Genomic DNA, 72,089 nt, shown 5'->3' with positions numbered 1-72,089 from the left:
AAGAGGTCAAATAGCAGTGAGGTATACGAAAATAGAAACATTATATAAGCGCCAAGGACATCATCATCATTACTAAATGTGGGATATGCATTTGGTGGTGGCCACAATTAATTGAGTCACTCATCATCATTGGGAAGAGTGCATCATCGCATGAAGGACACATGGCATATTGCATGTCGACTATGTAGTCGTCGCGGCACAACGTGATATGGGATGGGCCTTGATCAAACAAACCCCCTCCTCACATTGCGTCACGGCAAGAAAAAATGTCGTGGCACAATGCGAGAAGGGGGAGTGTATCGCAGTCAGACCTCCTTATCGCGCTATGATGAGACACTCTTGATGGCGTGCCACAACGTGATAAAGAGTGTTGCACCACAACGCGATAGGGACCAACCATGTTCAGGTGATGCTTTCCTATCACGTTGTGGAGCAACATTTGGGTGTCACATAACAATGCGATAGGAACCACCCATATCGTGGACATATTTCCTATTGCGTTGTGCCACAATATTTGGATGTCACTCCAGAACACGATAGGGACCACCCATATCATGGAGGCGCCTCCCTATCGCATTGTGGCGCGGTATTTGGATGTCGCATCACACTGCAATAGGGACCACGTGGGCATATCGTGGATACACCTCCCTATTACGTTGTGGCGCAACATTTGGATGTCGCATCACAATGCGATAGGGACCACCCATATTGTGGATGCACCTCCCTATCGCGTTGTTGTGTGACATTTGGATGTCGCGTCACAACATGATAGGGACCACCCATATCATGAAGAGACTCCCTATTGCATTGTGGAGCCACATTTTTTTGACGCTCCAGAGTGCGAGCATATCAATGGCTATGTGATATAAACCTCCCACTCACATGGTGGTGTGAGAAATTTTGATAAAAGCTCCTCCTTCTTTATAATCAGCAACCAAAAAAACAAACAAAGAGGTAGAGGCAAAGGAACAAGATATGAAGACATTTGCATTATCTTCAAGGACTACATTACACAAAACTAAGAGGTAATTGATGCACTATCTTGTTTGTCCATTACAAAGATTCTTCTTCCTCCTTTATCGTTGGTGGTTTCTTATCCTCGGTCTTTGCAGTGGTGGTTTCCCCAGCCTTTTCCTTCTGGTTTTCTTTGTTTTTCTTCTTGATCTCCTTTCAAAGAGCTGTTGCCTCAGCTAGCTTTTTCTTGACCTCCTTCATTTCCGCCATCATCTTTTGGAAAAGCTTCATCTTTCCTATCTTCTAATTGTCCTCCATACCTGCATTGTGTAGATGTGAGCGATCTGTTCTCGAGTGTGTAGTCAAGGTGCTTCATATAGCTAGGGTACTCACCGAACTAGGACACGTGTCATAGGGATGGTTGAGCTTGCCTCGGTCTTTGTGCTACATTCATTGCACCGTTACTAATGAAATCATAAGGGTGGATGTATTGACATGGTCAAGGTCTTGAGGAGTCTATATATAGAAGGCCCTTTAGTCCCCCCTTGTTTCCCTAGTGTTAGCTAGTGCCTTCTTACCTTCACCCTAACCAACAACCCAAGTTTTCTTACCTCTCCACAAATGGATCCCTTTCAGATCGAGATAGAGGAGGAGCTGCCTTGCTCCAAGGAGGCACCCAAAGACAGGCTATACCATTTCCTCTATAAAATTAGGCTTCATAGTAGTGGGAACAAGAAATCAAGCCTCTTTTCAAACATGCCTTCTCATTGCAAGAGTTTTTGGCTTTTGCGTCACATTTCCTTGCAGAGTTTCATCAGACATACAAGCAACAAACAATCAGCCCGACACATTTGAGCTTGAGGGTTGTCGATATGTTCATATGAAGGATATCAATTTGGATCCTTTAAAGAAAGATATTTTCTACAAGAGCAGCCTCAAGTTGCCATTGCAGTCTAGCAGGAATGACATTAGATATCCCACACATAATTGAAAGTGTCGAGTTGCAAAATACTATGGTGGGTTCATACTCTTTTGTAATGTTAATCTAAACGATCACCAGGACACAGTAGAGGAGGCCGAGAGCAATCACCATTCAGTCACTGATGACGAGTTGGTGCAACCACCAAGTGGTGCTTTGTGTGTTTCAGAAGGTGTTCAATTTCTAGAGGGAGCTTTTCCAACAAATGTGCTCCCTACGGTCCCCATCACTGATCATCACTATGTAATGCTTAATGATATCATGAAACTGTTTGACTTCGTAGAGGACTACTACCTTGCTATAGTTTCTCAAAATCTACAAGAGGATGACAATATAATTGACCTTGCCAATGACATGTATTATGTCATGGATGCTCATGTAACAGCGGGTGAGTTTATCAAACCAACAGAGACACTAGCAATGATATACAAGACTGCAATCACATGTGTTGTGATGCTTCCAAAGGATTCAAAGTTCATGGAGGTACAATAAAGGCTTGGAATCATAGAGATGGGGAGGATTTCTCCATCAGTGACATTGACACCTTCCTCATTCTTTGCAAACAAGAGTACACTTGACTTATGGAATACTGCATTACTCGAAGAAGATGAAAATCAGAAGGTATACTACTATGTAATTATTTTTTTGCCTCCCTATATGAGAGTTTCATGTGTATATACCAGCGCTTGGCTTTTATTTCTGGTAGCTCATAGTCTATGATGATAAGTCCATTCCTCATTCTTGTGGACAAGGTAAAGGAGACTTCGGAAAGAATTCCTTCCTTGGTCAGTACTTGGAGAGTTTGAACGCTCCAACCTGCTCTATTCATTCCAGCTTCTCCAAGGACAAGGCTAAATTACCTCATTTTGTATTGAAGACACTCTCAAGATATCTAGGAGGTGCAACCATCAGATGGAATGCAAACAAGCTGATGCTGCTAGACAAGCAAGCAAAAGTCTTAATTTTTGGTGTAGGGCCTGTCATGTATAGCCTTCACAACATTAGGGCCAAAAACGACTCAAAAAGGGCTGTGTAAGGAATTGGTTAAATTACTAATTAGCAGAGCTGTTTATGGTGAAAACGGCTCCAAGTTTGTCCGTTTTGGTCATTTAAAGCATATCTACGCAATCTAAAGTGTATCTAGGTGCATATCTCTAAATATTCAAAAAGATATCGTTTTCTTCACATTCCTTTGTGGCTCACCTCGAAATTTGTTTTCATTTACTTCACTTAGCGGCAAATAGTTGTTTCCATTTTTGAATCTCTCTTTTTTCTCTCACCTATCGTGGGCTTTATCTCTTCTTCTCTAATGCACCTTGTTATGTTGCTATGTTATTTCCATTATACTTTCTGCTCCTTCATTACTTACAATGACTAATACATCTTCCATTAGTGATAACCGTCAGTTTCACTTGAACATTAAGCTAAGCCAGGAATATGCTACTCCGCGAAGTGTCTATCAAAGACCAGTTACAATTGCAAATGAAGCACATCAACTTCGCAACGAGGGAAAGAAACACATTGATATATGGACAGATGGGAGCTTGTATCCACCGGATCCTAGTACTGGAAGGTATCCATCTTCTGACACACCTCATGATTTGATGAGATTTTTTGGTGATGGGGTTGATGGCTTACTAGGACATAGTTCTAGGTTATCTCATTTACACATTGATCATACACATTACATTCAATATCTCAAAACTGTTTTGTCTTCAAATGCAACAAGAATTTTAGAGCTTGAAAACCAAATAGCATCTCTAAAACAATAAAATCACCAGCTTCGGACTTTAAAAGAAACTCCAATAGGATTAAGAGCACGAGTAAAACGAATGAGAGATGTAATAAACTTAACAGAAGGTTCTTGACAAAGAAAAAAAATATTAAATACTACTAGAGAACATGTGACTAGTCTTTTAGGATTTGATATGTCCAATGCTCAAGAAAGGGTGAGATTTTTTAATGAGGTAATGAACAAAAGTGATATTTTTAAACTTTTGAAACTTCCTAAAAATCAAACTCAGAAGAAATTGGCATTTCAAAATTTACTAAAAGATATGGGTTTACTAGTCCAACCTTCTCAAATGCAAGAAGTTTGTGACACAGTGGGGGTGAGTAGAAGGGGTTACAGGGCCATCTCTAAAACCTGGTTTTAGGTTTTAAAGTATTACAAGATTAAAGCTTTTGGGTTGCCTAGGCCTCACAATGTTGGAAAAATTAGGACTCTATTAAACGAAGAAATACCCGAACATTTTAGAGAGTACTATCATATAGAAGGAACGATGCCATATAAAAAACAAAAAAAAAATCTTCTTTTGAGTATAATATTTTTAATAACATTTGGATGAGTATAAAAAATGTTCAATCTGCTATGGTGAGATACTATAATATGCAAGAAGTAGATTGTGAAGGAAAACTTATATTTGTTCTGAAATTGGATGAAGCTCAAATTAAAAAATATCAAAAAGTGGAAAGAGTATCCATATCCCTTAGGAATAGAGCATTGGACTATAGCCAGGGTAAGCTTGATTCCCCATACCACAAAACTCAATCAGAAATGGAGCTTTGGTGGATAAGAGCAGCTCAAATACCATTAGAAAATCAGGATACATTGAAATGGCTATTTTTGGAGACCGATATCCCTTCTGTTATACAGGACCAAAATGCAAGTGAAAAAATCTGTGTAGATGGCATGGGTGACTTTTTTGTAGAATGGCACTTGAGTGCCGACCTAAAAGCATTTAAAGTGCATGTTTGGTGTATGGGGAGGTTCCAATACCAAGTACCCATGTCTATATTGCATGGAAAGAACTGGAACAAAAGGATGGCTTGCAGAACACAAGGTTGGAAAACCACCATCGAGAAATAGTGTGAACTTCATCGACTACCCATCATCTTCTATTTGGGATCCAATTCTAACAATAGATTTAAAAAATGTACATATATGCACAATGCATGCAGAGATTAGAATCTTGGACAAATTGCTTCGACTCCATCTTGACTATGCATATTCTATTAAGCCAACTAAACTTGCAGACGAGTGCATAGAAAAATGCGAGGCTTTGCTCTCTCAAATGGGTTTTCATGGTGGTCAAGTGCATCTAAAAAAGATCCCACTCTTTCAAAAGGAACAGGTGATGTTTTGCAAGATGTTTCAATGGGTGGAGCAAGAGCCAGAAGATTTTTGAGTAACCATGACAACAAACAAGTTGATGCTATGTGGAACTGCTGGAAGGATCTTTGTGTTATAACAACCAATGTCAAAAGTAGACCAGATGTAGCCAAAAACGCATGGAAGTGTGGAAGAAGCTCGACAATTTTTTGAAAGTTTTGGGACAACAAGTTAGCTCTGCTACTTATGCAGATGACATTAAAAAGACAATAAAGCTTTTAATAACTGCTATTACAGATGCGTGGGGAGCAAAAGACATCACATATTACTTGGTGAGTATTCAATTACTTTCTAAAGTCTGGATAGTATTTTACATTGCATCCTATTGAGTTCAACTAACTTTTTTTTTATTTTTAGCATATTCTGTACCTGCATGGACCATATTTTTCAAAACAAGGACCCCGTGCAACATGGAATACTCAGGTAATGGAAAAATCTCACTATCAAGCGAGGACTTCTTTTTCAAATGTACGAGAAAGGGAGGGGACCAAAGAAGGAGCAATGCACTAAAGGAATTATTCAATTGGTTCTATAGGAGGCAATTACAAGGGATGAGATCAAACAACCATGCTGCTCAACCACAGATGGAGATTAATGCTTCACTTTGAAACTTTGTACGGAATCTTTCTAAATAGATCCAAATTCAAAAAAGATATTTTGGTGCAAAAAATTGTCAAATTTACATCAGTTTTTGTTTTTTTTCATATCTCTAGGCATGTCACCCCTATATCTCAAAAAATTTCTTCTTTTATACCCCCTAAGAAGGTTGACATTTGTTTCCTCAGCTGTTGCTGCATAGCTAGAGTAGCAAAGAAAGTATCCTGCTCTTGAGGCATTGAATCCTACAGCATATCCAAATATTCTAAGTGCTGCCGCTCTCTCAAGTAGCATGATCTTGTTTGCATTGATTTGAAGGGGACTGTACCCTCAAAACCGTTACAATATCTTCAGGGCAAACATTGGCAACTCAGGATCTTCAGAATACTGCATGTGAAAAGCATAGAAGGTGGCACTATCCAATGTCGGCATGTAGTGCATGAGAGAGGAGGCATCCCTTCTTGAAGAGCCCTCTATTGCTTTCCCTCTCGAGCCTTTAGCTCTCCCAAGAAAATTGTCTTTGTCAAGGAGTTCAATCTGCAAAACAAGATAGAATGAGTAATTAAGACAAACTTGAAAACAAAGAAAGATTCAGAGGGGAGATCACCTTTTGCAACTCATCTTCGGCAATGACTTTTTCTTGAAGGAGATTGCATGATCCGGTCATCTCTCTTATGTCAACTTCCTTTCCAATTTTTTTCAGCTTAAAGTCTCTGCCAAAAGATTGGATGCCAAGCTCAACAAGTGTCTTATCAAAATCCTCATCTTTGAGGGAAGGTTTCTCCTCTTCCACTCTTCTCATGCATAGAGCAAGTGCATCAGGAGAAGGCATAAAATCTTTATTGGATTCTGAAGATCAAGTCCCAAAAACTCCTCTTTTGGCTCTTCTTCTGTGTCAATAAAATCTTTGGCCACCTTAGAAGCTTCAGAAATGGCTGCAATACAGTAGTCCTCCCTCATATTAAGCAGACACTGGATATGATGGAGAGGGATATACTCTTTTCCATTGATATAGAAGTAGGGAAGGGTTGGAATAGTAAGGGAAGCTTCAGACACCTCTACCTCATTTGTTGGCTCCTCAATGACAGTACTAGCTCTAAATTGAGCCACATCAAAATTTGCACTCTCCTGCTCCTCGGCTGCAGCATCAACTTCCTCCTCTTCTAGAATTTCACTTTTCTCAGGCTGCAAAACTGTGGAAACATTTTTATTTGTTACCTCTTCATCTGTATCTTTCACTTCATCAGCTTTGCCTTGCATGTCAACTTTAAGGAACAAAAAGAAAAGAAAGGCAACTTCTTTTGGAACAAGGTTGCAAGGCTTCAAATGTAATTGACAAGAAATGGTAGGTGGAAAAAGAAAGGAAGTCTTCTTAGAAAATCTTCCAAACCTCCTTGTTACTTTGCCTTTCTCAATTGAGTTGGTAGTAAATTCTGTTAGATGGCAATAAGTCTTGCCATCTAAAACCAAACACTTGCCTTCAATTGCCTCTTCAAACTCTTTGAATTCTTCTGACAATAAGTCCTTCAAATGGTCAAACAAAGATTCAAGATCAAACACAGGGTTGAATATTTCATATGCTTTGGTGTACACTTCCATGTCACCACCATCCATCACAGCAACCAATAGATTCTCACTTGGACTCTCCTCCAAAATCTCCTCCTGACCTTCGTTCATGGTAGAGAAAAAATCGAACCGGTGAAGCTACCTAGACACAGGGTGAAGGCCGACAAGTACGCGCCAAAGTGATATATAGAGCGATAAGGGGGGAGGGTTACACGATGAGCAATGCGCTCCTCGAATTGGGTGAAGGTGTCTAAGAGCCTCGCTAGCACGCCCAAACGAAGAGATAGGGGAGGGTTCCAGGATGTGCAACCTGCTCCGATCACGTCGTGCCAGAGCTGCCAAGTGGAAGCAAGTAGAAGCCTGAACCACGCGATAGAGGCCCCACCCGGGGGTTGCAAACGGGTATCGTCATGTCTTGCGGGATGAAGGGACCTTGAGACACCAAAGCGACGCGTAGCACTAGTGGAGGGAAGTAAAATAAATGCAATTTCTCACATCGTGTGGGACAAGCAAACATGTAACAACAATAAAAATCGAGATCAAGATTTATATAAGGTGCAAAATATTATCGTTATGGACACGTGTCAGCCATGCAAACATGCCACGTGGCCTGCTTCCAATGGATGGTCGGATGTATATAAAGCTCTCTCACGTGCTCATTTTTTACCTTCCCCCATACCTCACTTTCGCGTCGTATCGTACCTCCTAAACGACCCACACTTCCTTCCATCGACCCATCCTCTCCATCCGCACTTTTTTATCTCTTTCTTCCACCGACCTGCGCTACCCATCCTCGCCCAATCCGTTGCACTTCCAGATTGTTTCTTATTTCTATCCCGTACGACGCGATACGAGCAAGTGCTAGACAGTGGGTGGCCAAGCTATCGCATCGTGCGGTTGTCCTTCCCTATTCATTGTCAAGATCAACATCTTTACATACGATGCGACTTGGACATGTTCTAGCATGTGGGTGACCCGGGTATTGCATCGTGCAGGCGTCCATTGATTCGTTGTCGAGGCTTAACAACTTCACATACGACGCGATCCTGTTCTGTTTTAGGATGTGGGTGACTCGGCTATCGCGTCGTGCAGGTCTCCTTCCTTGATTTATTGGAAAGGTCAAAAGCTTCACATACGACGCGATACGAACATGTTCTAGAGTGTGGGTGACCCGGCTATCGCATCGTGTAGGTGTCCCTCCATGATTCTTAGCCAAAATCATTTGCTTCACATACAGCGCGATAGGGATAGCTTGTAGATTGTGGGTGACCCAGCTATTGCGTCGTGCGGTGTTTTGTGACCCAAATGGCGAGGACAAAGCAGACTGCAAGGAAAGTCAACCAAGCCCCAAATGATCTAGAAAAAGATGATTTAGAGAAAGATCCAGAGAAACCACCACCTCCACAACCTCATCAGACGCCCACTGCTAGAAAAAGGTTGAATTATCAAGTCAAATCTTTAAGAGAAATAAGAAAAGCACAAAAGTCTACTTGTCTACTGATTCCAAAGCTACCTTTCATGAGAGTTGTCAAAGAGATATCAGATAGACTTGTAAGCATGATGAATATCAAAACTTTTGTCTCAGTAAGGTGGCAATCTCAAGCTTTGATGTGCCTTAAGGAAGCTGCTGAGGATTTTCTCATAGACTTTATGAATGATAGCTACATTGCAGCTGCATTTGCTCACAGGGTCACACTTATGAGCAAAGATTTTGTGCTTGTGTCAAGGCTGAGGTACAAGTTTGATAAGGCTCTTGAGCTTATTCCTAGTGAGGATCCTAGAGCCTTCCAAATTTTAAATATCCCTCCTTCCAGGCAGCAGAAAGATTCAGTGGTTGTCATTGAGGATGTTACACATGAGTATGAGACAAGAAAGGCCCGGCATATCAAAGCAGAAAGGGAGGTTGAGAGGGAGAAAGACATGATATCAGAGGATGCTATCCTTAAAGAGCAAGCAAAATTTTTAAGAGAATCCAACTCTCTTATTTATGAAAAAGTTACAGGCCAAATGGTGGTGGATGTCTCCTTGTTTGGAGATAATGAGGCGTACTTGGACATATTCCCTCAAGACACAATTATGCTTGTAAATCCCAACATTGAGCTTGGTGACACTGTGCTCTTTATCTGTCTCAGGTAGGTGTTGCTCCTTTGCTAATTATTAGTGCATGTGCAAGGCAGGCACAAGGCCCTCATTGGGGGGTATGTGTTCTTTTTCAGGTGTCTTATGCGGGATCTTCCAGAGGCTCTAGCATGCAAATTTCCATACTTGACCCTCTAGTGACATAGTGCCTTTTTAACAAGCAAGGAACCCTTTCAATTTTTTTTGAAGATTTTAACATGCTGACCTTCAATTACATAATATACCCCTATGTTGAAGGGTAAATCTTAACTCCTTACATGTTATTTTTAACATTTTGTGGTATTCCTAGCTAATTGTTATTTTTTGTAGAGGACATTGGAGTCTTATTATCTTCAATCTTCTGGAGAAAGATATTATATTTATGAATTCATTGTCAAGTATCCATGGGAGAAGTAAACCGTAAGTATGAAGTATGATCTATGCTTGATGGCCCATTGTTTTCTATTAGTAGCTTTTTGATTCAATGTCTTCTTGCAGTGCTGCCAAACTTATTGTTGGTCACTTGAGTACCACAAATAAGGACTACAATATAGAATCTTTCAACTACTACAATCAAAAAGTGCATTTACAGACAGACTCAACATCTTGTGGATGGAGAGTGCTTGCCAATGCATGGAGATATCTTGAGTCAAGGTGCCAGATGACTACACTCACTGTAAGTGTGTGGCTCATGTATTTATTTTGATGTCTTAACTATGTATGTATGTACTCATGTCCTTTAATTCCTTTTTCTATTTTTTTCAGTTGCATGACTATCCAGAGTCTTGGGTCACGTGGGTGAGAGATAAGGCTCTTTCTATGATTTTGGAAAGATCAATAAATCCAAATGATCCAAAATCTCCTTTGCCACCAAAGAAAGGTAGAGCTACCAAGGGTTTGGATGCAAAGAAAATGGATCAGAAGAAGAAAAGTCATGCAAATAAGACCCATACAAAGAAAAAGGATCACAAGAAGAGTCCTACAAAGAAGAGCCATGCCAAGAAGAGTCCTGCCAAGGGGAAGAGTCCCACCAAGAAGAAGAGCCCTGCAAAAACAAGACCAGATACAAGGGACCATCCATTCCACTGACCATTGAAATTCAAGGTTCGAAAGTGTCGTACACTTAAGAACAGTAAGGGGGAGGCACCTAGGTCACCTTTCAAGCTACCATTCATTTGCCAAAGAAGGTTGCCAAGTCACCCAAGCCAGCCACTCCTCAGGAGCCCAAAGCGCCAACCCCTGCCAAGCCCTGAGGAGCCCAAAGCACCAACCATTGCCAAGTCACCCATGCCAAGCCCTGAGGAGCCCAAGTCACCACCACCACCCACTCTTGAACTTTCACCCCCTTGTGAACACAAAAGAAAAAGGGTCTCTGAGGATGCAGAATCCTCTCAGGCAAAAAGAAAAGTGGAGTTTCATGATTGATTACTCCACAAAAGCTATGTACACTTTTGTTCATTTTGTCCATATGAACATATATACACCCTTTGGTGATTCATAATTTTGCACTTAAAATACTTAATACCAACTATCGATTCTTAAATGTGTATCAAGATGTCGAGCAAACATAAATATATTTGCAAAATGATTACAATATTGAACTTGTTTTCTCAAGTCCTTGCAAGTGGCTTAAATACAACTCTTTTTGGGGGAAGGCATGTGATGTAAGAGGTTGAATTCTCCATCCTTGTGCTCACCACAATTTCATCCACTTTGAATCTATACTTGGGAGATGTTTCATCAAGAAACTCAAGAGATTATCTAACATCGTTCAGTCTCCAATTTGTTGTTACTATCAGGCTTCTATACTCAGTGTGTGGATGGACTGTGACCTTTAGTTCAAACTCTGGTTAATTTTCCTCAGAGTTGAGTGGAACCCAGCTACCTAATTTGCTTCTCCATCTACTATAGTGGTAGCCCAAAACTAATGTTTGACGACATAGTTGATATGAGATAGACATAGAATTTGGGCTTACTCTACAACTAATATTATCACCAATATGGAAAGTTTCTTTGGTGCTCCATCCGTCTCCAAGTACATTATCTAGTTTAGTCATAGAAAGTCTTCTATTAACCCACATCATCTTTGTCCTCTGCAAGTCCATTGTTTTGAAACATGCCACAAAGACATGTATAGGCAAGAACCATTGAACTTTAATCCTTCTTGATATCGTGCCCGGAGAAATAGCTTTAAGGATGTCTTTTTGATCTTGGATTTGAAGCTTGATATAGTACATGCATTAGGAGATTCCTAGTCAACTGAACTTATGGTGGGAACGAGTAACTGATGTAGTTCTCCATATGCACCTTCTCGTGATGGAACTTTGTATTCTGCAAAATAGACAAACAAATCCATTGTTTTGTAAAAGGAAGGTGTCTTGTCAGCATACATAGCATCTACAATCCCTTTATGCATTGCTTTGAACGTCCCACTTAGACTCTCCACAGGCTGCCATTCCACAGCTGTTGAAGGAAATATATTTGGAATGGAATCAAAAAATGAGAAAATTAAAACAATGGGATACTGAAAAATTCACTGTATTAAATTGATTTTTTTTTGTACTTACAGTAAGAATGCAGGGTGGGATGTTCTTCCCAGTCTAACACCATATCCTTGGCCATGTACACATGTTGAACCTCAGCTAGCCAGCCATTGTCAGTCACTTTGAAAGCAAGAACATGACCTTTCCAATGGTTTTTTACTTTATTCACATTTAGTTCTCTTCACTCTGTGTACACCTTTGCATGAAGAAAGAATTTTTACCTAGTCATTCACACGAAAAGATATGGGCTTCCAAAGACCATCCTCTCTAACGTTTTGAAAGTCACAAGAAGTTATGTTATGTGAAGAGCGACGTGCAAAATACGCCATGGAAACTTAGAGATTAGAGAAGAAGAACGAAAATATAGACGGAAAGACTTAAACCTCTCACAAAATAGAGAGACAACGAAAAAGGTATACGTTTGAAAAAAGCAAGTGATTTGTCATTAATGCCCTTGTTTTGAGAGTCTTTTGACATAGATTTTGTATCTTTTGACAACGCTTTTGTGAAATATAAAATAGAATAAAAGATGAGACTTCATTACTTTGGGCCACAAATTTAATGAGCTCTCTCACCGAAAGCACCCAAATATAGTAGTTCCAGCCTTATGATCAAGACATTTAGCGGTTCTTCATCAAAATAGGACCACCAAAACCCACAATAGAGGAGACAAGATTGCCACACTTTTGTATACGTGTCAAATGACTATTGGACTATTCCTTAATCCTTAGATTAACAAATAGCCCTTTTTAAGCCGTTTTTGGCCCTAATGGTTGCTACTTTTTGTCACATGCTGCATATGGTCTAGCTTGTGGAATCACACACCCACGCCAATTGCCATAATATGGAAAACATGATCTATTGAAACAAAATCAACCAATCATTCAACTTATAGAAGAGGCCCCACAGGTTGAGGCATTTGACGAGATCCAATTGCTCGACCTCAACATGCTTGTGATAGATGCTGATAACAAAATGCATCATCCAAAGAGACCATGGCACGAGGAAGAGGGTCCTTCAGATAACGGCAAGAGGCTAAATATTTTGTATCATTTCTAGATGACTAGAAATAAATAGAGTGTATTTGTTTTATGCATCGAACTTAGATTGATTATGTAATAGTCTATTGAAATGTACTCTATTTTTTGCAACCATAATTCACATTATGCAAAGTTGAAATGATAGAGTATCAATGTCTTGCCACATTTTTAATTTTGTTGCAACCATCATTCACAATATGAAAAGCTAAAATTACATCTATTCTTCTAGATACATTAAGTTTGGTGTTTGGATCTTGCTATGGCTAAGAGTTATGGCATAACTTGCAACGGTGTTGTCCAAACCCTTCCCACACGTTTTTTTGTATCCGCCAATCCGCATGTTTTCTAGTCACAGATGAGAATTCCCATATCTCGTTTCTTCACCGGTTTTTGGCTAATCTCATCGCATGGCCAATCTCACTTTGTTTGACTTGTTTCTTGCGATGTGACACGTGCATTAGTTTCCGATATGTCCGTTGGTGTAGATCCTCTAATCTATTTTATTTGTCTCCACCACCTCCATGTTGAGTGTGACTGAAATAACCTGTACGAGCTTGGTAGTGGGTTTTTTCCATGCCCTGTGTAGACCAAACACCCAATCTTCCATATTGCCTTGTAAACCAAGGCATGTGATTATAGATAATGTGCTGCGCACATAGCATGCAGACATTATAAGGATTAGTATTTGCAATTCAAAAGATTATCATGCCATCAAACCAATTACAGTACCATGTAGTGAGTAGTATGTTGATTTTTCCATGCACTTATAAATGTCTTGTGGAAGGTCTCCCCCCACAGCTTCTTGAAATTTTGTATATTCGCCATCAGTCCATGAGTTCAATTTGGAGAACTTGAATATTGCATCCAAGGTTTTCCATACCTTCACTTTGCAAGTCCTTGCTGCACCATTGTCTGCATGGTCAACTATAGCATTATGCAGATTTTTCCACCTGTTGTATCATAATTCTTGTCTTTCTTGTGCACTTTGGATTTTGCGTTGTCGTCCAGTTGTGGGAAATGAAAGGAAGAGTTGGGCTTTCGCACCACCAATGGAAAGCTTCTTTGGAACATCCCGACCATTTTTTGATCTCTTCTTATCCTGCTCTATCTTAACATGTCCTCCGTGCAAACCCATTTTTGAGAAGGCCGTCTCCAAGGCTTAGATTTCCCTTTGCTTCACAGAGAGAGGTTGAATGGTCAAGTAAAACAGATGTAGAGAAACATTATTGTTTTTATTATTCTACTAAGTGCATGCATTGTGCATATGTGTACTCTAGATAGTGGGATATCCAAAATGGGTCGAAAGTTAGGGTCCCGCAGATGCCTATCCAGAGCTCTGCTCCAAAATGGTTTGTCTCAAGGATGTGAACCACTCCCATGAAATACAAGCAAGAGCTTTTGCTTGTTTCTCCTTTGGAAATTTTGTACATGCATTTCAAGGTTTTTAGGTCTCTAGCCATGTGCCACTCTACATTGTAGGATCCCATGCCCTCCACATTCAATTTCTTTCCATTTCTTTGTTCGCTTATTGTTTATGGTATGTTTGGTTGATGAAAACCCAACTCAATATATCGAAGTTCTCAGTGGGTACCTGAAAGGATAATTTTTTACTTTTTATGATGCACATTCAAAATTATTCAACTGAAATATAACGATAAATTATCTTAAACATAACTTCTACGCACCTTGAACGTCGCAAGAAGGAAAATGTAATGCTCAAATTGCACAGTAAAGTTTTGAGGATCATCTAGTCCAATGCTTGCTTCCAGATATTTATTCATAGTTGTGATTGACTCTTGCTCAACCTTTTTCTCCTTTACAAGCTCGAACTCATCTAGCTTGATGACAAACTTCAGGAGGCCGTTGCATTCTTTATGAATAACATAGAACAATTGCACAATGTATGACTACAGTGCAATCATATCATAAAAACTATTTCTATAATTTTCATAGACCATTTCTTCTCCTTTTGGCAATTTGTATGTCGATTCAATGTGGAAAGGACTTCCTAGATTTTGAAGCACCTCCTCGTTGACTACCCGTCTTGTTTTTGAATAGAGAAAGGATTTGGAAGTAGCGTGTACTTGATGCGGAACTCTTTGACTTGTCTTTGCATAGACCTGAGTAAGAGGAGTCAGGAATCAAAACCCTTTTTCTGGTGGAACAGCACTGCAAATGATGGAAACCCTTTTCTAGTGCAACAACATTGCAAATGATGCTACATAATTGAAAATGATACCATATTTATTGGATATACCAGCTTCATCCAAAATTGATTGAACGTCCCGTGTAGAGAGTTGGTTCTCTTGTAAAAGGCTGTCAATCTGTTTAGCAATGATCTTACCATAGCATTTATCATCCAAGAGTCTAGCTAACTTTTTGCGATTCAATATGAGCGTGTAATGGGCCGAGGAGGTGGTTGTGCTATGCTGCACTTCCTTGTCAGGGTGAAGCAAAGATCTATGCAAGCATATTATAGTAAGAGATGTGAGAGTTTATGAATATAAGATTAAGAAGGATAGATGCACTCGCTTGATGGCTTGCACTCTTTTTTTGATTCCTCTCTAGCCAATTTTCAGGTCCTTGATGTCTCTTAGTTTTCTTTCCTTTGGCAAAGACCTAGCGCTATTTTTTTTTCTCTGAGTTGTTGTGAAAGCTCCTTGATGGTCTCCTTGTTGCCTTCAACCTATTTAGCACATTGCCCGACTTATTGTTGTAAGTGGACATTCTCGCTGTATGCAATATCTCTCTCTTGTTGCAGAACGTCATTTCTTGCAGCAATCAACTGCTTAGTGTAGCCATACAAGACATGGTGGTCATCTCAGACATAGTTCACTAAGGTTGTAATATCCTTAAAATGTGGAGTGGATTTTATGACGGGATGTTTTGGATACATTCTTCCGTCCAGCCAAAGGTACACATTTTTCATGCCCTATGATCTTAAGTTCTCGTCCGAAACTTTAGAAAGCATCTGTTGTTTGTTTTTCTTGTGGAGGGGTTCATACTCTCGTGAGAGCTCTTGTGCATGTGATACACATCTCTTCTATGCCTTGTAGAAGTTTTTCGTGGAGAAGCTACAAGTGGCGATTGAGACATGACTGATCGCAACTGTGTGCAGGAGGTGGGGGTGATAGAAGAATGGAAATTTAAATATCACGCACGCGTGAGAGAACGCTGTCCAGGGAATACGGGGAAAGAAGGAGGCAAGGAAACAGAGCTTAGTTTTCAAAAACGTAGAAGATTGAGATATTCGGCATTGAATTCAGTAGCCATCATGTAGAGTGAAGTGTTATCATGACTGTAATACCTTTGGGGTTTTTGATGACCGTACCTTGCATGAATAAGATATTCAGATTTTAATGAACATGTATGAAAAAGGGTTAAAAGTAATTTTCTATTATCTCTCTCTACACTGACATGGCATTTCTTACAAGGCCCAAATTTGAGTCCAAACTTTTCCTAATGTAATTGTAGTTTCTCTTTCCCTGTGACACAATAATGGTTTTGAATGAAGACATCGTAAAGGACAAGAAAAAACTACTAAACTGTTGCACAGAGACCTAATTATGTCAACAAGATTTTATTCCTTATAAATATTTAGAGAGATACATGCCATAAGATGTGCATCTTGCTAGTACTACAACATTTGGACACAATAGAAAACATGTTCAACATAGTTTCTTGGAGGTTTCTTGCAAGCGCGTGAGTGAGTGGCTTTTTTTTCACCTTTGATAAGGTCGGTTATGTAATCTTGGGTGCTCTTTGGGGCAACACAAGCATCCTCTTGACGCTCTTCTAGATTTTGTTCCAAGCCACCTTCCCTCTTCAACTTCACTTTGTTTACAAATCCCAGGAGAGGGCTTCATCATCAGTGTTTTGCACATTCTACCCACTGTCTGTCCTCATAGATTCCTCTTGACACTCCTGACTATTTCCTCTAAAGAACTTGTTTCATCAGTTGGAGCGAGCTTGGGTTTGGCATAAGTAATCATGATGAAGTCATCATCGTCATCCGTTTCTTTACTATCTACAACACCCCCGGGCGATTTTGCTTGCTGTAGTGTCACATTTATCCCTTCATGCATTCTATCAAGCTCATCCAAGTCGTTATTACAGGATTCTCTTCTTCAATCCTTTGCTTGAAATGCTTCTTGTCATGTGTGCTTCCCACATCATGGATTCCTGTGTATTTCTTTCAAACATTAATTGTCATATCCAAATGCAAAGCTGGATTGTTAACAAAACAGTTAGCATACTAAACATGTTGTTAAGCATGGGATGTGTGGTAGTTAACATAATGCCTGTGTACATATATACATTATGCTAGGTAGCATATCATTATGATTGCTTGTATACTTAGTATGCCAATAAGAATTTCTCCATGTGTACCTAGAATGCTAATTAGCATAACTGGGTATGCTAACTAGCAGACTTTGTCTGCTAGCCACCATACTCACTAGGCTAACTAACATAGAGACTAAGCTAACTAGCAAAACATCATACTTTTAGTCCCTCATAGTATGCCAACATGCATACAATGTCATGACTAACATAATTGGGTATGCTAACTGGCTTACACAATACACACTATGCTCACTAGCATACAGACTATTCAAACAAGCATATAGATATCTGTATGCTCACTAGCATACAGACTATTCAAACAAGCATATAGATAATAACTTGTATGTATGCTAGATAGCATGATTGAGTATGCTAGACAACATACCCAATATTCTAACTATCATACATACTATGCAGACTAGCATACATAGCATAATAAGCATGTCTAGTGACTGCTATGCATGTTGACTAGCATACACACTAGAATAGATGCTAACAAGCATAAATGTGTATGCTAGCTAGCATATAGACTATGCTGATTAGCATACACAGTAGCATCTATGCTAACTAGCATAACTCGGTGTGCTAGCAAGCATATAGTGTACCTCGTATGCTAACTATCATAACCAGGTGTGCTCACCACCATAGCCAATATGCTAACTAGCATACATAGCAAAACTACCAAGTATGATAGCTAGCATACACAAGGCATTTATGCTAAAGAGTATAAGTAGATAAGATAAATAGTGATAGCTGTTTTTTCGGCTACCTGTAATTGCCATAGTGAGTTATCTCACCCTATCAAATCACTCAAACATTGTGGTTACCCTCACCCTTTCACTCTATATAGGTGCGTGTGAGTTAGGGGACTTTTTCCATATCTCCTTACTGAAATAAAAAACCGTCAATTAGCTAGTCATTGGGCTAGTTGAGTCATAGGCCCATGCGTATGTAAATATTTCTTTGTATATAGGGCCTAAATAAAGGATTTTTTCATAATTATTTTGGTATTTATTTAAATATTTCTACCTAGGTGTGTGTTATTTATACTCTGTACATTGCCTCACCATTACCACAATTTTTCTAACATTTTTCATACTCTTTATTCCATATAGAAATATTTTCATGTAAGCTTCTCTTATATTTGGTGTAACTCCACCCCAACAAAATCCAAAAAAACTAGTTTTATTTATGTGTATATTTTTTCACTATTGTGATTTTTCCCTCCCAACATCTATTTTGTTTTTTTCTAAAAAATTAGAACACCAAAAATATTTATCTTTTTATGGTAGCCTCATAATGAGAGAGATTTCTTTTGACCCCTTTATATTTTTTCCACTTATATTATTTATATTTGATATGTACATATATTTTAGACCCCTCGATATTTGATTTTCTTAGTTGTACTATTCACTTATATCATGATCTCAACAATATCTTCAATTATAGACCTACCAAATAAGGTCAAGGGTAGGTGGCATGCATACATGCACTATGGAGGGCTCACTCTTGGAGGTATTCAAAAGAATCATCCAAAGAAGGACCCCACAAGGACCTTGTGCAGTGGAAAAAAACGATCGATTTTGCTGAATTTTTAAAGTTCACTTGCTCTCCGAATTTGAAAAGGTGATACAAACAAAAGTTGTAGCTCGTGGGCTGAACTTTTGCCTCAACTTTTTTCATATTTTTTTGAGCTACGAGCTGTGAGCTATGATTTTATTAGTGGACCCCAGTTTTCCCATGCTATGCAGCCACACTCTCTCTTCCACTTTATCATTTTTCTCTTTCACACACACTTCTCCACTCATCATCCCAACCTCTCTCACCACTCCTCTCTTCACCGTACTCACCTTCTCCTCAACCTTGAAGAATAAGAGAAACCATGGTGAACTCATACCTCCCACACACAATTCCATTCCAAAATTGACCACCTAGTCTCATTTTTCCTCCTCCAAATTACCCATATCTATCAAAAAACCACAAAATTCAGCCTCTTCTCTTAAAAGATAGCATCATGGTGGTTGATTACTCAGCTTCAATTACCTTGTCTCTCAAGGAAGGTCAAGAGTGGAGAAAAAATGTACCGTCAAAGCTAGTGGACCGTCAACAAGCGTCAAAATTGGCCCTGCTCAAGACACTTGGAGCATCAACCTTGTAAGAAATCCACCTTTTCTTACCTCTTAGGAGTTTTTCTTCCTTATTTGTATCCTACATGGATACTCCCATTGTAAATATCCAATTCCATTGTAAATTAATACTAACTCTACTAACACTAACCCACTATGAAAAGTCCTATCACCTCCATTTCTCACCTCTCTCTTTCCCCACCAACTTCTTGATAATTCCAAGAAAAAGAAATTAGGTAAATTGCTGAAAATCTAACCCAACCATGGTTAGAGGAGTAACCCTAGCCTTCAAAATTGCTATAAAAGGAGGGTGTAGCTAGCACAAAAAGGGGGGAGAAGAAAGAGCACTATGCTATAGCTTGAGAAGCCAAGCTCAACCTCTTGAGAAGGAGCTCTTAAGTGGAATCTCATTGGCATTAGGCATATGTATGTGTTTTATTAGGGATGATTAGCAAGGGAACTCTATGCCATTGTAAGAGACTCGAGTGATCATTAAATTGAGAGTAGGAAATCTATCATTTCTCCTACTAGAGTAAGCCCAACATTTGCTGAATCAAGGAGAGTGAATTTGGACTAAGCATGGATACCTTGTCTCCCTTCCAACGTGAAGTCATGGACAATAATGATGTGTAAGTGTCTTGGTGTTTTATGTAAGTTCTTGATAGCTTGTCTCTGGGTACTGTTATCAATTTAGCCATAAATCCCACATGCTGTAAGAGGGCGACAGGGTGGAGAGGACTCCCCTGGCCTTAAGACAGTGATTGGGGTGGCTTTTTTCTTGTGATGTGTTGTGGTGTAATTTACTCAGGCTATGTTGAACAAATACTAATTTCACTTTGATTGGTCATGACAGATTTGTAAGAAGGCATTAGTGCAACAAGCACCCCCTTCCCCCTTCTCTCTCTTTCTTACATATATATATTTATGTTTGCTTGATCATTAACGATACACTTCAAAGCAGCCCGAGCACCATCTCTCTCTCTCTCTCTCTCTCTCCCTCTCTCTCTGTCTCTCTCTCTCTCTCTCTTGTGTTTTAGTGTATGAGAGTGTTCCATTGGTGTTAGGGTTAGTGTAAATTCCTTGCTTGTTTGTGGGTTTCTCTAACGATTCTCCTCTTTTGCGTCCTAGTTCGCTCTTAAACTAGGTGGTGCCCCTTGTGTAGTTGGGATTTGGCTGGGGGTTTGTTGTTTTGCTTTGTGTTGTGTTGAGCCCCAGCCCCATTAAGCAGCACGGGAGCCTTGAAGGGTGTCTAGAGGTTGCTCTTCTCGTTGCCCACCCCGGACCGCTTCAAATTGGTACCCCCACGGGGGAAAACAACTCGTGTATGTTTTTATGTAGGATCAACTTTTAGCATAGTTAAGTAGTTTGCATGAATCACGAGAGTTTGTATGATCCTTTCATTCCCATTGCAAGGCAAAAGATACACATAATTGTTAGTACTAAGTTGCAATTTCAACGGGTAATTCGTAGGATTTTAGGTCCTCTTAGGTTAGCGAGATAAACACTTCGGTAAATCCTTTTATTTTGCCTCTCATTAGGTACGATATTAGCTTGGACGTCTATATTTTTGTGTTATTTTAAGCATTAGGACATGCATATGCCATGGATAATGGCCCAGGAATAGAGGTTTTTCCCTTTCATTTTACTCCACACATTAGAATAAACGTTGCAATTAGTAGAAAGATCCATTTTCAACAATGAATGGTGTTCATGTTTGGTGCCCGAAGAGTAGGAGAAATTCTTGCATCACCAAACCCTGTCATTCTACATCTCATCAACTACCACACTTCTTTTGATGTACATGTGTTCATTTTATTTTAAAATGAAGTGCAGCCCGGCAAAATAGTGTGTATGTTTGTTTTTTCTTTGTCCAAGTTGTTACAAGAAACAAAAAAAGATCATTTGTTCTAACAGGGAATGTGTGTGCAGTGAAAGTTCAATCCTTAGAGATCTAGCTCTATTACCAATTGAGTTGCAGGAGCAAGTAGTAAGGCGTCTTCCTCATAACAAGAGGGTGGTGAAGTTAAGATGAAAGGTCCTATGCGTGGATTCCATTTTCCTCTTGTTGTTGGGCACTAAGGAAGACCGCACATTCATCCAACTACTGTGTGCCCTAAGATTGGTAAATAGAGTGAAATTTGGCGTTTGGCGAGTGCATTTCACCATTGAGGAAGACTCTTCAGGAAACTTGCGGCAAAAGTTCATGCTTCATAGACTCACATTTGGTGAATTTTTCCCTCATTTGCGTCTTATTAATAGTCTTCCTTTCGCTTTCAACAAAGGAGATAGGGAGCTATTCAGAGCTTGTCTTAATAAAGAGAGCATAGAGAAGATTGCAAATTTGTATAAATTCTCATCCTTTGCTACTTTCTATGACACTTTGTTCATAGAGACATTGTAAATCTCTTTATGCTTTTGAATGATTTAACCATAATTCTAAGGAGTTTTTGTCCAGGAATTTTGTAGCACAAGTGGAGTCTTTAAATCTTGCAAACTTGATTGGACTTGATGAGGATGTTCTTTATGAAATTGTGAGAAGGTTGCCTCACTCCGACTGTGTGGAACTCGAAGGAAAGGAGCTCCTAGTCAATTGCTACTTTCTCATGGCCTTCGACGAGCATGAAGATCTAGTTTCTATACAAACCGCTTGTGCGTTGGGAATTGTAGAGCAAGTGCAATTTATCACTTGGGACGTGGTTGCTCTTTTGGATCCAAAAAATGAAATTCTAGAGATTTCTGTTTATCGCCTTAGCTTTGAAGAATTTCAACCCTTGTTAGAGCTCATCAATAGTCTACCTTTTTGTTTTGATCAAACAAATCGAGACCTCATTGAAGCTTGGATAGCTGAAAAAGAAAACCTAGAGTGGTATTTTCTTACTTCTTCATTTGTAGGCGAGTGGTTCTAAATCTCTATTGTATCCCTTATTGTAACTCGTGTTGTAATCTTTCATAATAATGGAGAGCCAACACCAAATGTCAAGATATCCTCTTTTCTTTGGAGAGCCTGGAGAGGATGCAGAATTATTTTTAGCAAATTTCAAGATGTCTTGCCGTATCAAGAGGATAGAAACCGATCAAGAACGTGTAGAAATGTTTGAGGTGGTCCTTAGGAAAGATGCTAGTACTTGGTTTGACTCTTTGCCTGGGGAAGTTAAGGGGAATTACACAGAAGTTTTGAATCGTTTTAAGAGATACTTCTTTGATCCCCAAAACACTCAAAAACTATGGCAAGACATTGTTTCTCATAAGCAAAAAGACTTAGATGACTACTACTTGTACAAGCAAGAGTTCCTACGTCTTTGGGCTCTATGGCTACGAAATGTTGCTAACCTGGTGATGGTGCAAAATTTCTAAAGAAGGAGAGGTTCATAGCCAAAGGTAAGTCACAAGCATCAACATCTAGGGAGCTTCCTGAGGTAATGGCTGAAGTGATTGAGAAGTTAAATGAATCTTTAAGCAGCCTGCCAATTCACCTTGCACAAGTTGTAGGTCCAAAGGGACAAGCAAAGAAGTCAGAAGAGAGAGAGCCACGAACTAGGAGAGTCTTGCAATGTTGGAATTGCGGTGAGTCTGGACATGGGATGTATAATTGTCCTTGGCCCCGTGGAGAGCCAGGGAGACCTAACTTGAATTACCCAGTGATGAATGCAGGAGAAGGAGCTGGTCAACAACCAAGGCTTCTACAAAGGCCAAAAAGACCAAGACCACCTCCACAAGGGGTAGAAGGAGTTCCACCTTTGCCAGATCCAAATGTGCATGTGGTGGAGGTGACAAATTCAAATGAGGTTGAATGGAAGCCAATGGAATTAAGCGTGGCCGAGGGAAAGGTAAAGAGAAAGAAGGAGTCACATCACAGAGTGACCATGGACAAGGAAAACAAGCAAAGGAGACCAAGGAAACCAAGAGGACTCGACATCGTATCAACCTCCAAGACTTCCCTCTTGGACATGGTATGGCTCCGTACAACTTGTTGGAAGACATGAGAGGTAAGGGTCCTGATATTTCATGGCCTCAATTTCTTGCATTATGTCCACAAGTTAGGAGGGATTTAACAAGGGCAGTTAGCACTAGGAGAAAGGTAAAAGAGAGTGTGCGTGTTGTAAAAATTGCACAAGCTGAAATGAATGAGGACATTACACCGGTGCTAGACTGTTACATCAAAGGAAGATTGGTTAGGAACGGTCTAGTGGATGGGGGTACACAAATTTGCATCATGACAGAGGGAATCATGCAAAGACTAGGCATGCACATCCATGAGACACCTGAAATCAAAGTCAAGATGGCAAACAATAGCAAGGCTAGGTGTGTAGGCATTTGTAAAAATGTCTTTGTAGAGGCCTTTGGCATTAAGAAAGCGGTGGATTTTTATGTTATGTCGACCAAGGGAAGTGGTTATCCATTTATCCTAGGAAGACCATGGCTAATGAAAATGCGAGCTTTGCAGGATTGGGAGAGTGGGAAATTAATTTGCAGGAATGACAATCATAAGAAGGTTGTCTTTGACATGAAGGAGCAACGCCAAGAGGACCTCCATGAAGAATCATCTCAAAGTGAGACGAAAGAAGGTTGGACCGATAGCACTTCAGAAGAAGAAAGTAGCGGCATCATTACTGAAGAGGAGTCTTCCATCGAAGTCATGGGGGTAAGGTTTAAGCCAAGCGACCAAGAGACCTCTTGTCAAGTGTTAGAGGAGGTAGGTGCTCAAGAGAACGAAGGTGTTCAAGATGAAGGGATGCTGGAAGGTATGCTATCAACAAAACTTACAAAGGATGAAAGAGAGGAGTTCAAATGTGTGCTAAGGAAGTTTCCTACGCTTTTTTCTAAAGACTACACCGACGTGCGTGGGGTAGATGTTGTTCAACACAAGATTGAGTTAAAGCCTGAGGCCACACCTAAAGCTTAGAAGCTACAAAGGCTAGGAGTTATGAAGGAGCAGGCTCTACTCAAGGAGGTAAGAAAGCTTCTAGTAGCAGGTTTCATTTATCCAGTGGAGAATTCAGAGTGGGTCTCTCCTGTTGTTGTCACTCCTAAGAAAAATGGCAAGTGGAGGGTGTGTGTGGATTACCGTCCCCTCAATGAGGCAACAAAAAGAGATCACTTTCCGCTCCCATTCCAGGATGAGATACTAAATGAGGTAGCTGGTCATGAGAAGTACACTGTGTGCGATGGTTACTCAGGTTACTTTCAAATAGGGATTGCATTGGAGGATCAATTCAAAACAACCTTTATCACTCCTTGGGGTTGTTATACTTTTAGAGTCATGCCATTTGGTCTGACAAATGCTCCAACAACATTCCAACGTTTCATGAATATGGTGTTTCAAGCATTCTTTGGAAAGTCAATTAGGGTGTTCATTGATGATTTCTGTATTAATAGCTCAAAATCATTGCATCTACAAAGGGTAGAAGAAGGTTTAAAGAAGCTCTACGACATGGGAGGTCAACTCAACCCCGACAAGTGCCATATAGGTGAGGATGAACTAATCTTCCTTTGTCATAAAGTTTCTTACAAAGGCATTGAAGTGGATCCTTCAAAGGCAAAGGCTCTTATTGAGCTACCATCACCCAAGAGTCTTAAGGAGGTCATCTCATTCATTCAAAAGGTGAAGTATATGTCACGCTTCATTCACTTAGCCTCGGAGTTTCTTCACCCTTTGCAAAAGTTGACACAACAAGTAGAATTTGCATGGTCTGATGAGCTTGAAGAGTACTTTTGTAACATTAAAGCCATTTTGTCAGAGCTACCAACACTCATGCCTCCTTGTTGGGAGTACACATTCTTTGTTAGCTCTAGTGCTGGGAAAGAAACAATTGGTGTAGTTTTGCTACAACAAGATCCCTATAGTACCAGGATGCGGCCCATCTACTTTGCTAGTAGGGTCATGAATGCTTTAGAGAGAGGCTACACGGAGGCAGAACTCATGATGCTTTCTCTCATGTTTGCGATAAGGAAGTTTAGATCCTACTTGCTCCCAAAACCTTTTGTAATCCTCACCGCAGAGAATTTGTTCCCTTGGGTGTCATTTCAAATGAATCTTAGTACTAGGATCTCAAAGTGGATTATGGAGTTGCAAGAGTTTCAATACTCTTTCAAGGTAGAAGATAGTGTGCGTGCACAATTGGCAGGGATTCTCACTTATAGGGTGCATGAAAAGGAGATTAAGGTGCCTGAAGTAAAGACCCTACCATTGCCACCACCAAAAAGTATTCCTAATGCTTTTACCTTGTTCTTTGATGGAGCTTTTCGTCGAGCCACAGGAAAAGCAGGGGGAGGGCTAGTGTTGCTCAACCCAAGTGGAGAGGTGGTCATGAAAGAGAAGTTCAATCTACCAAGTTCAGCTAGCAACAATGAAGCAGAATATGACAGACTACTTCATGGTTTAAAAATATGCATTGGCCATGGTATACAACGTCTCATGGTAAAAGGGGATGCACTTCTCATTGTGAAGCAGATTTTAGGCATTTGGGCATGCAAAAATGAAAGCTTAAGGACAAAAGTTCATGCCATTCGTAGGATGTTTAATCAGTTTGAAGAAGTGCAACTATATCATATTCCGAGGAAACAAAATGAAGATGCCAATTTACTTGCACAACAGGCAATTACATGTCTTGAGAGAGAAGTGCAGGTCATCATGGTGGCAGCAGCTGTCAAGCAACCGAGATACCAGGGATTGGAGTCATTAGCTCCCATTATTGGCTACATTTTGGAGGGTGAGTTTCCACAAGACTTCACGAAGGCTCAGAAGAGGAGACTCATGAAGAAGGCAAGTTTCTATCTCTTCCTAGAAGGCTCCCTCTATCAAAGAGGGAAGGATAAAGTGTGCAGAAGAGTACCAACTATCGCGGAAATTCCAGCCATTCTAAAAGGTTTGGATGAAGAGGCATGTGGTGGTCATTTTTCCCAAGAATTAACTGTGAAGAAGATTTTGCTTGCGGGGTATGTTTGGCCAAGTCTGCATGTGGATGTCCAACATTGGTGTAAAAGTTGTCACAATTGTCAGGTAAATGGGAATAGAAGATTGATATATAGTCCAAGGCAAATTGTGCTTGCAAATGGACCCTTTGAAAAGTGGGGAATTGATGCTATGGGTCCTCTGCCTAGGACAAAAAATGGTAAACTCTACATTCTAGTGGCAAAGGTAAATGAGAGGACAGTGAGCAAATTCGTCAACACTTACATTTGTTGTAGATTTGGCACACCTTTGGAGATTTTTTCTGATAATGGTCCAGGGTTTAGAAAGGGATTGCTCACAGAAGTCTGTGAAGAACTTCACATTCTACATCGTCACAGTACACCCTACTATCCCCAATCAAATGGTTTGGTAGAAAAAGCTAATGGTGTCATTGCAGGCATCATTAGAAAGATGGTGAAAAACAAGACAAAGTTGTGGGATGACTTCTTGGATGGTGCCTTGTGGGCGTATCGAACCACATATAGGGAAGCCACGGAGTTCACACCATTTCACTTGGTCTATGGTCAAGAGGCTTTACAGCCAATTGAGCTAAACATTCTAACAATGCGACTTCATGGCAAATCAGCACAAGATGATCAAGAAGCATGGATGGATCGACTTCTTACCTTAGCTGAGCTTGAGTGGAAAAGAGAAGCAGCATACGAGTGCTATAAGAGGAAAGCCACACAGACAAAGGAGAAGCTTGACAAGAAACTGAAGGACAAAGGCATCAATGAAGGAGATCTTGTGCTAAGGTATGACAATCGACTCGATAATCGTTTTGATGCCAAATTTGAAACAAGATGGCAGGGGACATACATAGTCAAGAAGGCTTTCAATTCAAGTTACTATCAACTTATGCACTTGAATGGGAAAGAGCACTCTAGGAAGGTAAACGGCTATCGCTTGAAGCCTTACTTGAGTTGCCTTCTACCAAAGGATCTACTAGACCAAAAGGCAACTATCCCATGTAAGTATTGTTCCATGAAGCATGAGTGTAACACAAACCAAAATTCCAAGGGGACAAACAATGAAGATCTTGTCAAGGACTCTAAAGCACTCTCTTTGGAAAAGATTCTTTATGATGGTACATGAATATACCATCATCCTGGGGGAGGGCTAATGATAGCCGTTTTTTCGGCTCTCTGTAATTGCCATAGTGAGTTATCTCACCCTATCAAATCACTCAAACACTGTGGTTACCCTCACCCTTTCACTGTATATAGGTGTGTGTGAGTTAGGGGACTTTTCCAATATCTCCTTACTCAATTAGCTAGTCATTGGGCTAGTTGAGGCAAAAAAATAAAAAATATAAAAAATATAAGTATATTATGGCCCATGCGTATGTAAATATTTCTTTGTATATAGGGCTTAAATAAAAGATTTTTTCATAATTATTTTGGTATTTATTTAAATATTTCTACCTAGGTGTGTGTTATTTATGCTCTGTACATTGCCTCACCATTACCACAATTTTTCTTACCATTTTTCATACTCTTTATTCCATATAGAAATATTTTCATGTAAGCTTCTCTTATATTTGGTGTAACTCCACCCCAACAAAATCCAAAAAAACTAGTTTTATTTATGTGTATATTTTTTCACTATTGTGATTTTTCCCTTCCTACATCTATTTTGTTTTTTTTCTAAAAAATTAGAACACCAAAAATATTTATCTTTTTATGGTAGCCTCATAATGAGAGAGATTTCTTTTGACCCCTTTATATTTTTTCCACTTATATTATTTATATTTGACATGTACATATTTTTTAAACCCCTCAATATTTGATTTTCTTAGTTGTACTATTCACTTATATCATGATCTCAACAATATCTTCAATTATAGACCTACCAAATAAGGTCAAGGGTAGGTGGCATGCATACATGCACTATGGAGGGCTCACTCTTGGAGGTATTCAAAAGAATCATCCAAAGAAGGACCTTGTGAAGTGGAAAAAAACGGTCGGTTTTGCTAAATTTTTAAAGTTCACTTGCTCTCCGAATTTGAAAAGGTGATACAAACAAAAGTTGTAGCTCGTGGGTTGAACTTTTGCCTCAACTTTTTTCATATTTTTTTGAGCTACGAGCTGTGAGCTATGATTTTATTAGTGGACTCCAGTTTTCCCATGCTATGCAACCACACTCTCTCTTCCACTTTATCATTTTTCTCTTTCACACACACTTCTCCACTCATCATCCCCACCTCTCTCACCACTCCTCTCTGCACCCTACTCACCGTCTCCTCAACCTTGAAGAATAAGAGAAACCATGGTGAACTCATACCTCCCACACACAATTCCATTCCAAAATTGACCACCTAGTCTCATTTTTCCTCCTCCAAAATACCCATATCTATCAAAAAACCACAAAATTCAGCCTCTTCTCTTAAAAGACAGCATCATGGTGGTTGATTACTCAGCTTCAATTACCTTGTCTCTCAAGGAAGGTCAAGAGTGGAGAAAAAATGTACCGTCAAAGCTAGTGGACCATCAACAAGCGTCAAAATTGGCCCTGCTCAAGACACTTGGAGCATCAACCTTGTAAGAAATCCACCTTTTCTTACCTCTTAAGAGTTTTTCTTCCTTATTTGTATCCTACATGGATACTCCCATTGTAAATATCCAATTCCATTTGTAAATTAATACTAACTCTACTAACACTAACCCACTATGAAAAGTCCTATCACCTCCATTTCTCTCCTCTCTCTTTCCCCACCAACTTCTTGATAATTCCAAGCAAAAGAAATTAGGTAAATTGCTGAAAATCTAACCCAACCATGGTTAGAGGAGTAACCCTAGCCTTCAAAATTGCTATAAAAGGAGGCTGTAGCTAGCACAAAAAGGGGAGAGAAGAAAGAGCACTATGCTATAGCTTGAGAAGCCAAGCTCAACCTCTTGAGAAGGAGCTCTTGAGTGGAATCTCATTGGCATTAGGCATATATATGTGTTGTATTAGGGGTGATTAGCAAGGGAACTCTATGCCATTGTAAGAGAGAGTGATCATTAAATTGAGAGTAGGAAATCTATCATTTCTCCTACTAGAGTAAGCCCAACATTTGCTGAATCAAGGAGGGTGAATTTGGACTAAGCATGGATACCTTGTCTCCCTTCCAATGTGAAGTCATGGACAATAATGATGTGTAAGTGTCTTGGTGTTTTATGTAAGTTCTTGATAGCTTGTCTCTGGGTACTGTTATCAATTTAGCCATAAATCCCACATGCTGTAAGAGGGCGACAGGGTGGAGAGGACTCCCCTGGCCTTAAGACAGTGATTGGGGTGGCTTTTTTCTTGTGATGTATTGTGGTGTAATTTACTCAGGCTATGTTGAACAAATACTAATTTCACTTTGATTGGTCATGAAAGATTTGTAAGAAGGCATTAGTGCAACAAGCACCCCCTTCCCCCTTCTCTCTCTTTCTTACATATATATATTTATGTTTGCTTGATCATTAACGATACACTTCAAAGCAGCCTGAGCACCATCTCTCTCTCTATCTCTCTCTCTCTCTCTCTCTCTCTCTCTCTCTCTCTCTCTCTCTCTCTCTCTCTCTCTCTCGTGTTTTAGTGTATGAGAGTAATCCATTGGTGTTAGGGTTAGTGTAAATTCCTTGCTTGTTTGTGGGTTGCTCTAACGATTCTCCTCTTTTGCGTCCTAGTTCGCTCTTAAACTAGGTGGTGCCCCTTGTGTAGTTGGGATTTGGCTGGGGGTTTGTTGTTTTGGTTTGTGCTGTGTTGTGTCCCAGCCCCATTGAGCAGCACGAGAGCCTTGAAGGGTGTCTAGAGGTTGCTCTTCTTGTTGCCCGCCCCAGACCGCTTTAATAGCATAGTGGGTATGCTAACTAAACACAATATGCTAGCCACCATATCCCTATATGCTAACTAGCATATAGAATCTCCTAACTAGCATACATAATCTCTTAACTAGCATAAAGAATCTGCTTACTAACATATAGACTCTGTTAAATATAATAATTAGGATGTATGCTGACTAGCATACACAGAAGCACGTCAGCTGACTAGAATAACCAAGTATGGTAACAAGAATAACTTGGTATGCTAATTAGCATGATTGGGTATGCTAACTAGCATAAACAATATGCTTACCATGTATTCTTACTATCAAATCTGAGTATGCTAACTAGCATAAACAGTAGCATGTTTGCTTACTAGCATAGCTATGTATGCTAACTAGCATACACATTAGCATGCATGCTTACTAAAATAGTTGTGTATGCTTGCTAGCATGACTAGGTATGATAACTAGCATAATTGGGTATGCTAGATAGCATACACAATAGCATGTTTGCTTACTTTCATGATTGGTTTTGCTTACTAGCATACATAGTGTAATGGTATTGGCCTATGAACTTTGAGACTAGCGGAATTAAGAGAATTAGAGTGAGCATTTTTGTGAGACTACTTTGAGAACATAGAGGGTGAACTTAATTAGTAGTAGCAACATATAACACCATTTTAGATGAAATGGGAAAATCCCACAACTTTCGGACTAAATTCAACGTCTATGGATTCCTATTTCCCATTAAATTTGGAAAAATTTCATTTAATTTGGGAATGTGACAAAGAGTTAGATTCTCAAGAAAATGGTGGTGTTGAGAAACACCTTTTAAAAATTTTATTTTTATGTGGGTGTTTCAAAACACTTCATAAAAGAGATAGATTCTCAAGAAAATGGTGGTGTTGAGAAACACCTTTTAAGATTTTTATTTTTATGTGGGTGTTTCAAAACACTTCATAAAAGAGATAGATTCCCAAGAAAATGGTGGTTTTGAGAAACAACTTTTAGAATTTTTATTTTTATGTGGGTGTTTAAAAATACTTCATAAAATCATACATAAGCTGGGGAAATAAAACAAAGAGCAAGATATGAAATGCTATTCAATTTCTCCTATAAAGCTAGCCTGTGCCTTCTCCATGACATTTGATGGGATCTTGATTGTTTTTGCAATTCTTCCACCCCTTGGAGTCCATGACCATACAATTGTATCAACACACTCCCAGCGCTTTGCGTCAGCAAGATTGCAGCACCAACTCTTTTTCCAACAATCCTCATACTATTCTTGGATTGTGGGATTTCGTTTTCGATGTTTTGGTGCCCAATACTAAATCAGAACTTTCTTGTAGTTAGGAGATGATTTGTCTACATCAACGTTTGACTCTGCCACTCCTAGCCATATCGGATATTCAGGATCTGCAAGTCTCACAAGAACAAGATCCCCTTTTCTTACATCAATTTGAGGCCTAAAGGCCTCTTGTGGCCTTGCACTTTGAGGACCAACATAGTGATCATTCAATTCTTCATATCCTTGAAACTCATCTCTGTCTTCCTCTATCTCTTGCATTTGATGACTCCCTATAGTCTTTGGCCAAAATCACCAATGTGTTTATTGGTTGGTTGTTCAAGATCATTGATTATTTTTTGCCAATAAGTGATGATAGGCTCCATGTATTTTGTGGAGTCATGGTCCTTTCCCTTTAATAGAGAACATATTTTCCAAAATTCAAGACATGAATTAATCCCTTCCATAACAAGCGGACTATCTCTCACATAGTCTGCTATAGGTACCACATCTGGACAGCCTGTTGGTAATTTTGGTTTTCCCTGGTCATCTTTTTTCCACAACTCAATTCCCGACTCCTTTGGCATCCAATCGGGTGATTTGGGATGAATTTTGTACTGCATTACTGGGACTTCACCTTGCATATAGAAACGAAATTGAAGTGGCTTAGAGTGTCCGACTAGAGCATCTTGTCCGTCACACATGTACCCTTGTACAAAGGATTTAAAGTCCGGAACTTGTGTCATCAAAAATGGTGCTGGAGCTGAGGTTTCACATTTTTGAAAATGTTCCATCAGATGTGGAAAAGTGAATGTCATTCCTGTTCTCGCAATCTTTCTGAGAACCTACTAAACATTCCTCATGTGTATGACCCACCATTAAGAATCCCAAATGCACGGTTTTGAAAACTCTTTTTTCTACTAACAAGGATAAGTATGCAAACAAATATCGATTTTTATTCTCTCCTGCACAGTTATCTAGCTGTAGCAAAAGATTCTCAGGCAATTTTTGAAATACAAGAGTGGATATGGTATCCACAACACATTGAGAGGAAGTTGATTGTATGTGTACAATCTCTTCATTACATCCTTGGATGGCCAACGGTGGTGTCATTGTTGATGCATTCCTCTCACGCTCTTGCTTCATTTTGTTTTGGAGGTCTAGAGCTCTCCTTGAGTTCAATGCACTCTTGCTTCATTTTGTTTTGGAGGTCTAGAGCTCTCCTTGAGTTCAATGCATTGAATAAAGTTACATTGCTGCATGGCATACCGTCATCGCATAAATCTCCTAGTCCATGGTTTTCTGTTCTTTCCAGATTCTGTAAGCATAATGCAAGGGAACCAATTGTAGCATTGGGATCTGAAACCCATAGACCATTAAGTGAGAAGTGACCATACATTCCATGACCATGTCCATGTGTTATCATATCTGTTAATGATACTTGCAATTGATATGCATTCACGTAATCTTTTGAGTTCACATGCAACCTAGGTATTGCTGTCTTTTTTTGATCCATTTTATCATGTATAATGCATAAATACTTATCCTTTTGCAACTGGGAGAACTTATGCCAGGTGTAGTACACATTCCTACAACTTTGTTGTTGCAACATGTGAATTCGATGTTCATCCTTCAAATGTGCAATCATCTCGTCATCCTTTGTTGACTCTAGTTGAGACTTTATCCGACTAAACACAACACATTTGGAGAACTCACTTGTTTTTGACAATGTCACATTAGCAAACTCTGTATTCCAAATCCTATTGAATGTCGCGCTAGACAGTGGCTTGAGACTCATACTGTCAAGTGTTTTATTGACATCATGTAAAATGTATACTTGCTTGTACATGTTTGGTATTGCAAGCAAAGTTTCCCTAGTACCATCTTCCATAAGAGTAGAACCATCTTCCATGGTTCTACTCTTATGTGGCATTCTCTCCGAGTTTTCATCAACAAAAGAGCGCATCAATGCCCTTCCCATTTCTATATGGTCTCTTCCTTTTCTCATGACACCATCATTACCATGCACTGGGCGTCTAACCCCATTCTCAAAATGTTCGGTAGCGATAAAATGAAGTTTTTGGAATGCCATGAATTTTGTACCAAGCTCTACTGCAAACCTCACTGCCATGAAAAGAAAACACATAGCATGTCTTTGTAGTTGTTTTGTTCTCACGCCATGCAGTCAACATTGTATCATACACATAGTTTTTTCTATTTTGCAAACTCTGTCCCCAAAATTCATTGCACATAGCCATGACCTTATCTCGATTGGCATATTGACAACACCTTTTGGAACAACAATCTATGGTTGAAACAAGCAGGACAGATGCTAGAGATGCTTGGATCTCTTAGAAGCTTTCACTAACATTTTTGGCTTCCTATTTACAAAGCAATATTTCCGCTTTTTTGAAATAGGCTCTACCAAATAAGCTGATTCAATGCATGTTTCTTGTAACGCATGCATAGCATGTAGATCCTCATAGCATAAAAATTCTTTTCCATCCATAGTTGTCACTCTCTTGATAGGCCAACAAACTAGATTAATGCTGCATACACTAGCTTCTGCAGAAATAGTATCCTCATCTGCATAGGATGTTTCGATACCAATACCAATTTTATCTTCACCTAGCTCACCAAAGTTTAGAGAGTCAAACGGACACACATACATGACAACCCCTTCGGCTACTACATGTGTTTTGCTTTCATCCCAAAGTTGAACCCTCTTATCCTTCCAAACCTCTCGGTAGCTCATTCCATTACATTGTGCATCCAATGCTCCTTCTGCTTTGTCAGCCTCATGCATAGAAGCCCCTTTGTACTACATCTCATTTATATGTTGCAACAACCCACTACTCCATTTCACAATACTATGAAAAGCATCTCCCACTGTCAATGCATCCATTGTTGGAAAAGGGATGAGTGCTTTCTTTTCAAAAAACAAATCAACTGACACCGATACATGCCTTCCCCAATAAGCGTGCCAGAACAATATGCACGTGGCTTTATTTCAAATACAGTCCCAATGGCAACCTTTTGTGTCACTACAAACATGCACACTCTATCACCATGATTGAAATTAGCCATACCTGCAAGAAGATTTGCAAGAATAATTGTTAAACAAATTGCTTGCAGAGTATATTGATTTACGTAGCATAAAGTATAACAAGTATGTATGTAGGTGTTTCATGAGAAGCACCCTGTGGCCTGAAGGTCATAGGGTTCCCTCTATGCTACTAAGAATCTCTTTGTGCTCTATGCTCTATCGTCTATGCTCTATGATCTATATTGACTTCCTATGGCCCCTAGACCACAAGGCGCCCTCATTGTTTCCAAAAAACCCTCATTGTTTTGCTATGGCCTTAGGGCCATAGCTCTCTATGCCGGTATAAAGAATATTTGCTCTATATTATCTCCCTAAGGCCTGAAGGCCATAGGGTTGTCCTCAAGATCACCTCACGGAGTTTCATGTCGAGTATATATACATCCTATGGCCTTAGGGCCATAGGGAGTTTCATGTCAAGTATATATACATCCTATGGAACCCCATGACCCTAGGGCCATAAGATCTCCAAATGAAACATACGGCAATGTATGGCCCTTGAGCTTATACATTGCAACCCCATGACCCTAGGGCCATAGGATCGGCATATAAAATATACGGCAATGTATGGACCTTGAGCTTATACATTACAACCCCATGACCCTAGGGCTATAGGATTTCCAAATGGAACATAGGGCAATGTATGGCCCTTGAGCTTATCATCTACACCCTATGGCCCTAGGGCCACAAGACTTCAAAACATACAAAAAGACAACCTATGGCCCTAAGCCCAAGGGTGTGAGTTCAAGGGTGGCCAAGATGTCAATGCAGCCCCATGGCCCTGTGGCCATAGGATTTCCAAATGGAACATAGGACAACGTATGGACTTTGAGCTTATACATTGACACCCTATGGCCCTAGGGCTACAAGACTTCAAAACATATAAAAAGACAACCTATGGCCAAGATGTCAAAGGTGGCCAAGATATCAATGCAGCCCCATGGCCCTAGGGCCATAGGATCTCTATTTGGAGCATGTGGCACCCTATGGACCTTGAGCTTATACATTGCACCCCATGACCCTAGGACCATAGGATTTCCTAATGGAACATATGCAATGTATGGCCCTTGAGCTTATACATTGCCACCCTATGGCCCTAGGGCCACAAGATCTCACAACATACAATAAGAGAACCTAAGGCCCCTAAGCTCAAGGGTGCGGGTTCAAGGGTGGCCAAGATATCAATGCAGCCCCATGGCCCTAGGGCCATATGATCTCTATATGGGACATGTGGCACCCTATGGACCTTGAGCTTATACATTGCCACCCCATTACCCTAGGGCCATAGGATTTCCAAATGGAACATAGGCAATGTATGGCCCTTGAGCTTATACATTGCCACCCCATTACCCTAGGGCCATAGGATTTTCGAATGGAACATAGGCAATGTATGGCCATTGAGATTATACATTGCCACCCCATGGCCCTAGGGCAGTAGGATCTCCATATGGGACATGTGGCACCCTATGGCCCTTGAGATTACATATTGCCACCCCATGACCCTAGGGCCATAGGATCTCCAACTAGAAAGTAGGGCAACGTATGGCTCTTGAGCTTATACATTGTCATGGACCTAGGGCCATAGGATCTCCAACAGGAACATAGGGCTATGTATTGGAGCTTATCCATTGTGACCCCTAAACCCTAGGGCCATAGAATTTCCAAATGGAATATAGGGCAACTTATGGCTCTTGAGCTTATACATTGCCACCCTATGGCCCTAGGTCCACAAGCTTTCACATTGCCACCGTAGGGCCACAAGGATCTCACAAGATAGAAGAAGAAAACCCTAGGACATAGGATTTTCAAATGGAACTGAGTGCACGCTTTGATCCTTGACCTCCAACATTGCCGTCCTATGGTGTGAGCCCAGGGGTGGCTGAGGTGTCTTCATAATAATTTCGGCCATTCAAGGGATATCCGCAAGTGGCATAAATTTAAAAAATAATAAAAAATAATTATTTTTTTATTTTTTATTTTTTATTTTAACGCTACGAAGAACTTTGTCATAATGGGTTTTCAAATACACTTATTGATATCGGCGGACAAAAAAATAGCGCACAATTTTCGGGACAATTTTTTTTAAATTTAGCTATTTTTAGTGTATTTTTTACTATGCAGATTTTGATTCTGGAGTCAAATTTTGCTTCCTGGGTGTCGTTCCACTCGTACTACAAAGATATGGACATTGACAAAGCCTTGCACCAAGTTTTTTTTTCCATACTCTTTTTTTTTCCCCTGAAAAGCTCTTTCAATTTCGGAGCCGACGAGCTATGTCTCATTTTCGCACAAAGCCTAGAACTCTAGTAATCTTGATTGCAACCCCGTGAGAACAACCCCTAAATTCAAAATTCGAATTTTGAATTTCTAACCTAACCTAACTAACCTTATCTCTCTCTACCACAATTTTTTTTTGCACTGTCGCTCTCTTTCTCTCTCTCGTTTCTTGCTCGAAACCTACACAAAAACCTGCACAGAGCTTGTCTTTCTCTGTCTCTCTCTCCCTCTCTCCCTACGCATACAGTTCTACGCCATCATTGCGATGCGCACACAGATCTACGTGAAGCCATCGCCACAACCTTCAATAGAAGGACTACTGTCGCAACCTCCCAAACACAGATCTGTTACCATCATCGTTGCGGTTGCAACACACCTAAGTGACTGCTTGCTACTGCTGCAGCCGGTTTTCATCAAACACAGATTTACTCAAAGGTAACCTGTAGAAACCCTAATCTTTTTTCTTAATTCGGTTTTAATTGTTCTTAATCTAGTTATGTTTTAGCTAAGTTGTGAATCACCTCTCTCTAAAAAAATAAACAAAAATCATTAATTACATCTCTAAAACTGTAAAACTGTAGACTTTAGAACTATAAAACAGAAAACTATCTAATTCGAGATCTAAAACTGTAATACATAATACTCTAATTAGAGACCTAAAATATAAAACAGAAGACACTAATTAGGGACCTAAATTTGTAAAACGAAAACTCTTATTAGGGACCTAAATCTGTAAAATAGAAAACTCCTCATAAGTGACCTAATACTATAAAACTGTAAAACTCTAACTGCAAAAATCTCTAATTACAAAATAAAATTATAAACCTGCACATACAAAAGACAATAACTACAGAAACTGCTGAAACTATGGATACCTGTAATTGGGTTGTGGGGAGTTGGGCACACGTTGTAAGAGGACAAGTAGAGCGCGCTGTTGTATGAGGATGGATTAGGGTTCAGTTGTAGGAAGATGGGAAAAAAAAGAGAGGCAAAAAGGTGGGAAAGAAAGTGTACACTATATGTGTTTGTAAGATATGGTGTAATATAGTTTCTTTAAATTCATTTGTAGTCACTAAAATAAAACTAGACATCGAATCTTTAGAAGGGCAGAGAGGGTGTAGCTACATAGGGTTTCACCTCATACTAAAGAATAACATATGGCCCTAAGGCACCCTATGACCATAAGGCCATAGGGTGGTCTCACATCGTACTATAGGGTGACCAATGTCCCATCTGGCGATAGGGTACCAATGTACAATCTCAAGGGTCATAGGGTTCCCTATGTTTCTATTGAAGATCCTATGGCCCTAGGTCCATAGGATCTCCAAAACATATATATGGCACTATGGCCATAGGATCACATGGTGCTCTATGTTTGATCTAGAGACCTTGTGGCCCAAGGGCCTTAGGGTGGCAATGTACAATATCAAGGGCCATAGGGTTCCCTATGTTCCTTTTGGAGATAGGGTGGCACTAGGGCCATAGAATCTCCAAAAGCAACATAAAGAACCTAGGGCCATAGGATCAAAGGGTGACCTATTAGAGACCTTGTGGCCTAAGGGCCATGGTGTGGGAATGTACAATCTCAAGGGCCATAGGGTTTCCTATGTTCCTTTTGGAGATCTTATGGTCCTCGGGCCATAGGATCTCCAGAATGAACATATGGCCCTACGGACATAGGATCACAAGGTTCCCTATGTTCCTTTTGGAGATCCTATGGTCCTCGGGCCATAGGATCTCCAAAATGAACATATGGCCCTACGGACATAGGATCACAGGGTGCCCTATGTCACATCAAGAGACACTGTGGCCCAAGGGCCATAGGATGGCAATGTACACTCTGAAGGGCCATATGGTTCCCTATGTTCCTTCTGAAGATCCTATGGCCCTAGCGCCATAGAATCTCCAAAAGGAACATATAGAACCTATGGCCATAGGATCAAAAGGTGCCCTATGTTCCATCTTGAGACCTTGTGGCCCAAAGGCCATAGGGTGTATTTGTACAATCTCAAGGGCCATAGGGTTCCATATGTTTTTTTTGGAGATCCTATGGCCCTATATCCATAGGATCACAGTGTGCCCTACGTCCCATCTAGGGTGACAATGTACAATTGCAAGGGCCATATGATTCCCTATGTTCCTTTTGGAGATACTATGGCCCTAGAGCCCTAGCTGCATGGGGCTGCCATGGTGCCCGTTAATATGGACCATGGTGTAGTACCCTATGCATGTAGGCCACCCTCGGGCCCTTGGATGCCCTTTGTCCCATCTAAAGACCTTGTTGTCCAAGGGCCATAGGGTGACAATCTACAATCTCAAGGGCCATAGGATTCCCTATGTTCCCTAGGGTCACAAGGTGCTCTACATTCCATCTGAAACAATTAGGGCACCTTGTGGCCTTCGAGCCATAGGATCTCTATGTAGAGCATAGAGCAAAGAGCGTAGAGAGCTTCTTACTACCATAGAGGGAACCCTATGGCCTTCAGGCCACAAGGTGTCAATATAGAGATAACAGAGGTTCTTACTAGCATAGAGGGGACCCTATGGCCTTCAGCCCACAAGGTATCCTCAATATAGAGAAAATAGTGTTTTTTACTGACATAGAGAACACCCTATGGACCTGGGTCCATAGGTTGCCAAAAAACTGTGATGAATGGTTTCTTTAAAACATACAGGGCACCTTGTGCCCTTAGGGTCATTATATGTGTAGAGCATAGAGAGGTTCTTACTAGCATACAGGGACTCTATGGCCTGAAGACCACAGGGTCCCAATATGGAGGATAGATCGGTTCTTACTAGCATAGAGAGACCAAATAGTGCTTTATACATGGGGCCATAAGGTGTCAAAACAATGAGGGTTTTTTCAAAACAATGAGGGCACCTTGTGGCCTTCGGGCCATAGGATGTCAATATAAAGCATAGAGCATAGAGAGCTTCTTACTACCATAGAGGGAACCCTATGGCCTTCAATCCACAGGGTGTCAATATAGAGAAAACAAACGTTCTAGCATAGAGCGGACCCTATGGACTTCAGCCCACAAGGTCTCCTCAATATAGAGCAATAGTGTTTTTTACTAACATAGAGAGCACCCTATGGCCCTCGGTCCATAGGTTTCCAAAAAAGCCCTCATGAAGGGTTTCTTTAAAACATACAAGGCACCTTCTGCCCTTAGGGCGTAACATTTTATGGCCTAAAAACTTGTGTGTAGCGGAAATTAGCATGAACATAGTGGGCATTTCATTAGAATAGATTCCTAATGAGAATTACAAGAGTGCTTGGGTGGAGAGAGCAACAAAAATCATAACACCTAGTTAGATAGCATCAACAATACTTTCAAAAGAGAGAGAAATCAAGCTATTGACAACAGTTGAGGACCGGATTTGCATGGAGCCAGTCCCCCCTCCAAAAGGCTTTGTCTTATGGTTTCTCCCATCAAGAGAGACATTGTACAATACAATTCTTTGTGCTCCTTCAAGACTAGCTAGTGCAATGAAGATGAAATCTTCATGCACTAAGCAAAACACTTAGCAAACACAACTTAAATTATCCCCGGTCTCAGACCCAAGACCTCACACACCTTCGAAGATGGTGAGAGCTAGCAGGGTATGAGAGTAGATTGAGAGGAAGAAGGAGTATCTTACGAGAAAGATGTACATCTCCTCACATAATCACTCATATTAGCATAGCTTAGCTTAGTAATTAGCATGGTAGAGGAGATGAGCATGCCTTGAAGCTTGGCTCTTGGTTGGATTTTCATCCACATGCCAAGAGTGTGTCGATGTAGGCTTCTATCTCACAAGCTTGGAGTAGGTGATGAGCTCTCCATTAAAACTTGGGAAGAGATATTCTTCTTTTCTTCACACATAGACTTTGTGTGAGTGTGTGTGTGATAATGCCTTGCAAAAATCAGCCCCCTCTCTCTCTTGGGCAAGCCCTCTTGCTATTTTCTCTTGCTATCTCCCCATTGGACCTCCCCAAGTCAAGCCAATGATTATTAAGCAGCATAAGTGATATCCTTCTGACATGTGTCCCCCTTTCCCCTTTTGTGAGAGATTAAGGTAATTTAATAATTAAACTAAACTCTCATTGGACCCCTTTGTCTCATGGCCAATAGGAATCAGGCAAGCCATTGGGCTGCTGAATGCTCATTGGACACCTTGGGAGATTGTCCAATACTCATCTAGGAGACTTAATTCGCATTGGTTCTTTTATGAAGTGCTTTTAAATTAATTAAACTAGATTTACTCTAGCCTAATTCTCATTGGTCCACCTCCAAGTCCATCCAATAGGAATTGGGTACACCTTGTGGGCATCTGGCCTAGGGAGCTAACATTTGTACCTCATTCCCTTTGTGTAAAGGGAGCTTGTGTGTGTGTGTGTGTGGCTTTCTCTCTCATCCCCTAGAAGAAAGGCTTGCCCCCTCCCAAGTAGGGATTTGAAAAGACTTTTTGGTCACATGCAAAGCATCCAATATCCCCTAGGGTTGACATTTGGACACAACCTTTGAATTTTAGAACCTTATCATTTTGGAAGTCTTAATGGGTTGAACCTTAGGGTCATTTTAGCCCATTGTTGCACATGGCTCTTTTGCAGATGGCCCCTCCTTTGGATCCCTACTGTGGCCAATCTGCTAGCTTAACCAATATCCTAGCTTTTTCTTCCCTGGCACTTCTCCATATGAAATGATCAGTTTAACATGAGAAAATCATTTAGGAGAATTAGATATTGATTATTATGACATTACCTCTCTCTTGAAATCATAGTCGTCCTCGACTATGGTGTAGAGAAGATAAAGCATATTCATGAGTCCTTTTCTTAGCGGGTAGAGGATCCCTATGTTACCCTACGAGATCATTCCACAATGGATGACTAGTCCATTGGGCGCTTGAGAGCCTAAGGCTGCCGAAAGCATGTCTTCACATTAGTCCTATCAGTCTTCCATAGTAGAGTGACAAGCTCTACTTGGTGTTTGGGAGACGTCGTCTCCGCAAACTTGATCTAAGCATGCATACTACTTCATGTTTGTGCATAATAAAGAAAAAGAGAGTCTTATAAGACAAAAAAAACTTTGTTCATTTTTAACATTTTGTACATTTGCTTACTCTTGGGAAGCATTGTAAGCATTGACAAGGTTTAGGTTATCCTTTAATTGTATGCCTTGCATCCATCTAGCATCTTCAAAAGGATAATTCTTAAACTTAATAAGATATCGTCGGATAGTCTTACAGCCTCTTAGTACCTTGTCTTCATGTTGGAGAATGGACTCGGGCTGCAACACCTCCTCTTGGTCCTCGATCTCTGGTGGGTCTTCAATAGTTGGTTCTTGAGGTGGCTCTCCTTTGTAAGGCTTTAATAGGCTCGCATGGAAATCATTGTGTATGAGCCAATGATTGGGAAACTTGAGTTGATAGGCCATCTCATTGATTGGCCTAAGAATCTGGAAGGGACCATAGTACCTTTTTGCTAGTTTAGCATAGTACTTTTGGTGGCCCGTAGGATTCTTGCCCGTCGTGTGCCTTAATCGAGCCTTGGGAAACTTTAACAAGACCCAATCATTTTCTTTAAAGGCTTGGGCTCTTCTATGCTTGTCAGCAACATCAGCCTTTTGCCTTTGCTGTGAGATAGAGATAGCATCCTTAATCTTTTGGAAAGATTCTTGTAGGTCTCGGCTATACTCATCTGCAGCGAAGATCTTCCCATGTACCTTAAGTAGCAAGGGACTTTTTGATCTTCCCTCAATTACCTCGAAAGGTGCTTTTCCAGTGGAAGTATGTACAGTGTTATTGTAAGCATACTCCACTAAGGGTAAGTACTTCTCCCATTGGGATCTCTGATCTACTTCCGTTACATAGGCTTTTAGTAGATCGAGAATGGTTAGGTTAGCTATTTCACTTTGGCCATCCGTTTGTGGATGATAGGCCGAAGAGAAGTTTAGCCTTGTCCCTAAATTCTCAAAGAGACCCTTCCAAAAATTACTGGTCATTCTAGGATCTCTATCCGACACTATGGACATTGGCAAGCCATGGTACTTGAAAATTTGTGAGATGAAGAGGGTTGCCATTTGATGGGCTTTCATAGTCTTTTTGATAGGTATAAAATGAGCTTGTTTACTGAACCTGTCTACTATCGTACATATTCCCGTATTCCCATGGATAGACTTAGGCAATCCAAAGATAAAATCCATGGATATGCTCTCCCATGGTGAATTAGGGTTTGGCAAGGGTTGAAGCAATCCAAGTTGCTTCCCTCTATCAAATTTTGTCTTTTGGCATACCACACATTTAGAAACATACTCTTGTATGTTCACTTTCATGGTAGGCCAATAGAAATATGTTCAATTCCCTTTAAGGTAGACTGAATCCCTCTATGCCCCGCATAAGGTGGAGCATGAGATTCATACATTACTTTCTCACGTAGTGAGTTAGTAACGCATAGTCTATTGCCATAGAGAAGATAACCATCTTCTAAAGTAAATGGTTCTTCTTTCTTCCTTAATGCAAGGGCTGAAATCACATCTCTAAAATCGGGATCAATAGCGTACTCATCTATCATTGAAGATAGATCATTGTGAGTGGCTATGGAAACCGCATTCACTCTCGGTTGTCTTGAGAGTCCATTAGCTACTTGATTATTCTTGCCTGCAATGTGAGCAATATGAAAATGAAATTGCGAAAGGAAATTTGCCCACCTCATTTGTTTGTCGGAGAGCTTGGTCTACGTCATGAAGTACTTAAGACTTTGGTGATCCGTTCGCAGAATGAAAGGAGTCCCCAATAAATAGTGCTTCCATGAGTCTAAGGCATGTAGAACTGCAAGGAGTTCCTTTTCATATATGCCTAGAGCTTTCTCAACAGGGTCGAGCCTTAGACTCTCATAGCCTATGGCGTGCCCTTCTTGGAGCAAAACAGCTCCAAGGCAATCACCACAAGCATCACATTGGACCTCGAATGGTTTTGAGAGATCCAGTAGTGTAAGCACAGGTTGAGAGATAAGCTTTTCGAAAGCATTGTTCTCCTTAGTAGACCATGTATACCTAACTCTTTTCTTTGTTAGGTCATGTAATGGTCCCGCAATTTGTGAGAACTTTTCTATGAAGCGTCTATAGTATGCACACATACCTATAAAGCTTCTTAGTTCATGAAGATTCCTTGGTTTAGGCCATCCTTTTATTACCTATAACTTTGATGGATCCATTTGGATGCCATCTTGAGAGATAATGTGACCTAAGTACTGAACCTCTTGCAAGAAAAATTCACTTTTCTTTCGATTAACATAATTTTTATTCTCTCTCAAAACTTGAAATATTACCTGGAGATGTTGCTTGTGTTCATCTAACAAATTAGAGTAGACGATAATATCATCAAAGAACACTCCAGTGAAGGTTCGATGAGGCTTGAATAGCTTCTCCATCAAGCAGTTGAATGTGGCTGGTGCATTGGTCAAGCCAAAAGGCATGACAATGTATTCATAAAGACCAAATGTGGTGAGAAATGCGGTCTTTGTAATATCTTGATCAACTATCCTTATTTGATGATAGCCACTTTTTAGGTCAATCCTACTGAAGTAGGTTGATCCTTGTAGCTTATCAAATAGGTCTTCTACCCATGGAACGGGAAACCTATTCTTGATAGTGATCCTATTTAGTGCTCTATAGTCGACACACATACGATATGTGCCGTCTTTGTTTTGCACTAATAGCATAGGTGAGCAAAATGGAGATGAGCTAGGCCTAACCATGCCCTTCTCAACTAACTCATGCACTTGCCGCATAATCTCCTCTTGTTGAGCTTGAGAAACTCTATAAGGAGGTTTATTAGGCGGTGAACTTCCTATAAGAAGTTCAATTGCATGGTCATCATTACCTCATTTAGGAGGTAGCTCACAAGGGATGTCGTCAATAATTAAAAACATCTTGAAACCCCTTGAGAAAATTAGATAACTCTAATTCCTTTTGGTTTCTTTTATTTTCTTTTGCTAAAGCATTAGGTTCATTTTGAGAATCTTTAACAAAAATCATGTACACGGAAATAGAGCTCTTTATTGACTTGTTGAAAGCTGGTGTATGTACAATGGGGATAGTGTTACCCATTTCCTTAGCATCTATATACATGTCTTTTTCCCTGAACTTAAAGGAGATTCTCCTTTCAGGAAATTTAACATTGGCAGCCAGGCGGTCAAACCATGGTGCCCCTAGGATTACATCCTCATGCTTGAGAGGAGAGATAAAGAAGTCCTCTTTGTCCACATAGCTTTGAACATGAAGCCTCAATTTCCCGATTAAGGGAGTGACTGAAGCTTCTTGCTCCTGGAAAGCACTATCTGTGGGTAGGACATCTCCCATCTCGTAGGATTGTATTCCTAGCTTGGTGGCCAACTCTATAGATATAAAATTGTGAGTAGAACCAGGGTCAAAGAGAATAAAAGCATCATGTTCTCTTACCTTTCCCCAATCATGGCATAGAGGAGATCCTTTGTGGTGAGTTTGGTGAATCTCCTCCTCTTGGATTTCAACCAAGGAAGCTCTAGGAGGATCTTGGCAGTTGTTCTTTTGGGGACAAGAGCGGTACGCATGCCCTTGTTCGCCGCACTTGAAACACTGGTTATCCTTGTGATAACGCTCAAGCTCTTCAGGAGAGAATTTTTTTTTACCTTTGTAAACTCCCTTCTCTTTAGCTTTGTTGGAGTTGCCCTTAGGAGACTTTTGGAAATTGTCCTTCTCCTTAGGCTCGTTGGAACCCTTGTTTTCCGTGGGCTTATTATTTCTTTTAGCCCCCCTTTGAAAATTGATTCGAGAGGCCACCATAGTATGGTGTATTACCGCCGATATGGTATGTGGCCTTTGTGAGTTGACATACTCCGCCATTTCTTCGGTTAAGCCCGCACAAAATTGTTGCTTTTGCTCTACAAAATCCAACTTTTTGAAGACAGTGGATTTGAGTTGTAGGCCCCAAAACTTGTCTACATATTTGTGGATGGATTCATAGGGAGAGAGCTTTAAGCTTTGCCATTCGGTGAGTACTTTGTCTTTGGAATCAGTGGCCAAAAACTGCTTCATAATGGAAGCTCTTAAAGCTTTCCATGTTCGTGGAGCTTCACCATTGGCTCGTAGGCTAGACCACCATTTTCTGGAGGACTTTTGAAAGTGCATAGCTACATGGCGTAGCTTAGAGGACTCCGTGAAGCCCTCATCTCCAAACGCCGCATCGAACTGTTGGATAAAGGCCAAGACTTTGTCCGTAGCACCAAAGGTCCCATCATAGGTAAGGAAAGAGATGCTCTTCCCTCCCTCTTTGAATTTCTTCAACTTGGACGACCTCTTCCATGCGGCATAGGATTTCCTATGGCCTCTTCTTTTTGATGGTTCAAAGGTTGCCCCATCACTTTCTTCAGAAGGTGAAGAATTTGAAGAAGGTGGAGAAGAGGGTGACCTCTTTATCGCCTTTTTCTTGTCTTGATCTTCGTTGTCTTTACCATTACTTTCATAAGAGGAAGAGGATAAAGAAGATGGAGAAGAGGGTGTCCTCTTTCTCGCCTTTTTCTTCTCTTGCTTTTTATCATCCCTCTTTGAATTATGGCGTGGAGAAGAGTGTGATGGCCTTCTCCGCTTTGGTGGTGATGGAGAGCGTTTAGCTCGCCGTCTTCGTGGAGCCATCTCTGCCGAGGTGGCGGGAGACTCACCTCTTTCTCGTTCCTTCGGTGGAAGCTCTTGAGTTCTTCTTTAGGAAGGAGATGCATCATCAAGAAGTAAATTCTTGAGCCCTTCGTATGGATTCTCTTCTTCTTCCCAAATCGGAGAGAGACCTCTTTTGGGAGTCTCACAAGGAGGCTTCCTAGGTGTTCTCTTGTCACGGTGATGAGCTTGGAGAATCCCGTGACCACGGAGCTGCCGTTGCACTTCACTTTGGAGAGATGGATTACCCATGGCTTGTTGAAGCCTAGAAACAAGATAGTTAACAAGCATTGGAGCATCATTAGTAGCTTGCTCATTAGCAAAATCAAAGTTATCAACATTAATTTCACTCTCTTTACTATTGTCAGCCATTCTAACAACTTTTAGGTGTAAACTTTTTAGGTGTACTTTGGCACTTCAAGCCCTAGTTGCTACTCCTCTTTACCCCTTTAGAAAAAGCACTCAAGCTACTGTACCCGCGGTTCGAATACCATTAATTGCAAGGAATAGAAGAGAGGGTCTTTCAACACCAAAACAACACCGGCTTCTGTCAATCTTCTAATAGCTCAATAGTGGTTAAAGCCGTAGGCAAGCCCCGTAGGACTCCACTATTAAGACCATAGCACTCGATGGTGATGCCCCGTTAACTGCACGAAGGTAGGCGCACTGCAAGGCTGAAAAATCCCTATTCTACTTACTCACAGGCAATTAATAATACCAACCATTTATATCTAGCTTGAGGACCTCCCTTCTTGAGCAAGAAAAGAGAAACCTTGTGCTCTGATACCAATGTAACATTTAATGGCCTAAAAACTTGTGTGTAGTGGAAATTAGCATGAACATAGTGGGCATTTCATTAGAATAGATTCCTAATGAGAATTACAAGAGTGCTTGGGTGGAGAGAGAAACAAAAAGCATAACACCTACTTAGATAGCATCAACAATACTTTCAAAAGAGAGAGAAATCAAGCTATTGACAACAGTTCAGGACCGTATTTGCATGGAGCCGGTCCCCCCTCCAAAAGTCTTTGTATTATGGTTTCTCCCATCAAGAGAGACATTGTAAAATACAATTCTTTGTGTTCCTTCAAGACTAGCTAGTGCAATGAAGATGAAAGCTTCATGCACTTGTTAGGAAATAAGACGTAGCTAAATAGATTTTTGAGTAGATTACTTAATGGAGAGAGATAGATTTCACACACAAGAGATTATAGAGTGAAGAGAGAGAGAGAGAGTACACACGATATACGTGGTTCACCCAATGTGGGCTACGTCCACGGGAAAGCAGCCACTCAATGGCTTTAGCACTTCAAAAGAAGAAGTAGTTTACAAAGGGATTAAACCCTTGACAAAGCTCCCACCTTGCTTCACTCTCACCACCTCACACTCACTTTGTTGCATCCACTTCACACGATGAAATGTGTGTAGAAATGGCCTCCTTTTATAGGCCAAAAGGGTTGCCCTCTCTTATGAGAGGCATCCATGTGTAGCCGCCCTTGTGCGAATAAGTTCAAATCGGACCCTCCAATCTGCCCATGTGTGGCCGCCTTTGAGAAGACAAGTCCGCTTTTGAATTCGGCCACCGGCCACCGGCCATTGACTTCCGACCACCGGCCACCGGCCACCGGCCAACCGACCGGTTGTTTTCCGACCACTTTCCGGCCGCCGTTCGGCCATAATATTTCGGCGAAAAAGAATATTCCTCTAAAGTTGCCCCTGATTCTTGTCTGTGAAAATTTTGGTTTCTGGTGAGTGATTTTCCTTCACGCACGATGGCTTCTCCTCATAATGGGGGCCTTACAAATGTGCGCTTTTACCATAGAAAATTACAAGGGTAAATTAGTCTCCAGACTTAACAATCTCCCACTTGGAGACTGATCTCCAAACCAAACCTGTGATTGCTTTCCATTTTGGCTTCTTATCCTTGAATGCCGATTGAAGATGAGAAAAAGCTCAACTTCTCCTTGTTGACCACCTTTGTAAACATGTCTGCAGGATTTTCACTTGTATGCACCTTTCCTAGCTTTAGTTGTCCCTCTTCCAAAAGAGTGCGTATGAAGTGATATCTCACCTCAATGAGCTTTGTCCTTGAATGAAAGGCTGAGTTCTTCGCAAGATGGATAGCGCTTTGTCTATCACCGTACAAGACATGATTGTCTTGGTTGAATCCAAGCTCTTTTAAGAATCTGTGAGGCCACATAATTTCTTTGCTTGCCTCCATCATTGCTACATACTCTGCTTCCGTGGTAGAAAGTGAAACCACTTTCTGCAGCTTTGAAGCCCAGCTTACTGCTGTGCCTCCAACCATGAACACATAGCCAGTAGTGCTCCTTCGAGTATCTTTGTCACTTGCCATATCTGCATCAGCATACCCTTCTAGAAAAATATCAGTTCCTCCAAAATACAAAGCATTTGTTGTTGTCCCTTTTAGATACCTAAGTATCCACTTCACAGCTTGCCAATGCTCTTTACCTGGGTTTTCCATGAACCTACTCACAACTCCCACTACACGTGCAATGTCTGGCCTTGTCCAAACCATAGCATACATTAGAGAACCTACCGTTGTAGCATATGGAACTTTAGACATATAGGCTAGCTCCTCTTGTGTCTTTGGACACATATCCTTCGTTAGTTTAAAATGACCAGCCAAATGTGTAGAAACTAGTTTTGCATTTTGCATTGCAAACCTTTCTAGTACCTTCTTGATGTAATCTTCTTGAGATAGCTTTATTGTCTTCTTCGTCCTGTCCCTTGATATTTTCATACCAATTGCAGCACCTAAATCTTTCATTGAAAAAGATTTAGACAGCTCCTCTTTTAGGTCTTTGATGTCCTGCATGTTAGCACTTGCAATCAGCATGTCATCAACATACAACATTAGGATGATGAACTTCCCATCTCCCAAATTCTTCATGTAGACGCAGTGATCCGAGTTGCATCTTGTGAATCCATGATCCAACATCCATCAATCAAAATTCAAGTACCATTGTCTTGATGCTTGCTTTAAACCATACAAGCTCTTCTTTAATCTACAAACCATTTTCTCCTTACCTTTTACTTCATACCCCTTTGGTTGAAGCATGTAGATTTCCTCCTCTAAGTCACCGTGAGGTAATGCCATATTTACATCCATTTGCTCGAGATTTAAATCATGAGTAGCCACAAGGCTTAAGACAAGCCTAGTTGAGTTCATTTTTACAACAGGAGAAAATATTTCATTGAAGTCAATACCTTTCTTTTGAGAAAACCCTTTTACCACAAGCCTAGACTTGTACCTTTTCTTCTCACCTTCTTCTTCCTTCAGCTTGTACACCCATTTGTTTTGAAGTGCCCACTTACCTTTAGGCAACTCAACCAAATCCCATGTTTGGTTGCGATGAAGTGAGTCCATATCCACTTGCATGCTCTTCGTCCATTCTTCTTTGGATTCATGTTGCATAGCTTCTTCGTATGATTCCGGCTCTCCAGAATCTGAGATCAAGAGATGGTTGAAGAAAGGAACAAGCCTTTCTGGAGGTCTACTTGCTCTTGTAGATCTTTGGGGAATAGGTTGAGGCTCCTCATTTGGTTGACGTTGTTGTACATTGTCACCATTTGCAGTCCTTGAGTCTTCACCATCCTCAAGCTCGATGTACTCATCACCTGTTTCTTTTGTTTGTTTTCTTTCTAAGTAATCTTTGTACATATTTTGTTCGTTAAAAATTACATCCCTACTCCTTAAGATTTTACTATCTTCAGGATTCCATAGGCGATACCCAAAGTCACCTTCTCCATAGCCAATGAAGAAACACTTTTTGGACTTTGCATCTAGCTTTTATCTTAGGCTTCTATCTATGTGCATGAAAGCCTCACACCCAAACACTTTGACAAATGCATAATTCACCGGTTTACTTGTCCATGCCTCTTCTGGAACTCCCCCATCCAATGCCGTTGAGGGTTACCGGTTGATTAAGTACACAGACGTACTTACAGCTTCTGCCCAAAGCTCAAGCGGTAGGCCTGCATGTAGCCACATGCTTCGTGCTCTCTCCATGATTGTCCTATTCATCCTTTCCGAAATCCCATTTTGTTGAGGTGTCCTTGGGGTTGTCCTTTGCCTCCGAATTCCATTTCTAGCACAAAATCTTTCAAAAGCTTGGCTGCAATATTCAACTCCATTGTCGGATCTGAGGCATTTAACCTTGGTACCTGTTTCATTCTCCACAAAGGCTTTCCACCTTTGAAATATGGAAAATACATGGGATTTATTCTTCATGACATAAATCCATGTTTTTCTAGTTGCATCGTCTATGAATGTTACATAGTACAATGAGCCACCAAGTGATGGTGTACTTGCAGGACCCCAAACATCAGAATGAACCAACTCAAGTTTTTTATTTTTTCTTTCATTTCCTGATTTTTGAAATTTTACCCTCTTCTTTTTACCATAAACACAATCTTCACAGAACTCTAAGTCCACTTCTTTCAAACCTGGTAGAAGCTTCTTTGTTTGAAGGATTTGCATTCCTTTGGCACTCATATGCCCAAGTCGGTAGTGCCACACCGCATTGTCAACTTTTAAAGTTGTTGCACAAGCTGAAGGTTGCGTGCTAACAGTACACAAGTAAAGTGTACCGACTTTTTCTGCCTTGACAACCACCAAATATCCCTTTGAGATCTTCCACCGTTTGTTTTCGAATGCAATGTTGTGACCTTCATCGTCCAATTGTCGTGTAGAGATCAAATTTTTGCGAAGAGAAGGAACATGCCTAACATATTTAAGCTTCCATTCATTTCCGTTAGCAGTTTTGACAGAAACTGTACCTTTGCCGACAATCTCACAAGCTTCATCATTGCCCAAGTATACATACCCAAAATTACCTTTGGTGTAGTCTTGGAAATGTTGCTTGTGTGGTGTCGCATGGAATGAAGCCCCTGAATCTACTATCCAAGAATGACAATTGTCTAATGAGAGAATTAGAGCATCTTGCTCTACTTTACCTACCACATTGGCCTCCGATGTTGTCTTTTTGTCTTGAGACTCTGTCTCCTTCTTCTTCTTAGACCAGCAATCCTTCTTGACGTGGCCCTTCTTGCCACAGTTCCAACATTCAAGAACTAACTTTGTGCGTGACTTGCTCCGCCTTGAGCGATCACGACCCTTTTGGTTTTTGAACCTCTCCTTAGGCCTTCCTCTTGTTTCCACTGATAGTGCCTCACTTGATAATTCTCCTTTGCATTTCCTCGCTTAGGAGAACACCCACAACATCATCAAACTTAAGAGTATTTGTACTAGAGACATAATTACTTACAGCCATCACAAGGTTGTCCCAACTATCCGGTAGAGATGATAATATAAGGAGAGCTCGCACTTCGTCATCAAAATTGATTTTCACCGATCGAAGTTGACTTATGTTTGTGTTAAAGTCATTTAGGTGTTCTGCAACTGAACCATTCTCTGCCATCTTTAGATTGAACAAGCGCTTCATAAGAAATACCTTATTGGATGCCGATGGTTTCTCGTAGAAGTTGTCAAGTGACTTCATCAAGTCCTCCGTGGTCTTCATCTCCAAAAAATTTAAGGCCACCATTGACGCCAAGCTTAACCGGATTGTTCCCAGTGCCTTTCGATCAAGGACAATCCATGCTTCATCTGCCATTGTTGCGGGCTTCTTTGCAAGAACACCTTGAGGCAAATAGAGGTCCTTCTGGTAGAGATAGTCTTCAATCTGCATCTTCCAATGTTGGTAGTTTTTGCCGTTGAACTTCTCAATCTTGAGCTTCCCTTCCTCCGCCATACCTCCCACTCAATTCAAGGAATCTTTCCTTGAGATAATTTAGCTATGAGCAAACCTTGCTCTGATACTAGTTGTTAGGAAATAAGACGTAGCTAAATAGATTTTTGAGTACATTACTTAATGGAGAGAGATAGATTTCACACACAAGAGATTATAGAGTAGAGAGAGAGAGAGAGAGAGAGAGAGAGAGAGAGAGAGAGTACACGCGATATACGTGGTTCACCCAATGTAGGATACGTCCACGGGAAAGCAGCCACTCAATGGCTTTAGCACTTCAAAAGAAGAAGTAGTTTACAAAGGGATTAAACCCTTGATAGAGCTCCCGCCTTGCTTCACTCTCATCACCTCACACTCACCTTGTTGCATCAACTTCACACTATGAAATGTGTGTAGAAATGGCCTCCTTTTATAGGCCAAAAGGGCTGCCCTCTCTTATGAGAGGCAGCCATGTGTAGCCTCCCTTGTGCGAATAAGTCCAAATCGGACCCTCCAATGTGTCCATGTGTGGCTGCCTTTGAGAAGACAAGTCCGCCTTTGAATTCGGCCACCGGCCATTGACTACCGGCCACCGGCCAACCGACCGGTTGTTTTCCGACCACTTTCCCGCCGCCGTCCGGCCATAATATTCCGGCGAAAAAGAATATTCGGCCTAAAGTTGCCCCTGATTCTTGTCCGTGAAAATTTTGGTTTCCGGTGAGTGATTTTCCTTCACGCACGATGGCTTCTCCTCATAATGGGGGCCTTACAAATGTGCGCTTTTACCACAGAAAATTACAAGGGTAAATCAGGCTCCATACTTAACAGCACTAAGAAAAACACTTAGCAAACACAACTTAAATTATCCCCGGTCTCAGACCCAAGACCTCACACACCTTCGAAGATGGAGCTAGAAGGGTATGAGAGTAGATTGAGAGGAAGAAGGAGTATCTTACGAGAAAGATGTGCATCTCCTCACATAATCACTCATATTAGCATAGCTCAGCTTAGTAATTAGCATGTTAGAGGAGATGAGCATGCATTGAATCTTGGCTCTTGGTTGGATTTGCATCCACATGCCAAGAGTGTGTCGATGTAGGCTTCTATCTCACAAGCTTGGAGTAGGTGATGAGCTCTCCATTAAATTTTGGGAAGAGATAGTCTTCTTTTCTTCACACATAGACTGTGTGTGAGTGTGTGTGTGATAATGCCTTGCAAAAATCAGCCCCCTCTCTCTCTTGGGCGAGCCCTCTTGCTAGTTGCTCTTGCTATCTCCCCATTGGACCTCCCCAAGTCAAGCCAATGATTATTAAGCAGCATAAGTGATATCCTTCTAACATGTGTCCCCCTTTCCCCTTTTGTGAGAGCTTTAGGTAATTTAATAATTAAACTGAACTCTCATTGGACCCCTTTGCCTCTTGGCCAATAGGAATCAGGCAAGCCATTGGGCTGCTGAATGCTCATTGGACCCCTTGGGAGATTGTCCAATAGTCAGCTAGGAGAATTAATTCTCATTGGTTCTTTTATTAAGTGTTTTTAAATTAATTAAACTAGATTTACTCTAGCCTAATTCTCATTGGTCCACCTCCAAGGCCATCCAATATGAATTGGGTACACTTTGTGGGCATCTGGCCTAGGGAGCGGACATGTGTCCCTCATTTCGTTTGTGTAAAGGGATCTTGTGTGTGTGTGTGTGGCTTTCTCTCTCATCCCCTAGAAGAAGGGCTCGCCCCCTCCCAAGTAGGGATTTGAAAAGACTTTTTGGTCACACACAAAGCATCCAATTTCCCCTAGGGTTGACCTTTGGGCACAACCTTTGAATTTTGGAAGTCTTAATGGGCTGAACCTTAGGGTCTTTTTAGCCCATTGTTGCACATGGATGTTTTGCAGATGGCCCCCCCTTTGGATCCCTATTTTCCCTCCTTTGGATCCCTACTGTGGCCGGCGGTCTGCTAGCTTAACCAATATTCTAGCTTTTTCTCCCCTAGCACTTCCCCATACTAAATGATCAGTTTAACATGAGAAAATCATTTAGGAGAATTAGATATTGATTATTATGACATAGGGTCATAAGATGTGTAGAGCATAGGGAGGTTCTTACTACCATACATAGGACCCTATGGCCTGACCACCATAGGGTCCCAATATAGAGCATAGATCGGTTCTTACTAGCATAGAGAGACCAAATAGTGCTTTATACCTGGGAGAATAATGTGCCAAAACAATGAGGGTTTTTACAGAACTATGAGGGCACCTTGTGGCCTTGGGGCCATAGGATGTCAATATAGAGCATAGAGAGCTTATTAATATCATAGAGGGAACCCTATGGCCTTCAGGCCACAGGGTGTCAACGTAGAGAAAAGAGAGGTTCTTACTAGCATAGAGGGGATCCTATGGCCTTCAGCCCACAAGGTCTCCTCAATGGCATAGAGAGAATCCTATGGCCCTGGGTCCATAGGTTTCCAAAAAACCCTCATGAAGGGTTTCTTCAAAACATATAGGATGTGTAGAACATAGAGAGTTACTTACTAACATAGGGGGGACCCTATGGCCTTCAGGCCATAGGGTGCCAATCTAGAGCATAGATCGGTTCTTACTAACATAAAGAGACCAAATAGTGCTTTATACATGTAGCCATAGGGTGCCAAAACCAAATTGAGGGTTTTTTCGAAAAAATGAGGGCACCTTGTGGCCTTGGGGCCATAGGATATCAATATAGAGCATAGAGCATAGAGATCTTCTTACTAGAATACAAGGAACCCTATGGCCTTCAGGCCACAGGGTGTCAACGTAGAGAAAACAGAGGTTCTCACTAGCATAGAGGGGAACCTATGGCCTTCAGCCCACAAAGTCTCCTCAATATAGAGGAAATAGTGTTTTTACTAGCATAGAGAGCACCCTATGGCCCTGGGGTCCATAGGTTGCCAAAAGACCATCATGAAGGGTTTCTTCAAAACATAGAGGGCACCTTGTGCCCTTGGGGTCATATTATGTGTAGAGCATAGAGAGGTTCTTACTAACATACAGGGGACCCTATGCCAATATAGAGAATAGATCGGTTCTTACTAGCACAAAGCGGACCCTATGGCCTTCAAGCCAAAACAATATAGAATAAAGACCAGTTCTTACTAGCATAGAGAGACCAAATAGTGCTTTATACCTGGGGCCATAGAGTACCAAAACAATGAGGGTTGTTCAATGGCATAGAGAGCACCCTATGGCCCTTGGTCCATAGGTTTCCAGAAAACCCTTCTGAAGGGTTTCTTCAAAATATAGAGGGAAACTTGTGGCCTTGGGTTCATCGGATGTGTAGAGCATAGAGAGGTTCTTACTAGCATACATAGGACCCTATGGCTTGAAGGCCATAGGGTGTCAATATAGAGCATAGATCGGTTCTTACTAGCAAAGATCGGACCCTATGGCCTTCAGGCCAAAGGGTGCCAATATAGAGCATGGAGATGCTCTAACTAGAATATAGGGGACCATATGGCTTTCAAGTCACATGGTGCCAATATAGATCAAATAGTGTTTTTACTAGCATATAGAACATCCTGACCTAGGGGGATTGGTTGTCAAAAATCCATCATAGAAGGGTTCCTATGGCCTTCAGCCCACAAGGTCTTCTCAATATAGAGCGAATAGTATTTTTCATTGGCATATAGAGCACCCTTGGGGCCCTTGAGGCTAACCCTATGGCCTTCAGGCCTTAGGGAGCTAACATAGAGCATGGTGCTTTATATCGGCATAGAGCTATGGCCCTAGGGCCATAGCAAAACAATGAGGTGTTTTTGGAAACGATGAGGTCACCTTGTGGTCTTGGGGCCATAGGAAGTCAATATAGATCATAGAGCATAGACGATAGAGCATAGAGCACAAAGAGATTCTTAGTAGCATAGAGGGAACCCTTTGACCTTCAGGCCACAGGGTGCCATTATAGAGTAAACAGAGATTCTTACTAGCATAGAGGGGACTCTATGGACTTCATCCCACAAGGTCTCCTCAATATAGAGAAAATAGTGGTTTTTACTTGCATGGAGAGCACCATATGGCCCTGAGTTCATAGGTTACCAAAAAACCCTCATGAAGCATTTCTTTAAAACATTGTGGCCACCTTGTGGCCTTGGGGCCATAGGATGCCAATGTAGAGCATAGAGAGGTTCTTACTAGCATGTAGGGGACACTATGGCCTTCAGGCCACATGATCCCATATGGTGTTGGTGTAGAGGCTCTTAAGGGGTATTGAGGCCATTCAAGGGGTATTGAGGCCATTCAAGGGATACTTCTTTGAGGGTCCTCTAATGTCATAAGGGAACATGTGATCACACTACCATAGAGTGGCCTAGGTACACTTGTAGAACCATTTTGTTGGCACCCTTTGGACCTAGGACCACATGGTTTAACATAGAGGTGACTCTATGGCCCTAGGTCCATATGGATGTAATAATATCCATCTTGTCTAAATATATGTCATTCTTTTTACAGAAAATGTCTCAGAAGAGAAAGTCAAAGTTAGTTAATGCAACACGCTCAAGACCAAGTTCTTGGTATCTAGATTTTCACTTACCAAATGGTGGAAGTGATGAGAAAGTCCACTTGTTCTTTCAAGATAAAGAGCAATTGCCCTTCAAGGACTGTGGTATTGTCAAGGAGATAAAGAAATATTGTTCAGATCTTGAAATGTCTCCATGCCTTGGAGTAAAACTACTCAATGGTGACTCCTACTTGTTGGAGCCTGTTGCCATTGCTCAAAAATTGGTGAAGGTTGATTATGAAGGAGTGACAATGACAAAAGCAGGGTGGGTGGAGCTTCAAGGCGACACTCCAAGTGAGAACTTTATAGACTTATATATTGAGGGCTTTAAGAAATTCAATAAATATTTAGGTAAATTGAGCAGCACAAAGAAGAATAAGAAGAGAAAGAATGAAGACACTGGTACAACAAATCAATCTAAGACGCTCAAGGAGAGTGAGACTCCTTCACATGGAGAAAATAGTGGAAATGTGGACAAAGAAAATCTTTCAGTTATACCCTTATAGACTCAAGAAGCAGGAGATTCTAGTGGACTTACAACCCTAACAGTTGGAACCCCCTCAGTGGTAGTGGTTGTGGACTCAACATCCTTAGCTGTGTTGGACTCTATTATACAACCCAAAGAAAAAGATCTTGATAAAGAAGTTGCCAAAACTTCTAAGAGTGGACTAGATGGATACGTCGGAATTGATCACTATTTTATTTGGTGTACAATCTACCCAATTGATCCCAGTTGAGCAATGCAACCTTGCACCAGATGGCTATAGATACATACCATTTTCGGATGTATATGTGAAATATCTCTTTAAGCAATTTGCAGGGCACTCTAGGCCAGTCTCTAGTGCAGCAGACTTGATGCCCTATAACCCAATTACAAAAATTCCTTTACAAACAGCTGAAGTGCATGGAGACAAGCTATCAACATACCACTACTGGATTCTAGCTGGTCAGCATTCCATCATAGCGGCTAGAGCTTTTTTGCGTAACAACAGCACTAAGTATGCTTTGAGAAAAGAGTTCTACAAGTTTAGAACTGCAAGGATAGTGGTAGACGCACCGAAAGAAGTTGTTGTTCGAATTTCCAAAATGGAGAACATGGAGAGAATAATAGCAATTGTTCATGTCGCTCATCCGAGTTGAGTAGGTTGGTATGTAAGTTCCACTTCTCTATGCTTGTTTTTGTTACAAATATGTCTTGAAATAAAGTTAATTTTCTTTTCTTTATTTTGAATGCCTTTGTAAATGTGGCGAACATCGTGTTCAACCATAAATAATTTGCCAACAAAGAAGCACACATGGTGTACGATGATGAAATCTATGATCAGTGGATACACATCTTGGAGAAGCATCAGACATCAACTGCTCGTGGGCGACAACCAAGCATAACAACATTTAGATGCCTAAATGGTTTAGAAGATAATGATTTCAAGCTACTACAACAAGAGTTGGTAGATGAGAAGATCTGCTTAGTGAAGCAACCACGTCAAGCGGGCATGCTCTACCTCACTGCACGTGCAACGGTCTTAAAGAAGGCCAAGGTTTTTGAGCCTCAAATGTTGATGGCATTTAAAGAGATAGATCCATCATCAATAGCATTTACTTCATGGGATAAATGTAAGTCTCATTATAACATTACAGATGAGATTTACAAATCTCTCTTCACGAGTTGTACGCAATGGCTAAATCTCCTACTACAAAAGGGAAAGAAGAAAGAGCCAATTCCTGAGATCACTAGGGGATATGTGCAATGGATCATTGCACAAAAGAATGGCACTTCTAGTTTGCAATTCATTTTACCATGGACAATCAAGTGTGTTGGAAAGAATTTGGAAGGCATTGAGTTTCTCTGCAGTGAGAATAGCTCTAAAATTCGTGTTGGTGTTTGAATCATAGACACAACACACAAAAGTCTTACATTTAGTGGTTGGAGTGTTGCCCAATTTGGTAAAGTAATTGATGGAGTAAGTGGGGTAGAACATCAACCATCATAGTTTTTAATTTCCGGCTTAGTCAAGTATCAGCATGTTGCTTCCCTAGAGAAGGCAATTTCTGAAAAAGCTAAATGGTATGAAATGCACGTTCTACCTTTGAGCTCCTTAATGGGACAGAGACCATCCAAACATGTGCTCTTCGCGAAGTAATTTTTGGGGTTTGGGCAGTTTTTAGTGAAGGAGAGCAGTACACCAACTACTCTAGCGTTAAAGAGTCATTGTTGGAGCCAATGCATACTCTCTGCATCAATGACGACGAGTATGATGCTGTGACCACGGCCAAATCCTTTTTTGTACTTCGTGCAATCAAATGCATCTATATAAAATAAGATGATCAAGTGATAGGCATCTTCTCATTAGGCAATGGGACTAAAGAGGCACTACAACAACAGAGAAAGGTGATATCAGTTGCATGTAGTAGTGATCAAATGACGCAATTGGAATCTCTTTGCCATTCCATAGTGGAAGAAGAACTTGATCTTAGAAGGTGGGCAGGTGTGGATAACACAGAAAAAGTCAATGTGAAGGATTCAGAGAAAGAAGAAATTGAAGAACCATTGGATGCAAGTGCTGAGGCCATTCTAGAAATTCTACAGGAAACAGGTTAAGCTAGCCACCCATGATATTACATTGCTGATATTTAGATTATTATTGTTGTCATTTTATTTTATTTGTCCCATCTCAAATCTGCCCATGATGTTAAAAACATTGATGTTTGGCTCGTTATTTTTCTCAATTTATTTTCTTTAAAAAAATGTGAACTTGTGAGTTTGAGTTTTTTCACAATAAATGAATTAGACTTAAGTGTATGATATTATATGGACATGTTTTGGTAAATAGAATTCTACATTTATATATGGTCATAAGATATATATTATGTAATACTTTAAAGTTAATTGATCATATGAGGTTTGGGAAGAATACACTATGACTTGAGGATCATAGAGTTCTTTGTAGACATGACACCCTATGGCCCTAGGGCCATAGAATCCCCCAAAAGAAAATGGGATACCCTACAACCTTACAGATGTAGGGTGATTACACCGAGTCTCTAAAAGGGCACATAAGCATCTGGGTTACTCTATAGGCTTAGGCGCATAGGATGTCAACATAGAATTCTCCAAAAGCATTTGGCTACCCTACAATCTTACGGATATAGGGTGATTACATAGAGTCTTTAAAAGGGCACATAAGAATTTGGGCTAGTCTACAACCTTAAGGCCCTAGGGTATCAACACATCTATCCTACAATCTTATGTATATAGAGAGATTACATAAAGTCTCTAAACGAGCACATGAGTATTTGGGATATTCTAGAAGGAAACATAAGTTATCCAAGAGCATTTGGGATACCCTAAGGACTTAGGGCCATAGGGTGGTGACATAGAATATCCACAGGGGCACTTAAATCACCCCATGGATGCAAATCACCTAGCTCTTATGGACACATCTTATAAAACATCACATAACACCCTATGGCCTTTAGACCATATGTTGCTTATTCTAGGTCACCTAAAGACTCTTTAAGTGTTTCAAGAACATTTTTCTTTGGCCTTATATCTTGTGTCCATATACATTAGGGACATATATTTCTTATCTTGTGATTAAGGTTTGATATTCTACTGAGAATGAAATAAGCTAGAAAAAACTAAAAAGTATTTAGTCCTCAAAATTCCAAAATGAGAGCTTGACAATTGATATATGATCATTTTTTGTTGGGTGTAATTTTTTCTATTGTGAATTGATGGTGTAAGCGTTTGAAATAATTATCTTTGTATTGCAACTAACTAGATTAAACATATATTCAACATTTGTTGTAAATGCCAATTATTTGCTTAGATAGTAAACATCGAGTATAAATGGTTATTGAAGCATTTGTCCTTTGGATTATGTGAAGATCTAGTTCTTTGATTGTAACAAGATTTTATTCAAAGATATAAAGTGCGAGTATTTTGTCCCAAACTATGATTTTGTTTCTCTTTTAGATGATGCAGAGACTTGGAATTTATATCTTGAATTTTTTTCAATAGAGGGAAGCTAGGACTAGTAGAATTTTTTTAGCTTGTCATGTAGCAATCGCAACATTGTATCACTGTTTATTGCAAAGAAATGATTGTATAATGTATAACCATTGTTTAAGTTTGTAAATTGGAAGTAGAAGGCAATGCAAGTTCCAAAACATGTGCAATTCCATAAGGAGAATCCAGCACAAATACTTTTGCCCCTCAGGATTTGTAAATCAAAGTGCATGGTGAGCCATACCTTCCATCCACCAACAGATCAATGTATTTGTGAATTAAAGTACTTGCAAATTTGATTTAAATGTTTGAATGTTATGATGATATTTGAAGGCAAATACCCTTCAACTATTTGGCAAAGCAACAAATGTATGATGTATGATAATGATTCAATTTTTTATATTGGATTGCATATCTATCGCAGTATTAACTTACACATTTTGCTAGCATAGAGGACACCCTATGGGCCTAGGACCATAGGATGCCATCATATCACATGTACAATTTCTCTTTTACCATAGAGGACATCTTATGGATCTAGGGTCATAAGACGCCAACATAGTGCATAAATGGCTTCTTATAAGTATACACATAAACATAGTGCATAGAGGGCTTTTTATTAGCACCTTGTTGCCCTTGGGACGCCATAGTGCCATAAAGTGGTTTTTGTATATATAGTAGAGAATTCTCACACACATGATACCTTGGTCACTATCTAGCCCTTGGACCATATGATAGTAGCATAGATGACACTCTATAGCCCTAGGGTTTCCTTCTATCCATAGGGCCATACACTGCCAACATATAGTATACATGGTTTCTTCATAGAGCAAACCTTTTATCCCTACACTATAGAGTGGAAACCTAGACCATATAATGTATCCTACTAGCATAGAAGGCACCCTATGACCCTGAGTCCAAAGAGTACCAATTTAGGGAATAAAGGGTCTCTTCCTAAGTTGAAGGGCACCTTGTGGCCCTAGGGAGCACCCTATGGCCCCAAGGCCATAGGGTGTCAACTTAGAGCATAAAGGGTTTCTTACTATCATGGAGGACACCCTGTGTCCTTGGTGCCATAGGGTGCAAACATATAGCATGGAGGGGTTTTTGCTAGCATAGAGAGCAACCTATGGCCTTGGGGCCATATGATTCCAACAAAGAGCATAAATGGTTTTTTGATAGCATAGAGGATAGCTTATTTCCCTCGGGCCATATGATACAAAAATAAAAGAGTCTTAAGAAGGGAACCGAGGACACTAAATCACCATGGGGCCATAAGGTGGTCTTTGTGGGGAATGTTCCTAAAGGGTTCCTTGGCTATCCTATGGCCTTTGGCTACCAACATAGAGTTTAGATGGTTTCTTACTAACATAGAGCTCACCTTGTGGCCTACGGTCTTTAGATGCTAATATAGAGTTTCAATGGTTTCATACTAGGGGTAAGGGGCACCCTATGGCCTTGGGGCCATAGAGTGTCAATGTAGAGTGCAGAGGTTCCCTTTCTAGCATGGAGGGCACCATGTGGCCTAGGAGCCATTTGATGCACCCTATGGCCCGAGGGCTATAGGTTGCCAATGTAGACCGTAGAGGTTTTCTTTCTAGCATGGAGGGAACCTTGTGGCCTAGGGGCTATTTGGTGTTTCCCTAGAGCATACAAGGTTTCTTAGTAGCATTATAAAGGGTATCTTGTGGCCCTCAAGTCTCCATAGGGTGCCAACATAGAGCGTAGAGGGTTTTTCTTACTAGCATAGAGGACATCCTATGGCATTGAGGCCATAGGGTTTCAATATTGAGCATAGAGGATTTCTTACTAGCATAGAGGCTACCTTGTGGCCCTAGGTCCATAGGGTGCAAACATAGAGAATACAGGATTTCTTACTATCATAGAGGGTACCTTGTGGCCCAAAGGTCCATAGAGTGCAAACATAGAGCATAGAGGATTTTTTACTAGCACAGAGGGCACCCTATGGCCCAAACGCCATAGAGTGATAACATGTAGCATAAAGGGTTTCTTACTAGCATAAAAGTTAGACCTTGTGGCCCTCGGGTCATAGGGTTCCAACATAAAGCATATATGGTTTCTTACTAGTGCTCATAGAGGGCATCTTGTGGCTCTATGACAACCCATGGCCTTAGGGCCATAGGGTGACACATAAATAAAGTACCATATGGCTTTGAAGCCATATATCTATTTATATGTTGAGACCTCCCAACAAGCCTAACCCTATGGCCTTGAGGCCATAAAGAGACATATTTTGGATTATCTTAAAGTCATAGAGATATATACAAAGAGAGCCGTATGGCCTGAACGCCATAAGAAACTTAGTCAAGGAAATCATCCAATGCAAGAAGATCATGGCAATAGAAAATGAGACTTCTGCTCTAGAGCTTAAAGGCATAAATGTTTCTCCAAGTATACTTCTAGGCGCCACCATCATGGACAAAGAACTAATGTAGCTAGATAAAGATTAGGAATCTCTAGACAATAAGGAGCATAAAAATAAATTCATTGTAGATGTGTTGTCAGTTAGTAAATTTGCTATTTGCGATTAGTTTTTTCTAAGAGTGTGACACAAAAGATTTATCAAAATGTAGATACTTTGGAATCTAAAATTAGGTGTTCTTTAAACTTGCAGTCCTTCAACAAGATATTGCAACTGACAAAGTTTTACTCGAGATTGTAGGTATAGAGGATGCTAATGCCATTGACCCTATTGAGAAAGATTCTATCAATCTCCATGTCAACCAAAGAGTTTCTGACGAAGATGAGAAGAATCTACAAGTCTTTGAAGGTCAACTGCTACAACGACTGGAGATAAATTTAAAGAGTAATCCAATGGAAGAAGACAATGAAAGTTCCAGAACATGTGCGAGGGAAGAAGAAGAATCCAATGAAAATATTCTAGTAGCCCAAGAGTTGGGAATTGGATTGCATGACACCACAATGGAAGTAGAAGGAAATGGAAGTTCCAGAACATGTGCAACGCCAGAAGAAGAATCCAACACAAATATTTTAGCACCCCAGGATTTGGAAATCGAAGTGCATGGTGAGTTAGACCTTCCATCCACCAACAAACCAATGATGACTATAATAGTGAGCTTGTGTGGATTGTTCCTGAGGAGATGCTCGCAAAAGTCCAAGAAAATAAAGAGCTTAAAGTTTGGACATGAGTATATTGTTCTTCGTTCAGGATGCATTGAGTTTTTAAAGGCTCTATTTAGCAATTTCAATGTAGGGATATGGTCAGCTGCTAATGACATGCATGTTGTGGACATCATCAAGATTTTAGAAAAGAAAGCTAAAGAAAAATTTCCATTCTTTATGATCTTGGGGAAAAGACAATGTCAACCATGCGTAGAATCAAGGATCACTTGCTTAGATAATCCAGGAGTAGAAGAACTTTTCAAACCGTTGGCTATTGCATCATCAAAATTTGGGCTTGATGCAAGAAGATTGCTTCTTGTAGATGATGAACCATTAAAGGGATGTGTGAATCTTGCATTGAATTGTATTTTTCCACCATCATTTAATGTTGATGATGAGGAGGATAATATCCTCCTTGGGGAGCTACTACCATATATCAAAGCTCTCAATCATGTTAATGAAATTCGCACAGGGTCTCATTTATATGGGCAAGCACCCATTGCTCAAGGTCATGATCTTTATAACCGTATACACAAGGTTGTTGCAGAGTGGGAGGAGAGAAATCTAATTTTTCTAGGAAAAACCTACTCCACGGGAGGGCTACCAGAAGTTTCTCGTCCTCTTCACGATGAGAAAGTTACAACATCTAGCACTAGTGGAATGTCCACTCAAAGTCAAGACAAGAAACATTCAGCACGTGATCGAAAAAAAGTAAGGGTCTTAAAGAATATCAAATCATTATCAGTCTTGAAAGGTACAAAAGCAATCATGCTTGCCCAAAAATTGGGATACAAGGAGCCTGTGATCAAAGTACATGAAGCCAGGAATTATATAAAGCATCTAAAAATTCAATATGATCTCAAATAGCCCTATATCAAGAAATGATGCAGCAATGTTTTGTAACATTTTGTCATTTACAAAGATCTTTATGTACTCAGAGACTTTGTTATATGAATATGCAAATGATTAATAGTTTTTTAAATTGTCTTTCAATACTATAAGTAACTTCTGAGTTTCATGTGCCAAATGCTCTTTTTTTTAAAAGCTTTTATAGTTGTATGCTTTGAAATTTGAGTTCACTTTGCCATCAAGGACAATCTACATGCTCATAAGGTCAAATATTGCTCTATAACCTTGGGGGAATTTCACTTTATGGTCTCAACACCCTATGAATCTAAGGCCATAGGGTCATAGTTTGGCATGTGTTCTTGCATAGGACTTACTAAATGTAACCACAAATTAACACTCTATGTCCCTAAGGTCTTCAACACACTTAAGATCTCTATATTAACTTTTTTTTTTAATCATTTCAGGGATTCTAAGAAAAAATGTTTTGCTATTAGATTATCACAAAATAGAGGAGCTCCCTTTCATATTACATCAAATATCACATTCAAACCAAGAGCAATGGTTTCATTATCTACCAACATCTTTCAAACAGGACAAAAGAACGCTTATCTTGGATTTAGAGGGTGTGCTTCTTGCAACATTTGAGATTCAATCAAGGCCAACTTGGACCAAGTATATGTGCATTGTAGAAGATAACAATGAGGTGTATGCAGTGCGTCCAGATGCAGAGTATTTCTTACGATTTTGCTTTGAGTTCTTTGAGGTTTGGATTTGGAGCTGCCATCGTTTACAAAAAGCTCAACACATAATCAAGACCTGTTTTCCTACACAAAGTCACAAATTCAAGATGATTATGGACAACCGATGCTGCCAAAATTCAAATTTCATGATCGGTTACAAAAGAGCCTATAAAAATCTTTCGACCACATGGAAGCTATTTGATTATTTAGATTGGGGCAACACTATAATATTTGATGATAGTCCATATTGAGTGATGTGGAATATTCAAGGAACTTATATGATTTTTCCAAAGTTTTGGAACCAACCTACTCAATTGCTTCAAAGTTTTTTAAAAGATGAAATTGTTCCATGGTTATGTGGATGGTTGTATGCTAAAGACAAGAGAGACTATACCATAAGAAATTTTGTAATGTTCCATCCTGATCCTGAGACTCACTATGTAATGCAATGTTATATGTCTCAAAGGACTCAAAATCTCAAGAGAAGGAGGCCATTTTAAGTGTACTAGTTAAGTATTCGAAATAGCATCTACCAAGTATTTGGCAATGTGTACTTTTCAAAATATAAACTTGATGGAATGTTGTGGAATATCTTGAAACATCTTTAAACTGTTTTTTTGATGAAGTGCATCCTATTGTGAGGAGACTTCTCTCATTCAAATTCTTTGGTTTCATTGTTTGATGCTTCTATGGTATTGTTAACTTTTCCTTCTTATTAATTGTCTTTATTAAGTGATCCAAATAATCAGAATGTTCTTGACATTTGGTAGTGTTACAAAACGGTGTTTTTTGAACACCCTCAATCTTCGAGATATCATACTCTTTCTAGTTAGTACTTTATTGTACATGCGATGAAGACCATCATTTTTATGAAACTGTCAAGTTGGTGGTAATCTTTATGTTTATACTTTATACTATTTTGACATAATCAATGTATACAATTCGTATTATTCACATCAAATGGTATTTTTAAACACCTCCTTTTTTTGAGACACCATCTCTAAAACCTTTGAGTGAAGTTTTAAAGCATGTACTTGATGTAAAAAATCTTCATCTTAATATTGATTCGTTGGCACAAACTTATATTAGGAGTTTTTATATTGTAGTTTTATGTTAAGAAATAATTTCAAACTTAGAATTATGATAGTTTATCTAAGTAAGTGCCTCATCTAACTTTGTATAGTTAAATAAAATACCAAATGGAATTATAGGTGCAATAGATGACATCTTATGGTCTTAGGGCCATAGGATACTCTATAGTATTGTTTAGATTTTTTAATTGTTTGTGAATATAGATCATAGAGGGTTTTTCTCACTACCATAGCGGGTTTTTCTCACTACCATAGAGGATATCCTATGGCTTTGGGGCCACATGGTCTCAATATTGAGCATAGAGGATTTCTTACTAGCATAGAGGGTACCTTGTGGCCCTAGGTCCATAGGGTGCAAACACAGAGTATAGAGGATTTCTTACTAGCACAGAGGGCACCCTATGGTCTAAGGCCATATGGTGACAACATATAGAATAAAGGGTTTCTAGCTAGCATACGAGGCACACCTTGTGCGCGTGGGGACATAGAGTGCCAACATAGAGCATAGAAGGGTTTCTTATTGGCATAAACAACATCTTGTGGCCCTAAGACAACCTACAGCCTTAGGGACATAGGGTGGCACATAAATAAAGTCCCATATGGATTTGAAGGACTAGATCTCTTTATACGTTGGGACCAGCTAACAATCCTAACCCTATGGCCTTGAGGTCATAAAGAGACATATTAAATTCATAGACATGTCTACAAAGAGCACCATATGGCCTTAAGGCTATAGGTGCAATAGATGGCATCTCATGGTCTTATAGCCATAGGATACTATATAGTATTTTTTTGACTTTTTAAGTGTGAAATATTAGTTTGAATGTTGTTTAAATTATCGTGTATTTAAAACTTCATAGCATGCTACAAAACCATGACCAGGTATTTTGTTATACATGGATTAAGGTCACCAAAATTATGACAAGAGTATTTAATAGTATTTTCCTTTACATATTATCTTTTTTAATTGCTCTAATCAATCTATATGCTACTTTAAAATCATATCAATTGGTTTTTTGACACCTCATTTTTTGAGAAGCTACTTCTAGAAGCATTTGTTGAATTTTGAAAAGCACTGATGTCATACAAATCCTCTTTCCAAAAACTATATTGGAGGTTTATTCTTAAATTTTATAGTAGAGAAATTAATAGACTCATACAATCAGGATAATTTATCTAAATTCAAGGCAACTAGAGCTTAGAAATCATTAAATAACACAATCCTAGCATACACATTTAGAATTTGGGAAACGGGATTTTCCCAAATTATCTAAAATGGTGTATAAGCTTTTCTTTAAGATTTTTGAAAGGATTGTTCTCCATGATAGAACATGTATACCTAACATTTTTCTTTCTTAGGTCATGTAATGGTCCTGCAATTTGTGAGAACTTTTCTATGAAGCGTCTATAGTATGCACACATACCTATAAAGCATCTTAGTTCATGAAGATTCCTTGGTTTAGGCCGTCCTTTTATTACCTCTCACTTTGATGGATCCATTTGGATGTTATCTTGAGAGATAATGTGACCTAAATACTGAATCTCTTGTAAGAAAAACTCACCTTTCTTTCGATTAACATAGACTTTATTCCCTCTTAAGACTTGAAATATTACCCGGAGGTGTTTCTTGTGTTCGTCTATTGAATTAGAGTAGATGATGATATCATCAAAGAACACTCCAATAAAGGTTCGATGAGGCCTGAATAGCTTCTCCATCAAGTGGTTGAATGTGGTTGGTGCATTGGTCAAGACAAAAGGCATGACAATGTATTCGTAAAGACCAAACATTGTGCGAAATGCGGTCTTTACAATGTCTTGATCAACTATCCTTATTGGATGATAGCCACTTTTTAGGTCAATGCTATTGAAGAAGGTGGACCCTTGTAGCTTATCAAATAGGTCTTCTACCCATAGAACGGGAAACCTATTTTTGATAGTGATCCTATTTAGTGATCTATAATCGACACACATATGATATGTGTCGTCTTTCTTTTGCAGTAATAACACAGGTGAGCAAAATGAAGATGAACTAGTCCAAACCATGCCCTTCTCAACTAACTCATGTAGTTGCCACATAATCTCCTCTTGTTGAGTTTGAGAAACTCTATAAGGATGCTCTTTCCTCCCTCTTTGAACTCCTTGAGCTTGGACAACCTCTTCCACGCGGCATAGGATTTCCTATGGCCTCTTCTTTTTTATGGTTCAAAAGTTGCACCATCGCTTTCTTCAAAAGATGAAGAATTTGAGGAAGATGGAGAAGAGGGTGACCTCTTTATTGCCTCTTTCTTGCCTTGGTTCTCTTTGTCCGCACCATAACTTTCTTTATAAGAGAAAGAGGATGGAGAAGATGAAGAAGAGGGTGACCGCTTTCTCTCGTTTTTCTTGTCTTGCTTTTTGTCATCCCTCTTTGAATTATGGTGTAGAGAAGTGTGCGATGGCCATCTCCGTTTAGGAGGTGATGGAGAGCGTTTAGCCCGCCGTCTTCATGGATCCATCTTCGCCGAGGTGGCAGGAGACTCACTTCTTTCTTGTTCCTTCGGTGGGGGCTCTTGAGTTCTCCTTTGAGAAGGAGATGCATCATCAAGAAGCAAGCTTTTGAGCCCTTTGTATGGATCCTCTTCTTCTTCGTGAATTGGAGAGAGGCCTCTTTTGGAAGTCTCACAAGGAGTCTTCCTAGGTACTCTCTTGTTATGGTGGGAAGCTTAGAGAATCCCATAAGCAGGAAGTTACCGTTGCACTTCACTTTGGAGAGATGGATTGCTCATGGTTGTTGAAGCCTAGAAACAAGATAGCTAACAAGCATAGGGGCATCATTAGTAGCCTGCTCATTAGCAAAATCAAAGCTATCAACATTAATTTCACTCTCTCTACTATTATTGGCCATTCTAGCAACTTTTAGGTGTAAACTTTTTTACGTGTACTTTGGCACTTCAAGCCCTAGTTGCTACTCCTCTTTACCCCTTTTAAAAAGCACTCAAGCTACTGTACCCGTGGCTCGAATACCATTAATTGCAAGGAATATAAGAGAGGGTCTTTCAACACCAAAAATTGCACTGGCTCCTGTCAAACTTCTAATAGCTCAATAGTGGTTAAGCCGTGGGCAAGCCTCGTAGGACTCCACTAATAAGACCATAGCTCTCGAAGGTGATGCCCCGTTATTTGCACGAAGGCAGGCATACTACAAGGATAAGAATTCCCTATTCTACTTACTCAATTGCATCTATACCAACCATTTATAGCTAGCTTGAGGACCTCCATTTTGAGCTTGAGGACCTCCTAATGAGCATAACAAGAGTGCTTTGGTGAACAGAGCAACAAAAATCATAACACCTATTTAGGTAGCATGAACAATACTTCAAAAGAGAGAGAAATTAAGCTGTTGACAACAATTGAGGACCGGATCTACATGGAGCCGGTCCAAGAGAGAAATGAAGCTATTGACAACAGTTGAGGATCGGATTTACATGGAGCCAGTCCCCCCTCCAAAAGCGTTTGTATTATAGGTTTCTCCCATCAAGAGAGAAAATTTACAATACAATTCTTTGTGTTCCCTCAATAACTAGCTAGTGCAATGAAGATGGAATCTTCAAGCACTAAGCAAAACATTTATAAAACCTAACATCAATTCCCTCACGGTCTCAGACCCAAGACCTCACACACCTTCGAAGATGGTGAGAGCTAGCGGGGTATGAGAGTAGATTGAGAAGAATAAGAGTAATCTTACGAGAAAGATGTACATCTCCTCACATAATCACTCATATTAGCATAGCATAGCTTAGTAATTAGCATGGTAGAGGAGATGAGCATGCATTGAAGCTTGGCTCTTGGTTGGATTCACATCACAAAGCCACGAGTTGTTGGTGTAGGCCTCCCTTCTCACAAGCTTGGAGTAGGTGATGAGCTTTCCATTAAAGCTTGAAAAGGAGAGAGAAAGTCTTCTTGCTTCACACATGAGCTGGTGTGAGTGTATAATGCCTTGAGAAATTTTGTAATGGAATTGGCCTATTTAACTTGAGAGTATCGGAAATTAATGAGAGTACTTTTGAGAAATAACTTTGTGAGCATAACGGGTGAACATAATTGAAGATAGCAACATAATCATAGCAATTAGTTAACTTGGCATGAACAATACTTTTGCAAGAGAGAGAATTTAGAGAACATGACAACAGTTGAGAACCGGATTTATGTGGAGCCGTTCCCCCCTCCAATAGGCATTTGTATTATGATTTCTCCCATTAAGAGAGACTTGTTACAATACAGTCTTTGTGTTCCTTGTGACCTAGGTGATGCAATGAAGATGGAAAGCTTCATGCATCACAAACATAACATAAACTTGAAGAAAGATTTAGTTATCCCAAGCCTCAGTCCCAAGACCTCAAATACCTTCGAAGGTGGAGAGAGCTAGCAGGGAATGAGGGTAGGGAAGAGGAAGAAGAAACATTTCGTAGGAGAAAGAATTAGTTCCTCACTTATCATAACTCTTGTTGCTAGCATAGTAATGAAGAAGAAGGAGATGGCAAGCTTAAGCATTGAAGCATGGCTCTTGGTTGGATTTGCATTTCATAGCCAAGAGTGTTGGTGTAGGCTCTCAACCTCTACTTGCTTGGAGAGGGAGTTCTTGCACTTTGCATAGCACACAATGAGAATGTTTGTGAGTGTGTGTGGGTGAGTATTCCCCCTAAGCAACCCCCTAGATTTCTTGGGTCGACCCCCCCTTGTAGCTCATGCTTGAAGCTCATTGGACCCCTCCAGGCCTAGCCAATCATAAGCAGGAGACATTACAAGCAGTAGGGCTAGCCTTGAGACAAGTGTCCCCCTTTCCCCTTTGAGAGAGAGGGCTAGATAAATGCTAAATCAATTAATTAAATCTCCTAAATTACTATTGTACCCCTTGGGTGGCCAACCAATAGGCTTCAGGCATCTCATGAAGGTAACATAGGTAGGGGCCTGACATGTGTCCCTGCTGCCTCTTCAAGCTTGGGCCTTCCTTGTGTGTGTGAGTGTGTGTTCTCTCTCTATCCCCTAGGAAAAGGGCTCGCCCCCCATCTTGTAGGGATACTTTTTTACTTTTGGTGCTCAAGCACCTTAGTCATCAAGCATGACAATGCACTTGAACTAAGGGTGTTCCCAGAAGCATCTCAGGCAAGAATGTCAAAGCACCTCGAGCACCTTAATCAAGTAGCAAGTCAAGCACCTCAAGCATGTAGCACCTCAAGCACCTTAATCAAGCACCTCAAGCATAAAAAACACCTCAAGCACGACAAGCACCTCGAGCTTGGGCCGGGTTCCCGCCTCAAGCTCAGCCCTAGCTTACCTAAGGTCAAAGGACTTTTACAAACATTATTGGAGGTCTTCAATGAAGCTAACCCTAAGGTCTTATGCTCCATTGGTTAGCCTTGATCTTTGATAGACCATCTCTCATTTGGGCCCCTTTACCATTGGCCCTGTGTTG

This window comes from Adiantum capillus-veneris, chromosome 11 (assembly GCF_014529385.1).
Source record: "Adiantum capillus-veneris isolate H3 chromosome 11, ASM1452938v2, whole genome shotgun sequence".
In the NCBI taxonomy this organism is placed as follows: Eukaryota; Viridiplantae; Streptophyta; class Polypodiopsida; order Polypodiales; family Pteridaceae; genus Adiantum; species Adiantum capillus-veneris.
The sequence above is the reverse complement of the archived record's forward strand: the minus strand, read 5'-3'. Positions refer to the sequence as shown.